The sequence below is a fragment of the Mobula birostris genome, chromosome 20 (genome assembly GCF_030028105.1).
Source record: "Mobula birostris isolate sMobBir1 chromosome 20, sMobBir1.hap1, whole genome shotgun sequence".
Taxonomy (NCBI): Eukaryota; Metazoa; Chordata; class Chondrichthyes; order Myliobatiformes; family Myliobatidae; genus Mobula; species Mobula birostris.
In genome coordinates, this window is record NC_092389.1 from 55946410 (window position 1) to 56007357 (window position 60948).

General features: G+C 46.7%; 3 protein-coding genes across 5 annotated transcripts in view; 2 read left to right on the forward strand and 1 right to left on the reverse strand.

The window, feature by feature from the left end:
• LOC140185171 (zinc-binding protein A33-like) overlaps window positions 1–18492 on the reverse strand; it is a 20420-nt gene extending 1928 nt beyond the window's left edge. The window contains exons 1-6 of one of the 2 annotated variants that reach the window (XM_072238573.1): window positions 18170–18492; window positions 15192–15752; window positions 14407–14502; window positions 13758–13991; window positions 10822–10844; window positions 10629–10747 (exon numbers count right to left, since the gene is read on the reverse strand). In XM_072238573.1, coding sequence (XP_072094674.1) covers window positions 10629–10747; window positions 10822–10844; window positions 13758–13991; window positions 14407–14502; window positions 15192–15752; window positions 18170–18244 — 1108 coding nt within the window. In that variant the 5' untranslated portion in view covers window positions 18245–18492. The remainder of the gene's footprint in view (window positions 1–10628; window positions 10748–10821; window positions 10845–13757; window positions 13992–14406; window positions 14503–15191; window positions 15753–18169) is intronic. The other variant, XM_072238574.1, reaches the window with a different exon arrangement.
• Window positions 18493–32085: 13593 nt separating this feature from the next.
• LOC140185174 (uncharacterized) lies at window positions 32086–50810 on the forward strand. Of its 2 annotated transcripts, none has more exons than XR_011882509.1 (2): window positions 32086–32113; window positions 44865–45415. XR_011882509.1 is itself a non-coding variant. In XM_072238577.1 (2 exons), exon 2 carries the CDS (start codon window positions 47561–47563, stop codon window positions 49127–49129), a length of 1569 nt encoding a protein of 522 aa, XP_072094678.1. In that variant the 5' UTR covers window positions 32086–32113; window positions 47016–47560; the 3' UTR covers window positions 49130–50810. The 2 variants fall into 2 exon arrangements, 1 of the variants encoding a protein (XP_072094678.1); XM_072238577.1 differs by lacking the exon at window positions 44865–45415 and adding an exon at window positions 47016–50810.
• Window positions 50811–58548: 7738 nt separating this feature from the next.
• On the forward strand, window positions 58549–60530 carry LOC140185193 (probable G-protein coupled receptor 139). Its single transcript, XM_072238592.1, has 2 exons — window positions 58549–58615; window positions 59623–60530. The coding sequence occupies exons 1-2, from the start codon at window positions 58549–58551 to the stop codon at window positions 60528–60530; spliced, it is 975 nt and encodes a 324-aa protein (XP_072094693.1).
• Window positions 60531–60948: the final 418 nt, after the last annotated feature.

Sequence of the window (60948 nt, forward strand, 5' to 3'; positions counted from 1 at the left end):
CCGGGGATCGGGGGGAGACTCGGGCAGCGCGGCCCCGGGGATCGGAGGGGGAGACACGGGCAGCGCGGACCGGAGACCGGAGGGAGACTCGGGCAGCGCGGCCCCGGGGATCGGGGAGAGACTCGGGCAGTGCGGCCCGGGGACCGGGGGAGACTCGGGCAGAGCGGCCCCGGGGATCAGGGGGAGACTCGGGCAGCGCGGCCCCGGGGATCGGGGGGAGACACAGGCAGAGCGGCCCCGGGGATCGGGGGGAGACACAGGCAGAGCGGCCCCGGGGATCGGGGGGAGACTCGGGCAGCGCCGCCCCTGGAATCGGGGATAGGCCGCTAGGCCTCAGGCGCGGTCGGGTGGCCGACACGAACCTTTCCCGTGGTTTGACCGAACGAAAGCGGATGGACAACGAATGTCTCCCCTAGGGTTTTGCGCAAGACGGAGAGCAGAGATTTCCCGATCAGACAGACACAAAATGCTGGAGGAACCGAGCAGGTCAGGCAGGATGTGTGGAGAGAGATGGACAGTCTCCGGTTCAGGTCGACATCTTCCCTCAAGGATAGAAATAAATAGACAGCAGAAACAAGTGCAGGAAAGGGGTGGATTAAGATGGGAAAGGAGTGAGTGAATAGATTTAAACTGGAGGTCACGGAGCCCCATCTGCCCAACTCGTTTGTGCTGACCAACTTGCTCGAGTGAGCTAGTCCCATTTGCCCATTATTCTTTTCACCTTTTCTTATCCACGGCCCTGCCAAGATGTGTTTTAAAACATTCTCCCTGTACCCATCTCTGCAGTTGATCAAGGGCCCGGTGTAAACAGAGATAACCCTCTTCCCTGTCCATTGTACCATGAATTTTAGTGCCATTAACAAACCTACTAACTATGTCACCGACATTATCATCCAAATCATTAATAGGAATGACAAACAACCCCGGCCTCAGCACTGACCTCTGCAGGTCACAGGCCTCCAGTCCCCTGTGTTTAAGAGACACTTGGACAGATACTTCAATAGGCAAGGCACAGAAGGAGACTGACCTAATGCTGGCCAATGCGATGAATGTAGATGGGTAAATAGGTCAGCACAGATGTGATGGGTCGAAGGGCACATTTCTATGCTGTACGGCGATGGTTCTGTGAACTGAATGGATAAGAACCCCCAAACCCCCCTCTCCCTTCAGGTGCTGAGAATTTCAAACAGACAGTGACCCCTGACCCTTGACTCCTCAGACAGGGGAAACATCCTCCCTGTATCCTGCCTGTTGACCCCAGAAGAATTTTTTGTTTCCCTGAGATCTCCTCTATTTCTTCTAAACAGGGAACAGGGAACATGGAACATAGAACAGTACAGCACAGGTACAGATCCTTCATTCAATGTTAACATTCATTTGTGAGTGTGAAGTGGGGGAGTGTGGGAGTGTGAAGGTTCGAGACAGTAAAGGAGGTGATAATGGGAACCAGCAGTGGAGAGATAAATGTCAGATTGAACCAGAACCAGGTGGGGGAGGGGTGGAGAGCCTGTCGGTGAACTGTGCGTGTAGACGTAACGAGAAGCTGGCGGGGACAAAGATGGAGATGAGGACCTCTTTGTCCCCTTTCCCACAACCCCATCGACCGCAGCCCCTCATTTGGATGGGGGAGAATTTGCAGGGACCCTTAAACAACACAGGTCCTGTTGCAGGATTTCAGCCTGAACCATCAACAGTTCACTCTTTTCCATAGATGCTTCCTTGCCTGCTGAGTTCCTCCAGCATTTTGTGTGTGTGGCTTCACCTTAAATATAGTCAATGAAATATATTCCCTGCGGCAGATTCACTATCCTGTGGATAAAGGAATTCCTCCTCATCTCTGTTCTAAATGGACACCCTCTAGTCGGAGGCTGTGCCTTGTGTTCTCGACCCAGCCACTATAGGAAACATCCTTCCAATATCCACTCTCTCCGGGTAGGTGTCAGTGAGATCAGGCCAAGACCCTTCATCAGGACCTGTGTTGCTTGGATTACCAGCATCTGCAGATTTTCTCATGTTTGATTTTTAAAGCAGAAGTTGATATGTAAACTTCTTGATTAGTCAGGGTGACAAATGTTAATGGGGAGGAGGCGGGAGAGTAGAGTTGAGAGGGATAATAAATCAGCCATTCTTCTAAACTCCCATGAGTCCAGCCCAAAACCATCAAACACTCCTCATATGTCAACTCTTTCATTCCCAAAATCATTCTTGTGAACCTCCTGGACCCTTTCCAATGCCAGCACATCTTTTCCGATATAAGGGACCCAAAACTGCTCACAATACTCTGAGTGTGGTCTGACCAATGCCTTATAAACACTCAGAATGACATCCTATTCGAATCCTCTCGAAATGAATGCTAATGTTGAGCTTGCTGAGCTTAACACTGACTCAAACTGCAATTAACCATCAGGGAATCCTGCACCAGGACACCCAAGTCCCTTCTGCACCTCTGATTTTTTGAATTTTCTCACTGTTTACAAAATCGTCTATGCCTTTATTCCGCCTGCCAAATTGCATGCATGACTTCGCTACTTGATAATCCATCTATCACATCTTTGTCCATTTTTGAATCTGTCTCTGTCCTTCCCCAGACTCTGAGCTTCTGCACCACTACCTTCCCCTTCACCTAACTTCATCTCATCTGCAAACTTGGACACAAAGGCAACAATTCTGTCATCCAAATCATTCTTTGTCTATGTCGGCTTTGTGTTCCTCGAAGAATTCCAGCAGATTTGTCGGGCAAGATTTCCCCTTCAGGGAAGACACGCTGTCTTTGCCCTATTTTATCATGTGCCTCCATGTACCCAAAAGCAGTTCCATTAATACTGGACTCCAGCATCTTTCCAAGCTCACCACATCCAGACTAACTCACCTGTAATTTTCTTTCCTCAGCTGCTCTCCCGTCATAAAGAGTGAAGTGACCTTTGCAATTTCCATTCGTCTTGAATGTCCAATTGTCTAGTGATTCCTGAAAGATCATTATAAATGCCCCCATATTCTCTTCAGCTAACTCTTTCCGAACACTGGGGTGTAGTCCATCTGGTCCAGGTACCCTCAGACCGTCAATCTTCCCACGCACTTTCTCCTCAGTAACATCAGCAACACTCAATTCTGTCCCCAGACACTCTCACATTTCTGACATACAGCTGGTATCTTACACAGTGAGGATTGACACAAAATATTAAATAAGCACTTCGACAATGTATTTTGTCACTTGTCTCCTCTCCAGTGTCATTTTCTTGGGGTCCAATATCCACTCTTGCCTCTCTTTTACTGTTTAGAGTTTTGTGTCCTCTTGAGTATTGTAGGCAAGCTTTCCCTCATATCTCATTTTCTCTCCTTCGGGCTTTGTAATTGCTTTCTGTTGATTATCAAAATCTCCTCAATACTTCAACATCCTGCTAATTTTTGCTCTATTGTATGCCCTCTCTTTCACTTTTATGCTGTCTTTGAGTTCCCTTGTTAAACAAGGTTGCCTCATTCTCCGTGGATAATACTCCTCCGTATTTGGGATTTATCTATCCAAATTGCCCCCAGAAATTCCAGTCTTTGTTGTTCTGCAATCATCCCTGCTGGTGTCCCCTCCCAATCTACTTTGGTCAGCTCCTCCCTCATGCCTCTGTAACTAACTTTACTCCACTCTAATACCGATACATCTGACTTTATCTCCCTCTCAAACTTCAGGATGAATTCTATCATTTTATGATCACTGCTTCCTAAAGTTTCTTTTCCCTTAGTCTCCCAAATCATATCTGGTTCACTATACAAATCCCACTCTAGAATTGCCTTTCTCCCATTGGGCTCAACCACAAGCAGTTCAAAAAATCCATCTTGGGGACTTTCTACAAATTCCCTCTCTTGGGATGCAGCACCAACCTGATTTTCCCAATCTACCTCCTTGTTGAAATCCCCCATTCCGACTGTCACATTGCATTTTTTTTTTATCATTTCCTAGTGTAATTTGTATCCCATTTTGATCCTGGCTACTATTTAGAAGCCTGTATATAATTACCATCAGGGTCTTTTTACCCTTGCAGTTTCTTAACTCTACCCACAATGACTCAACATCTTCCAATCCTATGTCACCTCTCTCTAAGGATTTAATTTCATTTTTTACAACAGAGCCTCCCCATCCCCTCTGCCTACCTGCCTGTCCTTTGAACACAAGGTGTATCCTTGGATGTTGGGCTTCAACCAGCATCTCCTTTCAGCCGCAACTCAGTGACGTCAACAACGTTATACCTGCCAATCTCTACCTGTGCTACAACATCATCTACCTTATTCCGTATACTGGAGCATTCAAATATATCACCTTCAGTCCTGTATTCATCAGCCTATTCGACACCGTCCACATGAGCTTAAGCAAGATCTATGATATCAATGATAGACCACAGTTCAGGTATTGTCTGCATTTCCACGTCCCCGAATATAGTGAAACATAGAAACACAGAAAACATAGAACACAATACAGGCCCTTCAGCCCACAAAGCTGTGTTGAACATGTCCCTACCTTAGAACTACCTAGGCCTTACCCATGGCCCTCTATTTTTATAAGCTCCATGTAGCCATTCATGAGTTTCTTAAAAGACCCTGTCGTTTCCACCTGCAGCACCACCACCAGCAGCCCGTTCCGCGCACTCACCATTCTCTGCATAAAGAAAACATACCTCCGACATCTCTGTATCTCCTTCCAAGCACCTTCAAACTATGCCCTCTCATGCTAGCCATTTCAGCCCTGGGAAAAAGCCTCTGACTGTCCACACGATCAATGCCTCTCATCATTTTGTACACCTCTATCAGGTCACCTCTCATCCTCCGTCGTTCCAAGGAGAAAAGGCCGAGTTCACTCAACCTATTCTCATAAGGCATACCCCCCCCCCAAAAAAAAAACAGGCAACATCCTTGTAAATCTCCTCTGCACCCTTTCCATGGTTTCCACGTCCTTCCTGTAGTTGTAGTGAGGTGACCAGAATTGAGCACAGTACTCCAAGTGGGCTGACCAGGGTCTTATATACGTGCAACATTACCTCTCGGCTCTTAAACTCAATCCCACGATTGATGAAGGTCAATGCACCGTACGCCTTCTTAACCATAGAGTCAACCCGTGTAGGATGTCATTACACTGGACAGGAAGGTTCAGGAGGATGTTACCAGGACTGGCGGGGTTTGGATTAAAAGTAGAGAGTGTTTAAGCTTGGGCTATTTAGCTGTAGTGTAGGATGTTGATTGTTGATCCCTTATCGAGGTAAATACATTCACAACGGGCTGAGATAAAGTGAGTCTTTTTCTGAGAAATGGGAGTACAGAACCAGAGGGCTCAGATTGAAAGTGAGGGGGAAGTTTTCATGAGGGATCTATGGGGTAACATTCTCACAGAGAGGGAGGTGGGCAGGTGGAATCTGCTGCCAGATGCTGCAGAAACAGGTAAAATTAAAATATTTTAAGATGAACTTACACAGGTACATAGATAGGAAGTGGTTAGAGGGATATGGGGCAAACACACACAAGGGGGACATGCTCAAGAAGACATCTCAGTCTTGCAGATGCATGAAGTGGTTCGTGGGTTCAAACCCTCCCAGATCATCCTCCTGAGGAATCTCACCCCGGAGTCTGTCTGTGAACTGTTGATGTGACGTCGCATCAGGGGGCAGCTCAGTGCACAGAACAGACTGGGTAAGGACGGCAGATTTCATTCCTAAGTCGGAACGTGGGCCTATTTCTTTGACCATGTGTCACACTCAGATATTATGTGTGTGTGTGTGTGTGTGTGTGTGTGTGTGTGTGTGTGTGTGTGTGTGTGTGTGTTGATTGTGGTAAAGATCATTGTGTTTGTGTGTACACATTGAAGGAGAGTGTACACATTGAAGTATTTGTATGTCACAGTGTGTCATCACATGTGTGGTGTGTGCTGACAATGTGTGACATGTATGAGTTGTTTAAATAAATAAATTACCGTGTCTGAAGAGAATAATTTCCAGGTTACTGAAGGAAATATCAACGTACATTGCTGCGTCTCTGACTACAATCTACCAATCCTTCCTGTGTATGTGTGTGTCGGGCTGTTTTGCCAGTCTGGTTATGCTGTGTGTGCTTCTCCTGAGATGAAATCCTGAATGATGTCAATGCTGGCTGGGTTGTCTGGGCTCATTCTCACAATGCTTCAATGTTGTGGTCTGATAACCATAAGCTCATAAGATATAGGAGCAGAATTTGGCCATTTGGCCCACTGTGACTGCTCCACCATTCAATCATGGCTGATCCTTTTCTTCTTCTCCTCAGCCCCACTCGCCAGCCTTCTCGCCACAACCTCTGATACTGTGTGCAATCTAGAACCTGTCAAGCTCGGCCTTAAATATGCCCAACGACCTGGCCTCCACAGCTGCCTGTGGTAACAAGTTCTGCAAATTCACCACCTCTGGCTGAAGAAATTTCTCTGCATCTCTGTTTTTAAATAAGACGCCCCTGTATCTTGAGGCTGTGCCCTCTTGTCCCAGACTCCCCCACTATGGGAAACATCCTTCCCACATCTACTCTGTCTTGGCCTTTCAACATTCAAAATGTTTCAATGAGATTCCCCCATCATCTATCTAAATTTCAGCGAGTACAGTCACAGAGCTATCAAACGTTTCAAGTCTGATAACCCTTTCATTCCCGGAATCATCCTTGTGAACCTCCTCTGAACCCTCTACGATGCCAGCACATCTTTTCTTAGATGAGGAGCCCAAAACTGTTCACAATACTCAAGGTAATGCCTCACCAGTGCCTTATAAACCCTCAGCATCACATCCCTGCTCCTGTATACTAAACTCCTGGAACTGAATGCTAACATTGCATTTACCTTCCTCACAACTGACTCTACCTGCAAGTTAACCTTCAGGGTGCTCTGCAGAAGGACCCCCACATCCATCTGCATCTCAGATTTTTGAATTGTGTCCCCATTTTAAATAATCTGCGTATTATGTCTCCTACCACAATGCATGACCATGAATTTCCCAGCATTGTGTATCATTTGCCACTTTCTTGCCCAGTCTCCTCATCCAAGTCCTTCCACAGCCTACCTGTTTTCTCAACAGTACCGGCCCCTCCACCAATCTTAGTATATGCCAACTTGTCCTATCTTGTCCAGTATCATCAAGTATTCCATAACCTCATACTTAACAATTGACACTAATGTCTTCCCAACCACAGAGGTGAGGCTAACTGGTGTATAACTTCATTTCTGCTGCCTTCTTCATGACTAAGAGTTGGGTGACATTTGTAATTTCCGGTCCTCCAGCACCATACCAGAGTCTAATGATTTTTGAAAGATCATTTCAAATGCTTCCACAATGTCTACCGCTACCTCTTTCAGAACACTAGGGTGCAGTTCATCTGGTCTGAGTGACTTATGTACCTTTTTGAGCACCTTCTCCCTTGTAACAGTAACTGCACTCACTTCTCTTCCCTCGCACTCTTCAACACCTGACACAGTGCCAGTGTCTTCCACAGTGAAGACTGATGAAAATACTCATTTAGTTCATCTGCCATCTCTTTTTCCCCTGTTATTATATATCCAGCCTCATTTTTTAGTGGTCCTATATCCACTCTCATCTCTATTTTATTTCCTCGCAATACTTGAAAATCAATTTGATATTGTTTGTTTGTTTGACCTGCTGCGTTCGCCAGGAACTTTGATGTGTGCTGCTTGATATTGTTTGCTTACTTGTTTTATAAAGACAGGTGTGAAAAAGGGCCTGAAGGATCATTGGAAACCCAAGTCACCCCAACAACAAACTGTACCAGTTGCTACCATACAGGAACTGGTACCACAGCATAAAAGCCAGAACCAACAGGGTCCGGGGACAGCTTCTTCCACCAGGCTATCAGACTGATTAACTCGTGCTGAGACAACTGTATTTCTATGTTATATTGACTAGAATGTTATACATATTATTTATCATAAATTACTATAAACTGCACATTTAGACGGAAGATTTTTACTGCTTGTTTATAGAAAGGATGTAAGTAATAAAGCCAATTCAATTGAATTCAATATCATATTTCATTTTTCCCCTCCCAATCATCTTTTCAGTTCCTCTCTGTAGGTATTTAAAAGCCTCCCAATTATAAGACCAGAAGACAAAGGAGCAGAAGTTGGCCATTTGGCCCATCGAGTCTGTTCCGCCATTTTATCATGAGCTGATCCATTCTCCCATTTAGTCCCACTCCCCCATCTTCTCACCATAACTTTTGATGCCCTGGCTACTCAGATACCTATCAATCTCTGCCTTAAATACACCCAATGACTAGGCCTCCACTGCTGCCCTTGGCAACAAATTCCACAGATTAACCACCCTCTGACTCAAAAAAAATTCTTCGCATTTCTGTTCTGAATGGGCGCCCTTCAATCCTTAATTCATGCCCTCTCGTACTAGACTCCCCCATCATGGGAAACAACTTTTCCACATCCACTCTGTCCATGCCTTTCAACATTCAAAATGTTTCTATGAGGTCTCCCCTCATTCTTCTAAACTCCAAGGAATACAGTCCAAGAGCGGAAAAACGTTCCTCATATGTTAACCTTCTCATTCCTGGAATCATTCTAGTGAATCTTCTCTGTACCCTCTCCAACGTCAGCACATCCTTTCTTAAATAAGGAGACCAAAACTGCCCACAGTACTCTAAGTGAGGTCTCACCAGCGCCTTATAGAGCCTCAACATCACATGCCTGCTCCTATACTCTATTCCTCTAGAAATGAATGCCAACATTGCATTCGCCTTCTTCACTACTGACTCAACCTGGAGGTTAACCTTAAGGGTATCCTGTACGAGGACTCCCAATTCCCGTTGCATCTCAGAACTTTGAATTCTTTCCCCATTTATATAATAGTCTGCCCGTTTATTTTTTCTCTGCCAAAGTGCATAACCATACACCTTTCAACATTATACTTTATTTGCCACTTCTCTGCCCATTCTTCCAATCTATCCAAGTCTCTCTGCAGACTCTCTATTTCCTCAGCACTACCGGCCCCTCCACCTATCTTCGTATTGTCAGCAAACTTAGCCACAAAGCCATCCATTCCATAATCCAAATCATTGCACCCCCAACACTGATCCCTGCGGAACACCACGTAACCGGCAGCCAACCAGAATAGGATCCCTTTATTCCCACTCTCTGTTTCCTGCCAATCAGCCAACGCTCTATCCACGTATGTAACTTTCCCGTAATTCCATGGGCTCTTATCTTGTTAAGTAGCCTCATGTGTGGCACCTTGTCAAAGGCCTTCTGAAAATCCAAATATACAACATCCACTGCATCTCCCTTGTCTAGCCTACTGGTAATTTCCTAAAAAATTGTAATAGGTTTGTCAGGCAGGATTTTCCTTGAAGGAATCCATGCTGAGTTCTGCCTATCTTGTCATATGCCTCCAGGTACTCTGTAACCTCATCCTTGACAATCGACTCCAACAACTTCCCAACCACCCATGTCAATTCTCTGTCTTCCTATTAATTTTCACTTTGTTGTATGCCCACTCTTTTGCATTTACATCAGCATTATCAGCCACGATTGTACTATTTTGCCATTTGAGTATTTATTTATTTTTGGAATATATCTATCCTTCACCTTCCTCATTTTCCCAGAATCTGACATCATTTCTGCTCTGCTGTCATTCCGGACAACATCTCCCCCCAATTTACTTTGGCCGGCTCCTCTTTCAGACCACTGTAATTTCTTTTACTCCTCTGGAATATTACAACGTCAGACTTTACTTTTTCCTTATCTGAACTCAGTCATGTTGTGAGCACGGCCTCCTCGGGTTTTTTTTTTCTCTAAGATATCACCTTCAGTTCAATACATAACACGCAATCCAGTGGAGCTGTTCCCCAAATTGGCTCAATGACAAACTGCTCTAAAAAGTTATCACATGGCATTCAACAAATTCACTCTCTTGAGATCCATTACCAACCTAATTTTCCCAATTGACCTGCTTGTTGAAATCTCCCATGACTATCGTAACATTGTCTGTTTCATTGGCCTTCTCTATTTCCAATTGTAATCTGTGGTCCACATCCAGCTACTGTTGGGATCCTGTATGTGACTGTCATCAGTGTCATTTTCACTTCTGAATTTCCTTAACTCAACCCACAAGGAATCAACATCTTCCAATCCTATGTCACATCTTTCTATTGATTTACCAGCAGAGCCATGTCACCCCCCCTCTGTCTACCTTCCTATACCACCGATACAATGTGTAACCTTGGACATTCATCTCCCAACTACAACCATCCTTCAGCCACGATTCAGTGATGGCCACAACACCATACCTGACAATCTGTAATAGTGCAACAAGATCATTCACCTTATTTCTCACACTCCATGCATTGAGATATAACACTTTGTATAGTGTATCTGCGACCCTTTCAATTCTGCATCCCTAATGCACTGATACTCACCCTGCTGGCTGCAATTTTGTCCTTGTACCTGTCCGCCCTATCTGACAGTCTGACTGCATGATATCTTTGCATTTTTACCATCAGTCCTGTCGCTTCACTCGTTCCCAACCCTACCCCCTACAACCAAATTACAGACGATTCTCACTTCAAATTGGAACTTAATTAAACAAGGAGAAATGAATCTTTGTAAGTTTTACCTCGATTAACGGCATCAAGTGTTTCTGTCAGCACTGTGTTCAACAAATAGGGGTAATCGAATTTTTCAAACGGTTGGGCCTCATCTGTCACTGACAATTCCTGGACATCATCATTAATCCTGTAAATATTAAACTACTTGTTATAAACTGCCAGTTTGAACTATACCGATTTTCAATAAAGAGTATGTCCTACCTCCTGTTCCGACGAGCTTCCTCCTGAAATAAATCAAACATAAATCTGATTAGACTTGGACTTACTGTCCACATCATGAATTTCATCCAAGTCATGACAAGGTGTTGAAAATTCCCACTCCCACAGTAACTCACAAACACAACCAATACAGAACCACTGCTTAAATTACAGGGAAAGTTCCTGAATGTCAGACCATTACTGAGAGGATGAAACTTACAAGGAAGACAGGACAGGCTGTGTATTTTCATCTGGATAGACATTAGTGTGATAAGATGTAGGAATTTAAGATCAATGATGGATTTAATTGTGTGCAGGGGTGAGGGATGTACCTCTATTTATGGGAAGAATTGTGGAAGATGTTCAGATGGAGTTTAATAAATATCATAAGAAATTTAGTGAAGAGGAACTCGCTACCACAGGAGTGGTTGAAGCGGAACAGCAGAGATTGAATGTAATGGGAAAACTGTATTGTATCATTTCTTAATGCATGCATTACTAAATGAAAATGAAAGGACTGCGTGTCTTCATAATCTAAAAAAAAACTGGATAAACACGTGAGGGACCATGGAGTTCAGGGCACTGTTGCTGGGTGTGGGAAGAGAATTCTGAAGCAGGGAAATTGTTAGAGGATGACAGACCGAATGGCCTGTTTATGATGGAGACCGGATGGGATGTATCCCCGGCCACTGTGGGCGGGCGAGGGAGAAGATTGCTGAGCCTCTGGCGATGATCTTTGCATCATCGATGGGGACGGCAGATGTTCTGGAGGATGGGAGGGTTACAGATGCTGTTCCCTTATTCAAGAAAGGGAGTAGAGATAGCCCAGAAAATTATAGACCAGTGAGTCAACTTCAGTGGTTGTTAATTTGATGGAGAAGATCCTGAGAGGCAGGATTTGTCAAAGGCAGTTCGTGCCTTACGACCCTGATTGAATTTTTTGAGGATGTGACAAAACATATTGATGAAGATAGAACAGCAGATGTAGTGTAAATGGATTTCAGCAAGGGATCCAATGGGACATTGATTTGTGCAACCAGAATTGGCTTGCCCACAGAAGGCAAAGAGTGGTTGTAGACAGGTCATATTCTGCATGGAGGTCGGTGACCAGTGGTGTGCCTCAGAAATCTGTTCTGGGACCCCTTCTCTTGTGATTTTTATAAGTGACCTGGATGAGGAAATGGAGGGATGGGTTAGTAAATTTGCTGATGACACAACTTGAGGGTGTTGTGGATAGTGTGGAGGTCTGTCAGAGTTTACAGCGTGACAGTGATAGGATGCAAATCTGGGCTGAGAAGTGGCAGTTTGGAGTTCAAACCAGATAATGGTGAAATATGATGGCAGACTTTGGTATTAATGGTAAAACTCTTGGCAGTGTGGAGGATCAGAGGGATTTTGGGGTCCGAGTCCAAAGGACACTCAAATCTGCTACACAGTTGACTCTGTGGTTAAGAAGGGGTTCGGTGCATTGACCTTCATCAACCACGGGACTGAGTTTAGGAGCCGAGAGGTAATCTCACAGCTATGTAAGAGCCTGTTCAGACCCCACTTGGAGTGCTGTGCTCAGTTCTGGTCGCCTCACGACTGGAAGGATGTGGAAACCATAGAAGGGGTGCAGAGGAGATTTACAAAGATGTTGCCTGGATTGGGGAGCATGCCTTATGAGAATAGGTTGAGTGAACTTGGTCATTTCTCCTTGGAGCGACGGAGGATGAGAGGTGACCTGATAGAGGTGTATCAGATGATGAGAGGCATTGATCAGAGTCAGAGGCTTTTTCCCAGGGCTGAAATGGCTAGCACGAGAGGACACAGTTTTAAGGTGCTTGGAAGTATGTACAGAGGAGATGTCAGGGGTAATATTTTTACGCAGAGAGTGCTGAATGTGTGGAATGGGCTGCCGACAATGGTAGTGGATGCCAATACGATGGGGTCTTTTAAGAGACTCCTGGATAGGCACATGGAGCTCAGAAAGATAGAGGGCTATGGGTAAACCTAGGTAATTCCTAAAGTAAGGACATGTTGGACTGAAGGGCCTGTATTGTGCTGTAGGTTTTCAATGTTTATATTTCTACGTCTCTAATGTGAAACTTATGTGAAAAATTAATGTGAAACATTGAAAGTTTCCCTAACCTGATGAAAACCAGATATAGAGGATAAGTCTGATGTGTGGGTCACATTCTATGTTTTCACGGATTGACAGAGAGACCCTCACACCCACCGCATCAAACACACTCACAGCCTGTGACTGGAACTGGGTGCTAATGGGAGATTTAGAGGATATTTAACGTGATAAGTAAGGACACAATCAGCAGATCTGTGTTATGATCAGAATAAATTATTTCAGAGAAGTTTGCATTCTGTGCTGGATGTACAGAAGTCGTGGAAGTCCAGTTTTGGGACAACAACAACCCTGAATAGATGCATCAATTGTCCAGTGAAAAACAGTTTACTGCCATTTATTAATGCTGTGTGTAGGAGCGACACATCTGTCTTCTGTCTTTGATAGCCCTGTCTGTATTGTTTTCTGTGTTACGTGATTGTTATAGTAACTAGTCACGTGTGTGGGGACCTGGTAATAGTGAAGGGCATAAGTTACGTATCTGTGCTTTGTTCTGGGCAGTTTTGAGCTGAGGACGGACCAATATTGTATCGTTTGTTGACCGCTCCGTGGCTGATTAATTTATGATTAATTACACTGATGTTTCATCGCTTCATGATTGTATCTTGCAGATAAAGGACTGAATACATATTTTCGACATTTTGGAAGGTCGTTATTCATGTGATTGGAGGGCTCGTCATACAATCATAACAATCTGTGTGACGTCGCCAACGGCAGCAATTGGCTTGTTAGAATTGGCCGCTGTGCTGTGTTTATTTCAAATATACCACTGTTCATTTAGTGGCCTTTGACAGAAACAAACTGAAATAAAATCCCTCACCTTGAGAAATATCACACTGTCTTTTTGATCCATCTGTTCCTTCAACCCAGTGATTTCCTCCTGAATTAACCTTATATGCTCTTGAATCTCACGAAGATTTTTCTCCATTGAATTGAGAATCCTCTTCTCTTCTTCCTTGAGATCCCTGAGTAAACTCTGCTCTTTCTCAGTGATAATCTGGTGCAGTTCAGCAAACTGGGATGTGACGTGGGACTGAAGGCTGTGTGACTGTTCCTGTCGAATGAAAGGTGAAGATGAATTTACTGGATTGTTATGTGTATTTCTTTATGACATTAAGGAGACCATTCGGTCCATTAATGTCCATGCTAGCTCTGAAACATTCCCATCAACCCCATTCACTTACGTTTTCCTGAAACCTATTCTCCCCATTGACCCATTAACTCCCACCCGATTCACATACACCCTCCCCCACCTTCACAGGGTTAATTGTATTTAACCATTCATGCAGCATGTCCGTGGAATGTGTCTGAAACTGTCGTGGTCACAGGGAGAACATGCAAACTCCACACAGACAGCACCAGAGGTCAGGATCGAACCCAGGTCACTGGAGCTGCGATACTCGACTATTCTGCATTAAAGGGAACAAAACTATACATTAATATCAGAAATTCCACTCAGGAAGCCTCACCTGAACTCCGGAAATCTTCTCGTTCTGTTGCTGCTCCTTTTCCTGGAAGTCTGATTTCATTTTTGTGAGAGAGTCTAAGGAAGATTTAAGCTGATCCTGGAAGTCAGAGAGAGAAGGAAATCAAAACAAAGATGGATCATAAGAAACAGGTGATCAAACCCGATCATCACACACAAAATGCTGGAGGAACTCAGTGAGTCAGGCAGCATCTATGCAGGGGAAATAAACACTCGACGTTTCGGGATGAGACCCTTCATTAGGACTGGGAAAGAATGGGGCAGAAGCCAGAATAAAACGGTTGGGGATGAGAACCAGCTGACAGGTGACGGGTGAGACAATGTGAGGGGGAACGTGGGGGAGGGTGATGAAGTGAGAAGCTGAGAGGGGACAGGTGGAAGAGGCAAAGAGCTGAAGAAGGAATCTGATACGAGAGGACAATCGACCATGGAAGAAACGGGAGGAGCTGGGGCTGTTTGGGGCCCTGAATGATGACGAGTGAGGAGGTTAGGAGTCAGGTGTAGCACTTGTCCCGCTTCCAGGTGTCAGGGCCAGGAGGGAGATCAGTGGGGAGGAGCGAGTGGATAAGGGCGATACAGTCCGGGGAGCGATTCCTACAGAGAGCGGAGAGTTGTCGGGTGTGGGATGGGCTGTGGGACGGATAGATGGTAGAATCCCGTTGGAGATGGCGAAAGTTGCAGAGAATGATGTGTTGGTTACGGAGGCTCGTGTGATGGCATGTCGGAGAAAGGAAATGCGTTAAGTATTAAATTAACGTTAGTTTTTACCATATAGATTTTAACAGCTTCTTTAATCGGCTTGAAGCGGTGTTCTCTGTGTTCTTCCGCAACTGCGCAGATCACACAGATCAGTGTCTTGTCCGTTTCACAAAACAGCTTCAGTTCTTCCTCATGTTCCTCGCACTGAAGTTTACTTTCCTTCCCTTTCCGATTTAGGTTTAGATTTCGAGCTTTTTCAGCCAGATTTGCTAAGGCCCGATTGGCCCTGAGGGTGCGGTCAGCAATCTCCTCTCTACATTCCGGGCAGGAGTTTCTCTCCTCCCTTTCCCAACACCGTGTTATACAAGAGCGACAGAAGTTGTGTCCACACTCCAGGATAACCGGATCTGTGAAGAAATCCAGACAGACGGGACAAATTGCCTCCTCGGTTAAACTCTCGACCGGTCCTTTCGAAGCCATGTTAACTCGCGGCACTTCCTGATTCAGAACGCTTTCACTTTCGGGGAGCTGCCGATCCCCTGCAGTACCGCGATTGTCCACTACACGCGCTGCAGACTCATGGGTGAACATGGTTTTGCTGGATGTGTTCAGTGGAAATTCTGGCCATTTCTATGTTTAGTGTGGGATCCAAAACACATTAAACAGGCAACAGATAAAAAAAACGCGGCCATGGACTGTCTAAGCCCGGCTACGAGCGGAGAAGGGTTGGCAATACGAATAGCAACCCCATCTCGTAAAAACCTCGTGCGACAAAAATGTCAGCTGAATCTCCAAAGGCCCCATCACTGCGATCCGGAGGACCTTCACATGGAAGACGATTGAAGTCGTGTGATCATCCTCGGATCGAGGATGAGGAGAAATTTCCCCACCCACAGTGCAGTGAATATTTGGAGTATTCTCCACAAGTTTTCTAAATTAAAAGGGCTGCTGCTGGCGGCCTGTGCCCCAGTGGGAGTGATGGGCTGAAAAAGAAGCTGAACAGAAATTAAACCGGAGAGAAGAGCCTGGTTCAGTCTGAGGCAGGGCTCAGGGGGGAGTTCTAAAGACATGAGAGACTGCAGATGCTGGAATCTCTGGTGAGAAACGTGATGCTGGAGGAACTGAGCGGGTCAGGCAGGATCTATGGAGAGAAATGTACAATCGACTTTCCGTGTCGTGATCCTTCACCTGGGCTGTCTCAGCCCGAAATATCGATTGTCCATTTCCCTCCACAGATGCTGCGTGACCCGTTGAGTTCCTCCAGCAGCTAAAATATTTAAATTTAAAATATCTTTCTCCAGGTCTAAAGAGAGTCAGAGTGGAGCGTAAAACGGTGGATTTGTGAACAGTGACAATAACTATTAAATTAGCTCATGCCAGGAGAGTGGGGATGTGGAGAGAATATTGTGCTGTGCAGTGGTGATGACCGACCTGTGGCTGCAGGAAAAAGCACAGCGCTGGACATTCTACGTCACAGGGTGGGAAATGATATTTGTTTTCGGCGAGGTCCTGATTTCAACAGCCCTTCGTGTGAAAAACTTCGTGACTGAACCATGTCCGTCCCGTCTCCAACAGAAGCCCAGTCTCCCTCACTCTGGACACAGATCAGATGCTGATACTTCTTTGTATCAAAGTAAGCTTTATATAAAATATTCAGCATGATAAAACGTGCAGTGCCTTTCCCCAAAGAATTTACATTTGTCGTCTATGCCGTGTTTAGTGTTTTACATTCGGTAAAACCGATAGGACTGTTGTCGCGCATGTGCCCCCCGCCCCCCGGGATGTTCCACTCCTACACTAACTGGGAGGCTTCCTCAGCCGACCCGGCCCCTCCCGGTCCAGTACTAGAGGATCTCTATAGTTTCAATGGTGTCCCTGCAGCCTGGAATGTGCCAGTCGGCAGCATTCCACCACGACAGGGATTCCCCAACTCTTTTATGCCAAAGACCAATTCCATTAACCTTGGACCCCAGGGTGGGAAACCCTGCTCTTCGGACATCTCGATATGATGACAGACCAACAATTTCCTGGCGTCTTTCACCGAGTTGATGATCTTGCAGCAGCACTTGATGTCCGTTTTCCTGTGCGTCCTGGGAACAGCCCGAAGATCAGTGACCCTTCTATCACGCAGCTGCTGCGACACAGGCCCTTGCATCTTTCTCCACACATCTTCACCATCCCACAGTCCGCAAAGAGGCGAGTGACCGTCTCGTCTCCACTGCAGTAATCTCGGGGCAGCGCGCTGTGGAAGTGATCTCCGGGCATGCAGCAAGGATCAGACTGGGAAGGCCCCTCTCGCCCCCAGCCAGGTAAGGTCTTGCTGCCTGTTGGTGAGATCTGGTGAGGAGGCATTCTGCCAGATGGTCTGAACTGTCTGCTTAGCGAACCACTCCACTATGTCCATCCAGTTCTTCTCCTGCAGTAACTGCAAGACATTCCGTGCTGACAACTGTCTGATGGTCTTGTGGTCAAAGCTGCTGGTCTGAAAGAACTGTAACCAACTTCATTACCACAAGCAACCAACAAACAACAAACAACCCCCCCTCCCACTTTCAAATCTCTTACTAACACTTCCTTCAGTTAGTCCTGACGAAGGGTCTCGGCCTGAAACGTCGACTGTACCGCTTCCTAGAGATGCTGCCTGGCCTGCTGCGTTCACCAGCAACTTTGATGTGTGTTGCTTTCATTATCACAAGGTTCACATGGAGAAGCTTCCTGACTGAGACAGACACAGTCTCACAGGGTAGGGGCAGGAATGACGTTTCTCCTGGCTGGGCAGTGGAACCGGGGATCACAGACTCAAAATCCGAGGTCACCTCAGCAGGAATGAGATGAGGATAAATATCCCCGCACACAGTGCAGTGAATATTTTGTGTTTTCTAAATTAAAAAGACATATTTAGGGGCTCGGCCATGATGGATGGGAACTTTGAAGGAAAGTGGCGCTGCGGTCAAGAATCAGCCATTTCTAATTGAGGGGCAGAACAGCGCAAGGGGCCGAACGGCAACGCCTGCTCCTGTTTCTCAATTTCTAAAGCAAGTATTTACCTTTGCGCCTTGTTCTCCCTTGGCCTTCAGCCATTCGGATTGCGCAGGGGTGCGGTGAGAGCTCCAGAGATCCATCGGCAGCCGCTGCGGTTATTTCATCTCTTGTTATTTATCGCTATTTCTCCATATTTGCGTTTGTACCGTTTGTTACCTTCAGCATTCTGGCTGATCTTTCACTGCCTGCTTCTGTTATGGTTACTATTCTCTACTTTTTCTGAGTATGTCCGCAGGAAAATGCTTCTCGGGTTTGTATGTGGCGATTTATCTAAACTCTGATAATAAAATTTACTTTTAAATTTGAGCTTCGGGGAACTTGTTATGATTCTGAGAACAAACTGTGACTGACATCTCCGTCTCCCAGTAGCAGCCCGTTCTCAGACAAACTCTCAGCCAATCAGCGATCACTGCTAGGAGAAGGCTGCTCCCATTGGCTGAGGGTTGTCAGTAGGCGGGACGCTGAGCGCTGGAAGCGGGCCGGAGTCCGGAACCGGGACCGAGTGAGGCCGGAGACTGGGAGCTGCGCCTCGGGTTTCGGCTGCAACACCGGCGGGTCCTGAATCCTTTCGAAGGCAGAGCTGAAGAGACTGGCAGAGATTCCGTGAGATGTTTCAGCTACACGGAGGGCGCCCGGCCTTTCCCCGCCGAGGATCGGGGCCTGTATTCTGGACTCGTCCCCTGCTGCTGGGAGACGGGAGCTGCCCCGCAGCGGCTGCCGATGGATCTCCGGAGCTCTCACCGCTCCCCTGTGCAATCCGAATGGCTGAAATCCAAGGGAGAACAAGGCACAAAGGTAAACTCGTGCTTTAGAAAATAAGAAACAGGAGCAGGCGTGGCCATTCGGCCCGTTGCGCCTGTCCTACCCTTTCCTCAGAATACACTCGATCTTTGACCTCAGCGCCACTTTCCTGCAACGTCCCCAGCATCGCAGAGCCCCTAAGTTTGGCTTTTGAATTTTTAAAACTTGTGAAGAAAATTCCAAATATTCATCACAATCTGGGTGAGGAAATTTCTGCGCACCCTGTGAAACTGTGTCTGTCTCAGTCAGACCACCTCTTATTTCTCTAGTTTTGAGACAGGCCCAGTCAATGTAATCTCTCTGAGGACACAACCACAACCCTGAAATCAATCTAGGAAAATTCTTCATTCCCTTTATCCCATAGACTGTTTCTGGGAAGGAGACCAGACCTGTGCACAGTGTTCCATGTAGGCCCTCAACGGGACCCCACATACCTTCAGAGGAGCTTTTTATTCTTGTATTAGACCATAAGACCATTTTCCCTATCATGTCTGTTTAACCATTTCATCATGGCTGATCCATTTTTCCTGTCTGCAGCTACAATATCTCCTGCTGCACCCCCCAACCCGTATCCCATTATGCCGTGACCAATCAAAAATCAATCAACCTCTGTCTTCAATATACATAATGACTTGGCCTCCCAAGCTGCCTGGGCAAAGATCTCCACAGACTCAGTTCTCTCTGCTACAGAAATTCCTCCTCATCTCCGTTCCGAACGGACGCCCCTCTATTTCGAGGCTATGTCCTAGACCCGCCCACCAGAGGAAACACCTTCTCCACATTCACTCCATCACGGTCCTTCAGTATTCAATATGTTTCAATTAGGGTACCCTTCAGTCATCTGAATTCCAGTGAATTCAGGCCCAGAGCCATCGAGCGATTTTCATATAACAAGCCATTTAATTCCGGAATCATTTTCATGAACCGCATTTGAACCCTTTCCAGTTTCAGCTCACCCTTTCCAAGATAAGGTACACAAAACTGCTCTCAGTACTCCAAGTGAGGCCTCACCAGTGCTTTATAAAGACTCAACATTACATCTTTGCATTTGTAGTCTCGTCCTCTTCAAATGAATGGTGACATCACATATGCCTTCCTCACCACGGACTCCTGTAAATTAACATTCAGGGAATCCTGCACAGGGACTCCCAAATCCCTTTGCATCTCAGTTTTTGAATTTTCTCTCCATTTAGAAAATAGTCCATAAGACTATAAGAACTATAAGACATAAGAGCAGGATTAGGCCATCTAGGCCATCTGGCCCATCGAGTCTGCTCCACCATTCAATCATGGCTGATCCTTTATTTTAAAATCTCCTCCTCAACCCCAGATCCCGGCCTTCTCCCTGTAACCTTTGATGTCATGTCCAAACAAAAAGCTGTTAATATCTGCATTAGATACACCCAATGACATGGCACCACAGCTTCATGTGGCAACAAACTTCCTAAAATTCACCACCCTTTGGCTGAAGAAATTTCTTTGCATCTCTGTTTTGAAAGGGCGCCCCTCTATTCTGAGGCTGTGCCCTCTTGTCCTGGACCCTCACAGCATGGGAAACATCCTTTCTATATCTACTCTGTCTAGGCCTTTCAACATTCAAAAATTTTCAATGACATTCCCCCTCATCCTACAGACCCAGAACCATCAAACGTTCCTTGTATGATAACCCTTTCATTCCTGGAATCATCCTTGTGAACCTGCTCTGGACCCTCTCCAATGCCAGCACATCTTTTCTCAGATGAGGGGGCCAAAACTGTTCACAATACTCAAGGTGAGGCCTCACCAGTGCCTTATAAAGCCTCAGCATCACATTCCTGCTCTTGTATTCGAGACCTCTTGAAATGAATGCTCAGATGGGATTTGCCTTCCTCATCACCGAACCAACTCAACCTGCAAGTTAACCTTCAGGGTGTTCTGCACAAGGACTCCCAAGTCCATGTGTGTCTCAGATTCCTGGATCTTATCGCCGTTTAGAAAATATTCCACACATTTATTTCTATTGCCAAAGTGCCTGACCAGGTATTTTACAACATTGTATTTAATATGTCACGTTCTTGCCCATTCTCCTAATCTGTCTCAAGTCCTTCTGCATCCTACCTGATTCCTCAACAGTACCTGCCCCTCCACCAATCTCCGTGTCATCTGCAAACTTGGAAACAAAGCCATCTATTCCATCATCTAAATTATTAATATACAGAATAAAAAGAAGTGGTCCCAACATCGACCCCTGTGGAACACCACTAGTCACTAGTAACCAACCAGAAAATGATCTTTTTATTCCCACTTGCTGCCTCCTACCAATCAGCCAATGTTCAAACCATGTTAGTAACTTTCCTGTAATACCATAGGCTCTTAACTTGGTAAGCAGCCTCATGTGTGGCACCTTGTCAAAGGCCTTCTGAAAGTCCCAATACACAACGTCCACTGCATCCCCTTTATCTATCCTACTTGTAATCTCCTCAAAGAAATCCAACAAATTCATCAAGTAAGATTTTCCCGAAAGGAAACCATTCTGACTTTGTACTGTCTTGTCCTGTGTCACCAAGTACTCCATCAGCTCATCCTTAACAATTGACTCTAACATCTTCCCAACCACCGAGGTCGAGCTAACTAGTCTATAATTTCCTTTCTGCTGCCTTTCTCCTTTCTTAAAGAGTGGAGTAACATTTGCAATTTTCCAGTCCTCTGGCACCATGCCAGAGTCCATTGATTTTTGAGAGATCATTTCTAATTCCACAACAATCTCTGGTGCTCCCTCTTTCAGAACCCTAGGGTGCAGTTCCTCTGGTCCGGGGGAGTTATGTACCTTTAGGTCTTTCAGCTTTTTGAGCAGCTTTTCTCTTGAAACAGCAACTGCACCCAATTCTCTTCCTTCACACATTACAACATCAGGCATAACCCTAACCCTTTGAGGGGGGATCTGATTGAAACGTATAAGATCCTAAAGGGATTGGACAGGCTAGATGCAGGAAGATTGTTCCCGATGTTGGGGAAGTCCAGAACGAGGGGCCACAGTTTGAGGATAGAGGGGAAGCCTTTTAGGACCGAGATTAGGAAAAACTTCTTCACACAGAGAGTGGTGAATCTGTGGAATTCTCTGCCACAGGAAACAGTTGAGGCCAGTTCATTGGCTATATTTAAGAGGGAGTTAGATATGGCCCTTGTGGCTATGGGGGTCAAGGGGTATGGAGGGAAGGCTGGGTCGGGGTTCTGAGTTGGATGATCAGCCATGATCATAATAAATGGCGGTGCAGGCTCGAAGGGCTGTATGGCCTACTCCTGCACCTATTTTCTATGTTTCTATGTTTCTATACTGCTAGTGTCTTCCACAGTGAAAACTGACGCAAAATACTCATTTAGTTCATCAGCCATCTCCTTGTCCCCTGTTATTATTTCCCCTGCCTCATTTTCTAGCGGTCCTATATCCACTGTCATTTCTCTTTTATTTTTAACATACTTGAGAAAACTGTTACAATCCACTTCGTTATCATTTGCTAGTTTGGTTTCAGATTTCATCTTTTCCCTTCTAATGATTTTTTTAATTGCTCTCTGTAGGGTTTTAAAACTGTTCCAATTGTCTACCTTCCCACTAACTTTTGCTTTGTTGGGGGGCCTGTATATATCTGCCATCAATGTCCTTTCAACCTTGCAGTTTCTTAACTCAATCTACAATGATTCAACATCTTCTGACTCCATGTCTCATTTTCCACTGATTTGTTGTCATTCTTTACCAGTAGAGCCACATCACCCCCTCTGCCAACCTTCCAATATAACGTGTAAACTGGGACATTCTGCTCCCAACTATAACCATCCTTCAGCCACCATTCAGTGATGGCCACAACATCACACCGGGCAATCTGTAATATTGCAACAAGATCATCCACCTTATTTCCTATACTACGCGCATTTAGATACAACACCTTGAGTACCGTATTTTCTGTCCTTCCTGATTTTGCATCCCTAATGATTTGTTGGCTGCAACTAAGTCCCATCACCTGCCTGCCCCTTCTGACAGTCTGACTGCACGCAATCTTCAGTTTTTTACCAGCCATCCTATTCTGAGTCCCTTCACTCTGGTTCCCACCTCGCCCTGCCAAGTTAGTTTACACCCTCCCCAACAGCTCTAACGCACCTGCCCGTGAGAATATTGGTCCCGCTCGGCTGCAGGTGCAACCGGTCACTTTTGAACAGGTCATTCCCTCAGAAGAGATCCCAGGTATCGGAGAACCTGAAGCCCTGCCCCTTGCACCAGCTTCTCAGCCATGTACTGTATTTATCTGCCAAATCATTCTGTTTTTACCCTCACTGGCGTGTGGCACAGGGAGCAATCCAGAAATTACTACCCAGGAGTTCCTGCTTCTCAGCTTTCTACCTAGCTCTTGAAATTCTCTTTTCAGGACCTCATTGCTTTTTCTTCCTTTGTCATTGGTACCAATATGTGTCCAGACATCTGGCTTCTCCCCCCTCCCTCTCCACAGTGTTGTGGATGCGATCTGAGACATCCCTGACCCTGGCACCTGGGAGGCAACTTACCATCGGGGTGTCCTGTTCACGTCCACAGAATCTCCTGTCTGTTCCCCTCACTGTCGAATCCCCTATCACTACCGCTCTCTCCTTCTGTCTCTTTCCCTTTTAGTCAACCCTTTTATTTCTGAAACCACAGTGCATGACCATACACTTGCCAACACTGTATACCATCTGCCACTTCACTGCTCATTCTCCTGATCTGTCTTAAGTCCTTCTGTAGCCACTCTATTTTCTCAAAACTCCCTGCCCCACCACCGATCTTTATATCATCTGCAAACTTGGCTGCAAAGCCATCAATTCTATCATCAAAATCATTGACATGTAACGTAAAATGAACTGGCCCAACAGAGAACCCCGTGGAACACCACTAGTCTCCAGCAGCCGACCAGAAAAGGCTCCCTTGATTCCCACTCTGCCTTCCACCAGTCAGCCTCTGCTCTTTCCATGCTAGATTCTTTAATACCATGGTCTCGTACCCTGTTAAACAGCCTTGTGTGAGGCACCTTGTCAACACATTAACCGATTCTCCTTTGTCTATTCTGCTTGTTATTTAGAACATAGAATAGTACAGCACAGTACAGGCCCTTCAGCGCACAATGTTGTGCCGACCCTCAAACCCTGCCTCCCATATAAGCCCCCAGTTTAAATTCCTCCATATACCTGTCTAGTAGTCTCTTAAACTTCACCAGTGTATCTGCCTCCACCACGGACTCAGGCAGTGCATTCCACGCACGAACCACTCTCTGAGTAAATAACCTTCCTCTAATATCCCCCTTGAACTTCCCACCCCTTACCTTAAAGCCATATCCTCTTGTATTGAGCAGTGGTGCCCTGGGGAAGAGGCGCTGGCTATCCACTCTATCTATTCCTCTTATTATCTTGTACACCTCTATCATGTCTCCTCTCATCCTCCTTCTCTCCAAAGAGTAAAGACCTAGCTCCCTTAATCTCTGATCATAATGCATACTCTCCAAACCAGGCAGCATCCTGGTAAATCTCCTCTATACCCTTTCCAATGTTTCCACATTCTTCCTCTAGTGAGGTGACCAGAACTGGACACAGTACTCCATCCCTACTACTGTTTGGTGGTCTGTACATACCCCCCATTAGGGTATTTTTACCCTTGCAGTGGCTCAGCTCTCTCCACAATGATTCAACACCTTCCAAGCCATCGTCACCTCTTTCTGCTGTTTGAATTTCCTTGTTTACCAACAGAGCCACACCACCCTCTCTGCCTTGCTGCCTGTCCTTTCAATGCAATGAGTGTCCTTGGACAGAACCAGCTATAATCTGCTTTCAGCCATGATTCAGTGATACCTGCCAATCTGTAACTGTGCTACAAGTTCATCGGCCTTCCTCTGTGTACTGCACATATTCAAATATAACACCTTAAGTCCTGTAGTCACCTTTTTCTATTCTGTCCACCTTTTACAGTGGCAACTCCTCCTGTTGACTGCAATGTTGCCCTGTCATCAGCCTCTCCTCGCCAGGAGCCTCACTACACTTTGTCTCTTTTTATCCCAATAAAATTACATGGTCATAGTTTTTAAAGGCTTCAAAGATTGAACTTCTTTTATCATTTATAGCTTTGACTTGATGTTTTCAGATCCATTTGCTAACTTTTAATTACTTTGTGATGAGCTGCATTTTTATCTGACTGCATTGTTTTCATTTTAGTAAACAACAATTGACTTTGGTTCCTACTTAGTTCCCCACTGCCTGACAACATGCAAGCACAAATACAAATGAGAAGCAGGAATGAGATAACTTGGGTCTTCTCTGCCAGTTATTAACATTAATGGTGATCCAGATGTGACCTCAATTTTCCATTCTCCATGGTCTGTTGCTTGTGGAGAATCTAATTTTGGCTTAAAGTTACTCAAAGACTGCTTCAAACATCCTTGAAGGAAGAAAGTCCCAAGAACTAACAACACTCTGAGAGGGAAAAAAAAAACATTGCCTAATCTGTTTCAAATGAATAACCCTCATACAGTAACCGGGGTGATGGAATGTAATGTCATTTCCACATTTACTCTTCCATCTCCTCTTGCTCTTCTAAATCCAAAAGAAACAAGACTAGATTGTCCAGCATTCCCCATAAGACAATCTGTCTGTTCCATTCAATATCCCAGTAAACCTACTCTGAGCTACTTCTAATAAAAGGATAAAAATGCAGTACACAGGGAAGGTGAAAGAAAGATGAGTTTTATTTGTCACAAGTACGTCGGAATATTGAATCACAATGAATCGCCCTGTTTGTGTCAATGACCAACACAGCCCGAAGGTGTGCTGTGGGCACCAAACAAGTGTTGCCATGTTTCCAGTGCCAACATAACATGCCCACAACTTACCAACCCGGACCCGTTTGTCTTTCGGAATGTGGGAGGAAACTGGAGCATCCAGAGGAAACGCAGGTCCTCACGGGGAGAACAGCGGCAGAAATTGAACCCCAGTCTTCCGATTGCTGGGGCTGTGAAGTGTGAAGTTAACTGCTACATTACCATGTCCCCTGGATTGCATCCTTCTCTTTGCAATAGTCTCCGATAAAACCAAGGTATACTTAAACACTGGGAACCCAATTAACATTTCAGAATAGATGTCACCTCGTTGCTAAGAAAGGTTATTTTGCCCTTTGCAATGAGTTTTTTTTTGCTCAAACCTTAACTCATGCCTTGCTTATCACTGAGTTTGACTGCCCCAATTTTTTCCTGGGTGGACATTGTTCTTTCATTTTGTGTGAAAGAATATCAGTGAGTTCACACCGGAGAGAAGCCCAGTTCAGCTGCTCAGACCGTGGGAAGGGGTTCAGACACTTATTCAGTCTGAGGAAACATCAGCGAATTCGCACTCAGTTGCTGAATCCAGAGTTATGTTCAAAACTGACTGTTGGTGCCGAACTCAGCAAATATTGCTGCTGTCCATCAAACTCAGCAACTTCTTCAAACTTGTTGGCCAGTGTGAGCTCGGTAGTGACTCACAAGGGCGGATGACTGAATCCCGTCCCACAGTCTGAGCAGGTGAAAGGTCTCTCCCCAGTGTGAACTGACTGGTGTACCAATACTGGTGAGATGATCGAGTGAATCACAAATGGAACAGGTGAATGGCTTCTCTCCGGCGTAAACTCGCTGGTGTCTCTGTATGCTGGATGACCGAGTGAATCCCTTACAACAGTTGGAGCAGGTGAGTGGTGTCTGCCCAGTGTGAACTTGCTGAAGAGGCAGCAGATCAGATGACTGAGTGAATCGCTGCAGACTGACAAAGACTGGGGATGAGAATTCAGTCTGACAGAGACAGGGGATGATAATTCAGTCTGACAGAGACAGGGGAAGATAATTCAGTCTGACAGAGACAGGGGAAGATATCTTCAATCCAGCAGAGACTGGGAGTGCAAACCACTGACCCATTGATAGTCTCATTCCCAGTCTCTCCCTGACTGAAGATCTCATCCCCTATCTCTCCCAGACTGAAGGCCTCACACCTAGTCGCACCCTGACTAAAGATTTAATTCCTAGTCTCTCCCAGACTGAAGGTCCCATCCCCAGTCTCTCCCGGACTGGAGGTCCCATCCCCGGTCTCTCCCGGACTTAAGGTCCCATCCCGAGTCTCTCCCGGACTTAAGGTCCCATCCCGAGTCTCTCCCGGACGGACGGTCCCATCCCCGGTCTCTCCCGGATGGACGGTCCCATTCCCAGTCTCTCCCAGACTGCAGGTCCCATACCCGGACTGATGGTCCCATCCCCAGTCTCTCCCGGATTGAAGGTCCCATCCCCAGACTCTCCCGGACTGACGGTCCCATCCTCACTCTCTCCCAGATTGAGGATCCCATCACTAGTCTCTCCCAGGTCTCATCCCTGCTGAATTTTCCAACATTTTCTGTTTTTATTTCACCATGACTGTCTGGGCCCAGGACATGTGGTCGAGTGGTTCAGACAGCCATTGCTGAACGATGGAGCTGAGTGGCTCAGCAGGAGGACCGGCTAAGCTCCAGCTGCCAGCATGGGACGGTGGGGCAGAATGGCCTGGACCACAGCCTTACCAATGCGATTCCAGTTCCCACTGAATCCCTCCCAGAGTGTTTCCATTTTTCCCATGGATGGCCGACATAGATGTGATGGTGATGGTCCCCACCCATGTACGGTCAATGGGGGAGGTTTCTCACAGGGGAGCCTCATTGTCCTAGCACATCCAGGGCCATTAGGGGAGGTTTCTCACAGGGGAGGGTGGTGGATCCAGTCCATCCATGGACAATGGGGGAGGTTTCTCACAGGGGAGAGGGTTGATCACAGAAATGGGGCAGGTTTCTCACAGGGAGGCTGGTGTTCTCATCTCCTCCATGGACAATGGGGGAGGTTTCTCACATGGGAGAGGGGTGCTCCCAGCACATCCACTAGCAACGTGGGAGGTTCCTCACGTGGCAGAGGGGTGATCCCAGCACATCCACTGGCAATGGGGGAGGTTTCTCACAGGGGAGGGTGATGGATCCAGTCCATGCATGGACAATGGGGGAGGTTTGTCACAGGGGAGATGGTGATCCCAGCACATCCACTGGCAATGGGGGAGGTTTCTCACATGGGAGGTTGGTAATCCTAATTGATCAGTGGCTGATGACAGTGGTTTCTCACAGGGGAGGGGGTTGTCCCACCACATCCATTGCACATCGGGGAGATGCCTCACAAAAGAGGGATGTGGGCCCTGACCATCCACGGCCGATGTGATGAGGTTCCTCAACAGTGGATGGGGGAGGTTTCACTGCACACTCTTAATTAGTCAAAGCTTGCAGCTTATTGCAACACACAGAAATGCTGGAGGAACTCAGCAGGGCAGCACATGCACGGAAAAGAGAAAACAATTGATATTTTGGGTTGAGACCCTTCTTCAGCACTTCCCTGTCTCTGTACAAACAAAAATGTAACTACTTAGGCCAATAACGTATAAAATGTTTGATGACAAACAGTAATAATTACAGTATTCACAACCAACAGTCACTGTTGAACTTCACCCTGCATTCAGCAACTGGGAAGGTTAAATATCCAGCAGGCTTCTTATTTCAAACAGGAGACAATCTGCAGATGCTGCAAATCCAAGTACACACACAGAATGCTGGAGAAACTCAGCACTCCGGGCAGCGTCTATGGAAGAGTACAGTCGACGCTTCAGGCCGAGACCCTTCAGCAGGACTGAAGAAAAATGATGAGGGGTCAGTGTTAGAGGGTGTGGGGAGAGGAGGGAGAAACACAAAGCAGAGGTGAAACTGGGAGGGGTGATGCAAAGAGTTGGGAAGTTGACTGATGAACGAGATACCGGGTTGGAGGTTGGGGAATCCAATAGGAGAGGACAGGCCATGGAAGAAAGACAAGGTGGAGGAGCACCAGACGGAGGTGATGTGCAGGCGAGATCAGGGGAGAAAGGGAGAAGGGGATGGGCAATAGAGGTGGGGCCGGGGCATTACTGTAAGTTCAGATAAATCGACATTCATGACCTCAGGTTGGAGGCAACCCAGAGGGAATATAAAGTGTTGTTCCTCCAGTCTGGGTGTGGTCTCATTGCAATAGTGGTGTGTGTGTGTGTGTGTGTGTGTGTGTGTCTGTGTGTGCGGGGGTGGGGGGTGCATGGGTTGACGTCAGAACGCGAATCGGAAGTGGAATTAAAATTGGTGTCACAGGGAGATGCTGCTTTTTCTGGCAGATGGAGTGCAGGTGCTTGGCTAAGCAGTCGTGTCTCACCGATATACACGAGGTCTCGCCGGGAATGGAGATACGGTAGATAACCCCGACAGGCTTACAGGTGAAGTGACGTGAGGGGGCAGGTGGGGCATTTGTTCCACTTGCATAGATAAGTGCCAGGAGGGAGATCAGTGGGGAGGGGCAAATGGACATGGGAGTCATATGGAGCCATGCCAATGGAAAGCGGAAAGCTGGACGAGGGTGGGAGGGAAAGAGGTGCTTGCTGGTGGGATCCCATTGGAGATGGTGGATTTACAGGGAATTATGTGGTGGACACACAGGCTGGTGGGGAGCTGGGTGAGGACAGGAGGAGCCCTATCCATGGTGGGATGACGGGAGAATGGGCTGAAAGCAGACATGTGTGAAATGGAAGAGATGCGCTGGAGGGCAGTGTTGATGGGAGAGGAAGGGAAGCCCCTTTCTTTGAAAAAGGAGGTCATCTCCTTCATTCTGGAATGAAAAACCTCATTCTGAGAACAGATGCAGCGGAGATGGAGGAATTGATTGAAGAGGATGGTATTTTTACAAATAACAGAGTTGGAAGAGGTATTGTCCAGGTAGCTGTGAGAGTCAGTGACATCAATGGATAAACTGTCTCCAGAGATAAAGACGGAGAGATTGAGAAACGGGAGAGAGGTGGTGGAAATGCACTAGGCAAATTTAAGGGTAGGGTGGAAGTTGGAGGCAAAGTCGATGAGGTCGACTAGTTTGGCATTGGTGCAGGCAGCAGCGCCAGTGGAGTAGGAAAAATGTGGGGGTGACATCTGTTTAGGCTTGGAACAGACTGTTCCACATAGCTGACAAACAGACAGGCAGAGCTGGGACACATGAGAGAACCCATGGATACACCTTTTGTTTGACGGAAGTGGGAGGAGCCAAAGGAGTAATAATTGACAGTGAGGACTAGTTCAGCAAGATGGAAGAGAGTGGTGTTGGAGGGTAATTTGTGTCCAGAAAGAAACGTTCCTCCATAATCCATATCCCGGCTGCTGTTTGGACCCTGTATATAACCGCCATTAGGATCGGAGACCCGATCGCCATGTTCGTCCTGTCAGGTCATCCCCTCAATCGTATTCATAACGAGAAACATATTACTGAGGGGTAAGGCCACAGGGGACACCTCCACTACCTGAGCTCTCTCCTTCGCTCTCCTGACTGTCACCCTCTTATCTAACTCCTGCAGCCTCGGGGTGACTGACTCCCTGTAGCTCCGCTCCATCTCCTGTTCACTCTCTCCAATAAGCTGTAGGTCATCGAGCCGCAGCTCCAGATCCCTAACACGGTCTCTCAGGAGCTGCATCTCGGTGTACCCCGTGCAGATGAGGCCATCCGGGAGACGGACAGTGAATGTAGGTCAGGGTAGGAGACAGCCGGAGAGACTACATTTGCTGACCCCGGCAGTATCATCCCCAGGGTACTGAAAGCCTGTACGAGCCTGCTGTCTGGTATTTTGGTGCACCCTGACAATCTGAGACCGAGTCAGGAAAAGATGTGGAATAATTCCTGCCTTGGTCCTTTACCCAGTATGGTAATTATCTGAACTTAATGAGGACAATCACTACAGACCAATTGCCCTCACATCTCATGTGATGAAGGTGATGCAGAGGCCGGTCCAGACTTACCTCGGACCCTCTACAGTTTCCCTACCAACCTCATGAGGGAGCGGTTGATACCATCATCTCCCTGTTGCAGAGAGCCCACTCCCACCGGGATGATGCTGCTGGCATTGTGAGAGTCACTGTTTTTGATCTCTTTAATGCCTTCAATACAATCCAGCCACGTTGTCTGAGCAAGGGTGGGCGTAGACAAATTCACTCTCTCCTGGATTACTGCCTTCCTGACAGATAGACCCCAGTCTGTACCGCTGGGTGGTTCTCTGCCTGAGGTGGAGGTGAGTGACACTGGAGCCCCACAAGGGACTGTCCTGTCTCCGTTTCTGTTCACACTGAACACCTCAGACTTTCAGTGCAACTCTCAGTCTGGCCACTTAAAGATGTTCTCTGATAACTCTGCCGTAGTTGGGCAGGACTCGGGGTACAGAGGGCTGGTTTAACAGGATTGTGGAATAGTAAGGGAAGAATCAACTGCTCCTGAACGTGGTCAAAACCAGGGAAACGGTGATAGATTTTAGGAGGGAGAGGACTGTGATGAGTCCTGTATACATTCTGGGAGAAGAAGTTGCGATGGTGGAGGAGGACAAATACCTGGGTGTTCGCCTCGGCGAGAGACATGACTGGAAAACCAACACCAAGACTGTTTAAAAGAAGGGGATGAGCAGACTCTATTTTCTAAGGAAGCCGAGATCCTTGAACACGTGAGGCAGGATGTGGCAGATCTTTTACCGGTCTGTTGTAGCGAGTGCAGTCTTCTTCGCTGCTTTACGTTGGGAAAGACTAAATAAACTCATCAGTGTTATTGTGTATATTATTATTCTCTACTTTATTTTCAGTAAAGTCTGTCCGCTGCTTGCTGTGCTTTAAGATGTTGCTGCTGAAACGAATGAATTTCCCACTCGGAATCAATAGAGTATTCATTATTATTATTATTATTATTATTCTCCAGCCCTTTATCTCTCAACAATCAACTCCCAGCTCTTTACTTCACTCCGCCCCCTCTCCCGGTTTACCCTATCACCTCACCTGCCCCACATTCTGACTCCCTCCCTTCCTTTCCAGTGCTGAAGAAGGGTCTGGGTCTGAAACGCCGACTGTTCACTTCTCTCCATAGTTGCTGTCTGCCTCCCTGACTTTCCTCCAGCATTTTCCGTCTGTTGTTTTGGATTTCGGCATCTGCAGATTGCCTTCTCTTTGCTCACACGCGCATGCGCAGAGGTATGAGGTCATCCCAAATATCGCGCATGCGCTCCGTGGTCGAGAGGCTCACAAAGACCGGCCGCAGGTAGGAGGGGTCTCCGGTGGGGAATTAATCAGCGGCGTCTGAAACGTGATTGACTGGCTATTACTGTGAGCTCCTGGCGCACTGGTCCTGCACCCCAGCACAGTCCCCGTCCGTTCCCTCTTTCTCAGCCCCACGATCCGTACCCACGCCGCCAGGCTTTCGGCTGATGAGCGCTGGGCCGCCGCCGTTTCTGTGGCGCATGCGCATCGCTTAATTGTTCGGTGGCTGACAGTTAGGTTTCTCGATCGTGGGGCCTTCTGGGTAAAGAGGCAGCCATGGATGATACTACCAAGCGTTGTTCCCGTACAGTCGAAGGAAATGGGAGCGAATGTATCTCCCAAATACTGCCGTGTTTCAGCTATGTAAATCCGAGGATTTGTAACTCGGAACTAAAATATAGTTCCCAGTTAATCTCGGTTGAAGAGTTTACCTTCCAGTCAGTGAAAATGTCAATTCGAGCTGTATGGAAATAAAACCTTCCGTCAGATTTAGTTCTCTCCGAGTAAATAACGATATGAAACACCTTTGCCTCGATGACAAGTGACTTGTGGCTTTTATATCACAAAAGTGCCGCAGTCCAATGAGAATAGCCACTGCCCTCCACTTTATATTAATTGGCATTGCCATCGATGGGTTCCTCACTGTCAATCAGCTGGTGGGAGGCGATCCAAATAATTAGTAAATCTCCAGGATCATACATGTGGAAACAAGTTCTCTTTGTAGTGTTGTGGAGCATGACCAGAACTTGAAATAATACCAAATGACCGAAACATATTGAGCCAAGTTTTAGGTTGACTGAAGTCAGAAATAGCCCATTCTCACACAGACAGGAATACAGTCAGAGAATTTGATGGTCAGTCAGAATGTCTGATCTGTGCCTTGTTAGAAGATGATTGCGTATAGAAACAGAAATCTACAATATATTACAGGCCCTTCGGCCCACAATGTTGTGTCATCCATGTAACCTATTCTAGAAACTGCTTTGGATTTCCCAACCACGTTGCACTCTGATTTTCTGAGCTCCATGTACATATCTCTCAAAAGACTCTATGGTATCTGCCTCTACCATCATCGCTGGCAGTGCATCCCATGCACCTACTACTGTCTGTGTGAAAAACCTACCTCTGACATCCCCTTTGACCCTACTTCCAACACCTTAAAACTATGCCCCTCGTGTTTGCCAATTCAGCCTCAGGAAAAATGTCTCTGGCTATCCACACGATCAATGCCTTTCATCATCTTATACACATCTGTCAGGTCACCTCTCATCTTCCGTCGCTCCAAAGTTCACTCAAACTATTCTCATAAGACATGTTCTCCATTCCATGTAACATCCTTGTAAATCTCCTCTGCAGTCTTTCCATAGTATCCACATCCGTCCTGTAATGAGGTAACTGTACTGTGTGGGTTTTAAGAAAGTCTTATATAGCTGTAACATTACCATACCGATCTTGAACTCAGTTCCATGGTTGATGAAGGCCTTCTTCACAACAATGTCAATCAGCACTGCAGCTTTGAGTGTAAAACTGACATGGACCACAAGATGTCACTGATCCACCACATTGTCAATAGTCCCAACATAATATTGTATTCTGTCTTCAAATGTGATGTACCAAAATAAACCACAGCACCCTTATCTGGGTTGAACTCCATCTGCCAGGTCTGCATCCTATCTGCATCCTGCTGTGACCTCTGGAGAACTGTCCAGACTCTTCACAACACCCTCAACTTTTGTGTCATCAGCACCCTTCTCCTTCCTCATCAAGATCATTTATAAACATCACAAAGAGAAGGAGTCTCAGAACACATCCCTGTGGAACACCACTGGTCACCATCCTCCATGCAGTATACAAACCATCTACAGTCACCTTTGGCTTCTGTGGGCAAGCCAATTCTGGATCCACAAAGCAAGGTCTGCTTGGATCCTTGCCTCATTACTTTCTGAATGAGCCTCGCATGAGGAATCTTATCAAAAGTCTTACTGAAAGCCATGTACACTACATCCAATGCTCTACCTTCATCAGTGTGTTTTGTTACATCCTCAAAGAATTCAGTCAGGTTTGTAAGGCATGATCTGCCCTAGACAGAGCCATGCTGACTATCCCACGTCAGATTATGCTTCTACAAATGCTCATAAATCCTGCCTCTCAGGAGCTTCTCCAACAACTTGCCCTCCACTGAAGTAAGAACCACTGGTCTGTAATTTCCTGGCTTGCCTCCACTCCCTTTTTTGAAAAGGGAAGAATGTCTTCTAATCCTCTGGTACTTTTCCTCTCCCTATTGATATGCAAAGATCATCGCCAGAGGCCAGCAATTTCCTCCCTCACTTCCCACAGTATCCTGGGGTTGAGTACCCCCAACTTGTGTTGAAGTTGGTAAAATTGTGATGCCAGGATATCATATAGAAACATGTAAAATTATGGAAGGAATAGATGAGACAGAGGCAGGAAAGTTGTTCCCACTGGTAGATGAGACTAGAACTAGAGGACATTGCCTCAAGATTTGGGGGAAGTTGGGATGGAGATGAGGAGGAACTGCTTTTCCCAGAGAATGGTGAATCTGCAGATTTCTCTGCCCAATGAAGGAGTGGAGGCTACCTCAGTAAATATATTTAAGACAAGATTGGATAGATTTTTGTGTAGTTGGGGAATTAAGGGTTATGGGGAAAAGGCAGGTCAGTGGAGATGAGTCCATGGCCAGATCAGCCATGATCTTATTCAATGGCAGATCAGGCTCAAAGGGCCAGATGGCCGACTCCTGCTCCTATTTCTTATGTTCTCACCACAGACTGAAATCCCTCCTGAAATATTGTCCTTCACCCATTGATGTCTTTTGCAAATATTTTTACGGGTTTGAAATGGCAGAACACTTGTGTACGGGAATCTCAAACACAACAACAAATCAGTTTTGCTGTCTGGATATTTAAGGAGCGACCAAATTTATTCTTTGCAACACCAGCACATCTGGTGTTGATTCTTGGAGGTGAAGAAATATCTCATCCCACCTGGTAATGTATTCTGTCTCTGAGATGAAGTTTTCTGTTTTTACTCTGTGAAATTCACTGGAACCGGGAGCTGGGAACACTCCAGCATATGTTCACTGGAGATCAGTTCTTCAACTGCATCAATCGTACAAGGCATTCAAACATCTGACTTTCTGAATTGCCAGAGAATTGTTCGCAGTAGATATCATTCTCCTTCTCTCAGTGTGGAAAGAGATTCACTCACAGGCTACCCGCAGACACGCCAGTGAGTTCACAGTGGGGAAAGGCCATTCACCTGCTCTGTGTGAGGGAGGGGAACCACTCAGTCATCCAGTCTGAAGATACGTCAGCAAGTTCACACCATAGTGAGATGCTCCACCTGTTCTGCAAGCGGGAAGCCATTCTGTTATTGATGCTAAAGGTATATCAGAAAATTCACCAGTGAGAGGACATTGACCTGCTCGGACGGTGGGAAGGCATTCACACACTCAACCACGCCACAGTGACACCAGCGAGTTCACACTGGGCAGAAATCATTCACCTGCTCTGAATGTGGGAAAGGGTTCAGTCAATCATCTCAACTGAATGAACACCAGCTCGTTCACACTGAAAAGATGCCGTTCACCTGCTCAGACTGTGGGAAGGGATTCACTCATTCATCCACACTACATAGGCACCAGCGAGTTCACACTGGGAAGAGGCCATTCACCTGCTCAGACTGTGGGAAGGGATTCATTCAGTCAAACAACCTGCTACAACATCAGTTAGTTCACACTGGAGAGAGACCATTCACCTGCTCAGACGGTGGGAAGGGATTCAATCAGCGTTCTCAACTCCAGACACACCAGCGACTTCACACTGGGGAGAGGCCATTCATCTGCTCAGACTGTGGGAAGGGATTCATTCGCTTTTCTGCACTACAGAGTTATCGGCGAGTTCACACTAAGGAGAGGCTATTCACCTGCTCAGACTGTGGGAAGGGATTCACTCACTCGTCCAATCGACAGAGACACCAGCGAGTTCACACTGGGGAAAAGCCGTTCACTTGCTCTGAATGTGGGAAGGGATTTGCTCGGTCATCTGAACTGAAGGTACATCAGCGAGTTCACAATGGGGAGAAGCCATTCAGCTGCTCTGAATGTGGGAAAGGATTCATTCATTCATCTCAGCTCCTGAAACACCAGCAAATTCACACTGGTGTGAAACCATTCATCTGCTCTGAATGTGGGAAGGGATTCACCGATTCAGCTCATCTGAAAGAACATCAGTTTGTTCACACTGCGGAGAGACCGTTCACCTGCTCAGACTGTGGGAAAGGATTCATTTGGCATTCTCATCTACTGACACACCAGTTAGATCACACTGGGGAGAAACCATTCACATGCTCTGAATGTGGGAAGGGATTCACTTGGCAATGTCAACTGAAGGAACATCAGCAAGTCCACACTGGGGAGAAGCCATTCACTTGCTCTGAATGTAGAAAGGTATTTTCTCGGTCATCTCAACTGAAGATACATCAGCGAGTTCACACTGGGGAGAGGCCGTTCAGCTGCTCTGAATGTGGGAAAGGATTCATTTCTTCATCTCAGCTCTTGAAACACCAGCGAATTCACACTGGGGAGAAACCATTCATCTGCTCACAATGTGGGAAGGGATTCACCTATTCAAGTCAGCTGAAAGAACATCAGTTTGTTCACACTGCGGAGAGGCCGTTCACCTGCTCAGACTGTGGGAAAGGATTCATTCGGCATTCTCAACTACTGACACACCAGTTAGATCACACTGGGGAGAAACCATTCATCTGCTCTGAATGTGGGATGGGATTCACCCATTCAGCTCAACTGAAGGAACATCAGCGACTTCACACTGGGGAATGGCCACTCACTTGCTCAGTTTGTGGGAAGGGATTCACTCGGTCATCTCAACTGAAGGTGCATCAGCGATTCCACACTGGGGAGAAACCTTTCAGCTGCTCTGAATGTGGTAAGGGATTCACTCGGTCATGTCAACTGAAGCTACATCAGCGAGTTCACACTGGGGAGAAACCATTCAGCTGCTCTGAATGTGGGAAAAGATTCACTGGGTCATCTCAACTGAAGGTACATCAGCGAGTTCACACTGGGAAGAGGCCATTCACGTGTTCTGAATGTGGGAAGGGATTCATTGAGTCATCTCAACTCAAGAAACATCAGTTTGTTCACACTCAGGAGAGGCCATTCAGATGCTCTGAATGTGGGAAGGGTTTTGCTCGGTCATTTCAACTGAAGGTACATCAGCGAGAACACACTGGGGAGAGACCATTCAGCTGCTCTGAATGTGGGAAGGGATTCACTCTGTCATCCAAACTTGTGAGCCACTACCGAATTCACACGAGGGAGAAACTCCTCACCTGCTCAGATTGTGGGAAGGAATTCACTCGGTCGTCTGAGTTTAAAATACATCAGCGAATTCACACTGGGGGGTGCCACTCACCTGTTCTGAATGTGGGAAAGGATTCACTCAGACAACTCAATTAAGACTATAAGATATAGGAGCAGAAGTAGGCCATTCGGCCTTTCAAGGCTGCTCCACCATTCAGTCATGGGCTGATCCAATTCTTTCCAGTCATCCCCACTCCCCTGCCTTCTCCCCATACCCTTTGATGTCCTGGCTAATCAAGAACCTATCTCTCTCTGGCTTATATGCGCCAAATTACTTGGCCTCCATAGTTGATTGTGGCAACAAATTCCACAAATTTACCACCGTCTGAGAAAAGTAAGTTCTCCTCATCTCCGTTCTAAATGGATGTCCTCCAATCCTGAAGTTGTGCCCTCTTGTCATAGACTCCCCTCCCATGGAGAATAACTTTCCCATATCTAATCTGTTCAGAGCTTTTAACATTCAGAATGTTTCAATGAGATTCCCCTTCCGACCACTGTTCTCCTGAACTCCGGGGAATACAGCCCAAGAGAAGACAGATGCTTCTCGTATGGTAACTCTTTCATTCCTGGAATCATTCTTATGAATCTTCTCTGAACCCCCTGCAATGTCAGTATATCCATTCTAAAATAAGGAACCCAAAACTGCTCACAATACTCCAAGTGTGGTCTCACGAGTGCCTTATAGAGCCTCAACATCACATCCCTGCTCTTATATTCTGTACCTCGAGAAATGAATGCCACCATTGCATTCACCTTCTTCACCACCGACTCAGCCTGGAGGTTAACCTTTAGGGTATCCTGCACAAGGACTTCCAAGTTTCTTTCCAGCTCTGCATTTTCAATTCTCTCCCAATCTAAGTAATTGTCTGCCTGTTTATTTCTTTCACCAATATGCATGACCATACACTTTCCAACATTGTATTTGGTCCATTCCCTGAAACTATCTAAATCTCTCTGCCAGCACTCTGTTTCCTCAGCACTACCTGCTCGTCCACCTACCTTTGTATCATCGGCAAATTTTTCCACAAATCCATTAATCCAACAGTCCGAGTCATTGACATACATCGTAAAAAGCAGTGGTCTCAACACCGCCTACAGTGGAACTCCATTGGTAACCGGCAGCCAGCCAGAATAGGATCCCTTTATTCCCACTCTGTTTTCTGTTGATCAGCCAATGCTCCAACCATGGTAGTAAATTCCCTCTAATTCCATGAGATTTATCTTGCTTAGCAGCCTCATGTGCAGCACCTTTCAAAGGCCCCTGAAAATCCAAGTATACCACATCTACTACATCCCCTTTGTCTACCCAACTTGTAATTTCCTCAAAGAATTGCAGTAGGTTAGTAAGGCAGGATTTTCCTTTCAGGAAACCACGCAGGCTTTGGCCTATCTTGTCATGTGCCTCCCGGTACTCCGTAATCTCATCCATAACAATCGATTCCAGCAACTTCCCAACCACTGAAGTCAGGCTTTCAGGTTTGTAGTTTCTTTTCTGCTGCCTCCCACCCTTCTTAAATAGCGGAGTAACATTTGTAATTTTCCAGTCATCAGATACTATGCCAGAATCTATCGATTCTTGAAAGATCTTTAGTAATGCCTACAAAATCTCTCCAGCTATTTCCTTCAGAACCTGAAGGTGCATTCCATCAGGTCCAGGAGATTTATCCACCCTCAGATCCAGGAGATTTATCCACCCTCAGACCTTTAACCTTCCTGAGCACCTTCTCAGCTGTAACTTTCACTGCATGTGCTTCACTCTCCTGACACTCTTGAATGTCCGATATTCAGTACTGCAGATGTCTTCCACCGTGAAGAATCATGCAAAATACGCATTCAGTTCCTCTGCCATCCCTATCTCCCATCACAATATCGCCCGTATCATTTTCTATTGGTCGTATATCTATTCTCAACTCTATTTTACCCAGTGGCAGCCATCCTTTAGCCAAGTTTCAGGTTTGGCCACAACGTCATATTGCTAATCTAGCTGAATTTCAAGACCATCCACTTTATTTCTTATGCTGCGAGCACTCAAATACAGCTCTGTGTGGTGCACCCTCTCCAAACCTGTCTTGCTGCGTTTTGGAGGACAGGAACCCCTGAACTTGCCGGAAGGTCTGAGGAATGGAAATTAAACTTAACTGAGAAGATGCTGGGACATGAAAATGCATTTTGGACCGATGAGGCTGATGTTTGTTACTCCAGGATTACTTACAACACTATTGGAGCGACCAAGGATTCCCCTTTCTGAGAGAGGTCTCGCCGGTCATCCGGTATTGAATGAACTCCGCACGTATACACAGGGGAGAAACTGTACAACTGCTCAGACTGCGGGAAGGAATTCACTCAGTCATCTCAACTGAATGAACATCAGCGAGTTCACACTGGGTAGAAGCCGTTCACCTGTTCCAACTGGGAATGAATTCACACTTTCATCTCGCCTGTCTACACACCAGACTGTTTTCAGCAGTGAGAGGACGTTGACCTGCTCAGACTGTGGGAAGGCATTCACACACTCATCCACACTGCAGAGACAGTGGCGGGTTCACACTGTGGTGAGGGTGGTCACCTGATCTGAATGTGGGATGGGTTTCAATCAGTCACTCATCCTTGTGTCACCCTGCCGGGCTTTGACCCATTGTTAATCGAAGTTTGAGAGGACACAATTCACTCAAGTTCGACAATTGAGCATTAAAGGCAGTGGTTTCAGGGAAGGTTATTTTTGAGCTTTCACCAGGGGCCAGTCAACAGTCAGGATTGATTAACAAGAAGATGCCAACGTTAGGCAGCAGCAAATGGAGTGGCCGATGCTGGACTGGGCAGAGTTGGAGTGGAGACTTTGAGGCTTTACCTCTTTGAGGGTTCAGTCAGGACAGCCTTCGCACAGAGAAGGCAACATTATACTGGAGGTGGAAGTTTTTTTGCCCCCTTCCTCACATTTGCTCAGTTAGAACAGTCAAGGTGCCAGGCAGGATAGTGGAAAGCTCCTCTTGCGGGATGTGGAAAGGCAGGAGACCCTCCTGTGTCCCTGATAACTACACCTGTGAGAAGGGCATCCAGCTTCAGCTCCGAATAATCCACATTAAGGAGTGGGAGCTGGAACTGGATGAACTCCAGATCACTCGGGAGGCTGGAGGGGTGATAGGTCGGACATATAGAGAGGTAGTTGTAACCTGGCTGTACGCCACAGGAAACTGAGTGACAGTCGCAAAGCAGAAAGGGGGGTGGGGGAACAGCAAGTGCAGTGTACCCCTGTGTCCATCCCGCTGAACAACACATATATCACTTTGGTCACAGTTAGAGACAGTGGGATGACCTGGCAAAGGAAGGTCACAGCAGGAGGGTCTCTGACACTTAGTCTGGCCCTGAAACTGAGAAGGGAAGGGTGGAGAAGAGGCGAGCTGTGGTCACTGGTGAATCATTAGCTAAGGGAACTTACTGAATGTTCCGTGGGTAAGAATGAGATTCCAGGATGGTATGTAGCTTCCTGTGTGCTCCAGGTCTGGGTTATCTCCGGCCGAGCACTCAGCTTTGCTCAGGAGGGTGAACAGTGAAGGTCGTGATCTATGTGGGTACCAATGATATGGGCTGGTAGAGTAACAAGGTTCTGCAAAGGGAGTTCAGGGAGTGAGGTGCTAAGTTAAAGGGCAGCTCGTCCAGGGCTGTGACCAAAGGTCTGTCATCTGTGCCACATGCCAAAAATAGGAAGATTTTACAATTTAACATGTGTCTAAGGATTTGGTGCAGGAGGGAGGGCATAATGTTATTGGATCATTTGAGCCTGCAAGGATTACTGTATGTACAGGAGTTTGAGTGCGTTGGCGGAAGAGGGGACATCGTTGCTGGAGAGTGAAGTGGGCAGACAGGTCTCTCTCTCTCTCTCTCTCTCTCTCTCTCTCTCTCTCTCTCTCTCTCTCTCTCTCTCTCTCTCTCTCTCTCTCTCTCTCTCACACACACACACACACACACACACACACACACACACAAACATATGCAGTGGAGTGTGAGGGAGGGGAGTGAGGAGGGATAAGGGGAATGAGGAGGATGGTGTTAGGGCTCATTCACAAAGTCTCAGACTCACCCAACCGTCCCCCTCTGGAATTGGTCCCATTCCCTACCCCAGGCTGGGGGTGGGCATTGATTTGCCTTACCAACAAGAAAATGAATTGTTTGATAGCATCTGGTTAACACATTTTGATAATAAATTTACGTTGAACTTTTCAATGTTTTGTGTGTAAAACATGTACTTATGAGAAATGGTCTCAGTGAAGGTCTGAACTGGTACATTATTGGTACAGTGTCTGTGGGGAGAGGTTAGCAACACGAAAGGGTCAATAACTTCACTGGGTATTTTTTATAAGCCGCCCAATAGTAACAGGGATATCGAGGGGCAGATAGGGAAACAGATCCTAGCAAGGTGTAATAATAACAGAGTTGTCATGATGGGAGATTTTAATTTCCCAAATATCGATTGGCATCTCCCTAGAGCAAGGGGTTTAGATGGGGTGTTAGGTCTGAGCAGGAAGGTTTCTTGACTCAATTTGTAGATAAGCCTACAAGAGGAGAGGCTGTACTTGATTTGGTATTGGGAAAAGAACCTGGTCAGCTGTCAGATCTCAGTGGGAGAGCATTTTGCAGATAGTGATTTTAGATTTCGATTATGGGGACATGCAGTCGTCTTTCATTGTCATTTAGTAATGCATGCATTAAGAAGTGATACAATGTTTTTCCAGAATGATATCACAGAAACACATGACAAACCGACTGAAAAACTGACAAAAAACATATAATTGTAACATATAGTTACAACAGTGCAAAGCAATATCGTAATTTGATAAGAACAGACCATGGGCACGGTAAAAAATCTCAAAGTCCCATCATCTCACGCGGACGGTGAACCTCCAGTGCCGCAAACTTGCCGATGCAGCATCCTGGAAGCATCTGACCACAGTCTGACTCCGAGTCCGTACGAAAACTCCGAGCCTCCGACCAGCTCTCCGACACCGAGCACCATCTCTGCCGAGCGCTTTGACCCCGGCCCCAGCAACAGGCAATAGGCAAAGCCGAGGATGTGGGGCCTTTCCCTCCGGAGATTCTCGATCACACAGTAGCAGCGGCAGTGAAGCGGGCATTTCAGAAGTTTCTCCGGGTGTTCCTCCGTGCTTCTTCACATCTGTCTCCATCAAATCAGGATTGTGCACGGCCCCCTAGTTAACACTGATGATAATTCTATCTCCTTTAGAATAGCATTAGAGAGAGATAGGAACAGAGAAGTTAGAAAGCGTTTAATTGGAGTAAGGAGAATTATGAGGCTATTAGGCAGGAAATTGGAAACTGATGTTCTTAGGGAAAAGTATGGAAGAAATGTGGCAAATGTTCAGGGGATATTTGTGTGGGATTCTGCATGGGAACGTTCCAATGAGACAAGAAGTTATGATAGGGTACAGGAACCGTGGTGTACAGAGGCTGTAATAAATCTAGTCAAGAAGAAAGAAAAAAGCTTACAAAAGGTTCAGAGAGCTAGGTAATGTTAGAGATCGAGAAGATTATAAGGCTAATAGGAAGGAGTTTAAGAAGGAAATTAGGAGAGCCAGAAGGGACCATGAGAAAGCCTTGGCGGGCAGGATTATGGAAAACCCCAAGGTACCCCAAGTATATGAAGAGCAAGAGGATAAGATGTTAAAGATTAGGACCTATCAAGTGTGACAGTGGGAAAGTGTGTATGGAACCGGAGGAAATAGCAGAGGTACTTAATGAATATTTTACTTCAGTATTCACTATGGAAAAGGATCTTGGTGACTGTATTGATGACTTTCAGCAGACTGAGAAGCTTGAGCATGTAGATATTAAGAAAGAGGATGTGCTGGAGCTTTTGGAAAGCATCAAGTTGGATAAGTCGCCGGGACCGGATGAGATGTACCCCAGGCTGCTGTGGGAGGCGAGGGAGGAGATTGCTGAGCCTCTGGCGATGATCTTTGCATCATCAATGGGGACGGGAGAGGTTCAGGAGGATTGGAGGGTTGCAGATGTTGTTCCTTTATTCAAGAAACGGAGTAGAGATAGCCCAGGAAATTACAGACCAGTGAGTCTTACCTTAGTGGTTGGTAAGTTGATGGAGAAGATCCTAAGAGGCAGGATTTATGAACATTTGGAGAGGTATAATATTATTAGGAATAGTCAGCATGGTTTTGTCAAGGGCAGGTCGTGCCTTACGAGCCTGATTGAATTTTTTGAGGATGTGACTGATCGCATTGATGAAGGAAGAGCAGTAGATGTCGTGTATATGGATTTCAGCAAGGCATTTGATAAGGTACCCCATGCAAGGCTTATTGAGAAAGTAAGGAGATAATGGATCCAAGGGGATATTGCTTTGTGGATCCAGAACTGGCTTGCCCACAGAAGGCAAAAAGTGGCTGTAGACGGGTCATAATCTGCATGGAGCTCGGTCACGAGTGGTGTGCCTCAGGGATCTGTTCTGAGACCCTTACTCTTCGTGATTTTTATAAATGACCTAATGAGGATGTGGAGGGATGGGTTAGAAAGTCTGTTGATGACACAAAGGTTGGAGGTGTTGTGGATAGTGTGGAGGGCTGTCAGAGGTTACAGCGGGACATTGATAGGATGCAAAACTGGGCTGAGAAATGGCAGATGGAGTTCAACCCAGATACGTGTGAAGTGGTTGATTTTGATAGGTCAAATATGATGGCAGAATATAGTATTAATGGTAAGACTCTTGGCAGTGTGGAGGATGAGAGGGATCTTGGGGTCCGAGTCCATAGGACGCCCAAAGCAGCTGCGCAGGTTGACTCTCTGGTTAAGAAGGCGTACAGTGTATTGGCCTTCATCAATTGTGGGATTGAATTTAGGATCCGAGAGGTAATGTTGCAGCTATATAGGACCCTGGTCAGACCCCACTTGGAGTACCGTGGTCAGTTCTGGTCGCCTCCCAACAGGAAGGATGCAGAAGCCATAGAAAGGGTGCAGAGGAGATTTACAAAGATTTGCCTGGATTGGAGAGCATACCTAATGAGAATAGGTTGAGTGAATTCGACCTTTTCACCTTGGAGCGACGGAAGATGAGAGGTGACCTGATAGTGGTTTATAAGATGATTGGAGGCATTGATCATGTGGATAGTCAGAGGCTTTTCCCAGGGCTGAAATGGTTGCCACAAGAGTGCGCATGCGCCGGTCGTGCATGTAGCCTGGTACAGCCGTTCCGATCTATTCTTACTTTCTTCTTCTTACTTTTTAATTTATGTTATTTTTTGTATTCTTTTTCTCACGGTAACACGTCGAAGCTGCACCCTCTCTAACATGCTGGTAGAGAGAGTTTTATTTGTTTTTTTTTAAGCGCTGGAGATGGTCACACCCCGACACGCGGGACAGAAGCAAGGTCGCATTGTGTATTCCAGGGACCAGCTAATGCCGGCGGGTTTACCGAGCAGAGCGGCGGAAATCCGGAGGAAAACACGCAGAGGATGCAGAGGGGGATCACAAAGTCGAGGAAAGAGGACCGGGTCGAGACAACAGAGACTTTTGGAAAAGAGGAGTTCGTGGGTAATATTGCTCCGGCTGACCGGAAGTGCTCTGAGAGCGGTAAACATTAAGGATTAGGGAGCTTACTGATCTGGTTAACAACAGGTGGTGCAATCCGGGGCATATTACGATCGAGGAACGTGTTTGCAGACTGGATATTGAACTTTTTACTGTTGGACTTTTGCCACATTCCACCGTGATACAACACTGGGCGGCGCGGGAGATCGTTCCTGCTTTTGGCCATCGAACGTGCAGCTCCTCCCGTGGAGGGTCAGACACCCTGAGCCAATAGACTGGTCCTGGACTTATTTTCCATCTGGCATAGTTTGCATTTTGTTGTTTGATTGTTTATGGTTTTTGTATTGCTATATTTACGCTCTATTCTTGGTTGGTGCAGCTGCAACGAAACCAAATTTCCCTCGGGATTAATAAAGTATATCTATCTAATCAGGACTCAGGTTTAAGGTGCTGGGGAGTAGGTACAGAGGAGATGTCAGGGGTAATTTTTTACGCAGAGAGTGGTGAGTGCGTGGAATGGGCTGCCGGCAACGGTGGTAGAGGTGGATACGACAGGGTCTTTTAAGAGAGTTTTGGATAGGTACATGGAGTTTAGAAAAATAGAGGGCTCTAGGTAAGCCTCGTAATTTCTAATGTAGGGACATTTTCGGCACAACTTTGTGGGCGAAGGGCCTGTATTATGCTGTAGGGTTTCTATGTTTCTATTATTATAGTTCTACGTTTTATTTTTCGCAAAGTCTGCGCACTTCCTGGTGAGTTTGTAAATGACGCTTCCGTCACGGTTTCCACTCGGGATCAAATGCGCATGCGTAGAGGTCTGAGCTAATCCCGGATATCGCGCATGCGCTCAGTAGACGAGAGGCTCAGGAGGATCGGCCGCAGGTGGGAGGATGATCCGGGTGGGAAATTAATCACCGGTGTTCGAACCACGACTGAAGTACAATTACTTTGAGCTCCGGCCACACTGGTTCTACACTCCGCAGCAGCCCCGATGCTTTCCCTCTTTCTCAGCCCCACAATCTGTACTCGAGCCCCAGGGACCTTTCGTCTGATGAGCGCTGGAGCCGCAGCCAGCCCTGCGGCGCATGCGAATCGCTGGATCATTGTACAGCGAGTAGATAGGTTTCTGGTTCCTCCGGCATTCTGGGTAAAGAGGCAGCCATGGGTGAAATTGCCAGCCTTGTCGCGGTACAGGCGGAGGAAATGCTGTGGGTGGATGTATCTCCCAACTACTGCCAAGCTCCAGCTATTTCAATCCGAGGATTAAGAACTCGGAACAAAAATATAGTTCAAGTTAATCTCGGATGAATAGTCTACCTTCCAGTCAGTGAAAATGTCATTTAGTGCTGAATTGTGGGGGGGGGGGGGACACATTCCGTCAGCTTTTGTTTTCTCCGGGTAAATAAGGACACAAAACATGTTTGTCTTCGATGACAAGTGACTTCTGACTTTCACATCACAAAAGTGCCACACTCGAAAAACTGCTGACCTCCCCTTCATATTAATTGACATTGCCATCGATGGGTTCATCTCTGTCAATCAGCTCGGGAGAGGGGATCCGAGGAATTAGAAAATCTCCAGGATCAAACACGTAGTAACAAAGGCTCTTTGTAGTGTTGTGGAACATGACCAGAACTTGAAATAATACCAAAGGACAGAGACAAATTGAGCCAAGTCACAGGTTAATTGAGGGCAGAAATAGCCCATTCTCATCCAGACAGGAATACAATCAGAGAATTTTCTGGTCAGTTAGGATGCCTGATCCTAGCCCAGTTAGAAGATGAGGAGTTCATAGATAAACATAGAAATCTACAGTACATTACTAACCCTTTGGCTCCAACTTGAGGTGAACTTTCTAACATTGTGATGCTGGAGCTCATGACAGACTAAAATCTCACTTGAAATATTGTCCTTCATCCACTGATATCTTTTGCAAATATTTTTACAGGTTTAAAATGCCAGAACACTTGTGCACGGGGATCTCAAACACAGCAGCACGTCAGTTTTGCTGTCTCTGAATGGATACTTAAGGAGTGAGCAAATATTGTCTTTGCAACAACAACACATCTGTTGTCGATCCTTGGAGATGAAGAAGTATCTCATCCAAACTGGAAATGTATTTTGTGTCTGAAATGAAGTTTTCTGTTGTAACTCAGTGTTATTCACTGGAACCGGGAGCTGAGAACACACCAGCATTTGTTCACTGGAGATCAGTTCAACTGTATTGATTCTACAAGCAATTCAAATGTCTGACTTTCACCTGTTCTGTGTGTAGGAGGGGAACTGCTCAGTCATCCAGCCTGAAGATCGATGAGCAATTTCACACCATAGTGAGATGCTCCACCTGTTCTGACTGTGGGAAGTAATTCATTCTGTCATTGATGCGAAAGATATATCCAAAAATTCAGCAGTCAGAAGATATTGACCTGCTGTGGGTGTGGGATGGCAATTACACACTCAAACACACCACAGTGACACCAGCAAGTTTACAGCATGGAAAAGTCATTTTCCAGCTCTGAATGTGGGAAAGGATTCACTCAGTTATCTCCACTGAACGAACACCAGCGGGTTCACACTGAGAAGATGCCGTTCACCTGCACAGACTGCGGGAAGGGATTCACTCACTCATCCACACTTCAGAGGCACCAGCGAGTTCACACTGGGGAGAGGCCATTCACCTGCTCAGACTGTGGGAAAGGATTCAGTCAGTCATCTCACCTACTGACACACCAGTTAGTTCACACCTGGGACAGACCATTCACGTGTTCTGAATGTGGAAAGGGATTCACTCGGTCAAATCACCTACTGACTCACCAGTTAGTTCACACGGGGGAGTGGCCGTTCAGCTGTTCTGAATGTGGGAAGGGATTCACTCAGTCATCCACCCTTGTGAAGCACTTCAGACTTCACACTGGTGAGAGGCCGTTCACCTGCTCAGACTGTGGGAAGGGATTCACTCATTCAGCTCAACTAAAAGAACATCAGTTAGTTCACACTGAAGAGTGGCTATTCACCTGCTCAGACTGTGGGAAGGGATTCCGTCGACCATCTCACCTACTGAGACACCAGTTAGTTCACACTGGGCAGAGGCCTTTCACATGCTCTGAGTGTGGGAAGAGATTCATTCAGTTATCTCAGCTGAAGGAACATCAGTTTGTTCACACTGGGGGTAGGCCATTCATCTGCTCTGAATGTGGGAAGGGATTTGCTCGGTCATTTCAACTGAAGGTACATCAGCGAGTTCACACCGGAGAGAAACCGTTCTGCTGCTCTGAATGTGGGAAGAGATTCACGCAGTCATCCACACTTGTGAAGCACTATCGAATTCACACTGGGGAGAAGCCGTTCACCTGCTCAGACTGTGGGAAGGGATTCACTCAGTCAGTTCAACTAAAGAAACATCAGTTTATTCACACTGGGGAGAAACCATTCACCTGCTCAGTTTGTGGGAAGGGATTCACATGGCCATCTGACTTGAAAGTTCACCAGCGAATTCACACTGGGGAGAAGCCGTACACCTGCTCAGGTTGTGGGAAGAAATTCACACGGTCGTCTGACTTACAAGTACATCAACGAGTTCACACTGGAGAGAAACCATTCACCTGCTCAGATTGTGGAAAAGAATTTGCACGGTCATCGGACTTGAAAGTGCATCAACGACTTCATACCGGGGAGAAACTATTCACCTGCTCCAAATGTGGGAAGAGATTCACTCGATCTTCTCACCTACTGACACACCAATTAGTTCACACTGGGGAGAAACCATTCACCTGCTCAGTCTGTGGGAAGGAATTCATTCGGTCATCTGACTTCAAAGTGCATCAGCGAGTTCACACTGGGGAGAAGCCGTTCACCTGCTCTGAATGTGGGAAAGGATTCACTCGGTCTTCGCAATTGAAGGAACATCAGCGAATTCACACTGGGGAGAAACCTTTCAACTGCTCAGACTGTGGGAAGGAATTCAGTTGGTCATCTCAACTGAATGAACATCAACGAGTTCACACTGGGGAGAGGCCATTCACTTGCTCTGAATGTGGGAAGGCATTCACTAGTTCCACTTAATTACTGACACACCAGTTCATTCACACTGGGGAGAGGCCGTTCACCTGCTCAGACTGTGGGAAGACATTCACTCAGTCATCTCAATTGAAAAAACATCAGCGAGTTCACAGTGGGTAGAAACTGTTCACCTTCCTCAGATTGTCGGAAGAGATTCACTCAGACATCTCACCTAACGACACACCAGACTGTTTTCAGCAGTGAGAGGATGTTGACCTGCTCAGACTGTGGGAAGGCATTCACACACTCATCCACACTGCAGAGACAGTGGCGGGTTCACACTGTGGTGAGGGTGGTCACCTGCTCTGAATGTGGGATGGGTTTCAATCAGTCATTCATCCTTGTGTCACCCTGCCGGGCTTTGACCCATCGTTAATCGGAGAGATCAGAAGCTTGAGAGGATGTGATTCACTCAGGTTTGACAATTGAGTATTAATGGCAGTGGCTCAGGACAGTATTTATTAAAGCTTTGAGCAGTGGCCAATCAGTGTACAGGATTTATTATCAAAAATAACTTAATGTTAGGCAGGAGCAAGAGGAGTGGCCCATGTTAGAGTGGACAAAGTTGGAGCGGAGACTTTGAGGTTTCAGTGAGGAGAGCCTTCAATCAGAGAAGGCAAAATTATGCTGGAGGTGGAACTTTTTTTTGCCCCCTTCTTTACATTTGCTCAGTGAGAACAGTCGAGATGCCAGGCAGGATAGTGGAAAGCTCCTCTGGCAGGATGTGGGAAGGCAGGGGACCCTCCTGTGTCCCTGGTAACTACACCTGTGAGAAGGGCATCCGGCTTCAGCTCCGAATGATTCACATTGAGGAGTTGGAGCTGGAACTGGATGAACCCCAGACCATTCGGGAGGCTGAAGGGGTGATAGGTAGGACATATAGAGAGGCAGTTGCACCCAAGGTGACAGCACAAGAAACTGGGTGACAGTCAGGGAGGAGAAAGGGGTAAAACAGTGAGTGCAGTGCACCCCTGTGGCCATCCCCCTGAACAACACATATATCACCTTAGATGCTGTTGGGATGGGGGGATGACCTCACAAAGTGAAGTCACAGCTGTAGGGTCTCTGGCACTTGGTATGGTTCTAAGGCTCAGATGGGAAGGGGGGTAGACTAACAAGGTTCTGCAAAGGAAGTTCAGTTAGTGAGGTGCTAAGTAAAGAATCAACTCATCCAGGGCTGTGATCTCAGGACTGCCATCCATGCCATGTGCCAGGAGTAGGAAGGAGAAACAGTTTAACACGTGGCTAAGGAGTTGGAGCAAGAGGGAGGACATAACATTTTTGGATCAATTCAGCCCACAGGGATTGCAGTGTGCACAGGAGTGTGAGTGTGTTGGGGAGAGGGGACATCGTTGATGGAGGGTGAGTGGGCAGGCAGGTCTCTCTCTATCTCACAAACACATGCAGTGGAGTGTGAGGGAGGGGAGTGAGAAGAGGAAGGGAAATGAGGAGTTTGGAGTTAGGGCTCCTTCACAAAGTCCCAGACTCACCCAGCCCTCTCCCTCTGGAATTGGTCCCATTCCTGACCCCAGGCTGGGGGTGGGCATTGAGTTACCTTGCAAACATTTTGTGAAGTGTTCGAAAGCAGCTGGTTAACACAGTTTGATAATAAATTTATGTTGAACTTGTACATTGAAATGTATTGTTTGAGAAACATGTACTGATGAAAAATAGTCTCAGTAAAGGTCCGAGAGTGGAAAATGAACCGGTGTTCAGCCTCATTGCTCCGTGCCAGACAAGAACCCCTGTCTGAGTCTGTCCCGTCTGTCTGTGCTTGACACGTCTGACTCTAAAGTTTCCTCTTTCCGTCGCTATCCCAGTGTCTTTTATTTTCCTTCACAACATAATTCTCCTGCCTTCTCCCCATAACATTTGATGCCTTTACTAATCAAGCACCGGTCAATGTATGCTTTAACTAAACAGGATGACTTGGCCTCTGAGCCGTCCATAGTAATGAATTCCACAGGTCCCTCCTCTCTAAATGCATGATCTCTGGTATTAGACATTGTGGCACAGAAGGTTAAAAATGTCAGCTATCTACTCTATCGAGATCTTTCGTAATCTTATCAAGTTCTATCAGGTCACCCTAAGCCTCCTCCACTCCAGAGAAAACAGCCCAAGTTTGTCCAAACTCTCCTCACACAGTAGCTCATGATTCCAATCCACACAACATCCTGGTGAACCTCTTCTGCAATCTCCTCATTGCTGCCCCAAACACCAGTGGCGTAATGGACTTCACGTAAGTAAATGGTGGATTGTTGATTAATAAGGGTGTCAAAGGTGACCGCTAGAAGGCAGCAGCGTGGGGTTCAGAGGGAACATCCAATAGCCGTGATCGAATGGTGGAGAAGACTCAATGGACGGAATGGGTATTTCAGTTTCTACTGAATTGTTTTATAGTGTTGAGATGGCGAAGCGGTGGGGAGTAAGGTGCGGGTGCAGGTAAGAGTGAGTGTCCAGGTAGCAGATGGCGTTAAGCACCTTTTCACCACGTCTGGTAACCAATAACAAATAACTCAGAGTGGATCAATCAAAAGTGCCTTTATGTTTCCTTGCAGCAAGGGAAGACTAGCACTGCCCAAATGCTGGTAATAGCTTTATCAAAAAGAAACAATACCATCACCCCTTTGGACACAAGTTGAAGGACAGGGTGCATTTTGTTGTCTGCTGAAACAATGTTTGGCATTCTTCCAGTAACACAGCTGCGGTTCTGCACTCAAGTGCTCAGGTACCATCAGCATCATGTTGCACGAAGACTTTTAGCAAAGCACTCTGATACAATACAGGTTCCATTTTGTTACAGAAAGAAATGCCATTTTGGTCCGACAAGTGAAGTACGTTTCCCCAGTGGTGGAGAAGCATTCCTTTACACCCCCTTACGTCACTCCCCATTTCTGTTCACACCTCCGAACTTTGCGGCCCTCACTCTCTGTGAAAACCCTTACGTCACTCCCCATTTCTGTTAACACCCCCGATCCTTCACATCTCACCCTCTGTGAAAACCCTTACGTCACTCCCCATTTCTGTTAACACCCCCGATCCTTCACATCTCACCCTCTGTGAAAACCCTTACATCACTCCCCATTTCTGTTAACACCCCCGATCCTTCAAACCTCACCCTCTGTGAAAACCCTTACGTCACTCCCCATTTCTGTTCACACCTCCGATCCTTGCAGCCTTCACCCTCTGTGAAAACCCTTACATCACTCCCCATTTCTGTTCACACCTCCAATCCTTCACATCTCACCCTCTGTGAAAACCCTTACATCACTCCCCATTTCTGTTCACACCTCCAATCCTTCACACTTCACCCTCTGTGAAAACCCTTACATCACTCCCCATTTCTGTTAACACCCCCGATCCTTCACACCTCACCCTCTGTGAAAACCCTTACATCACTCCCCATTTCTGTTCACATCCCCGATCCTTCACACCTCACCCTCTGTGAAAACCCTTACATCACTCCCCATTTCTGTTAACACCCCCGATCCTTCACACTTCACCCTCTGTGAAAACCCTTACATCACTCCCCATTTCCGTTAACACCTCCAATCCTTCACACCTCACCCTCTGTGAAAACCCTTACGTCACTCCCCATTTCTGTTCACACCTCCGATCCTTCACACTTCACCCTCTGTGAAAACCCTTACGTCACTCCCCATTTCTGTTCACACCCCCGATCCTTCACACCTCACCATCTGTGAAAACCCTTACATCACTCCCCATTTCTGTGCACACTCCCGATCCTTCACACGTCACCCGCTGTGAAAACCCTTACGTCACTCCCCATTTCTGTTCACACCTCCGATCCTTCACACCTCACCCTCTGTGAAAACCCTTACATCACTCCCCATTTCTTTGCACACCCCCGATCCTTCACACCTCACCCTCTGTGAAAACCCTTACATCACACCCCATTTCTGTTCACACCTCAGATCCTTCACACCTCACCCTCTGTGAAAACCCTTTCGTCACTCCCCATTTCTGTTCACACCTCCGATCCTTCACACCTCACCCTCTGTGAAAACCCTTACATCATTCCCCATTTCTGTTCACACCCCCGATCCTTGCGGCCCTCACCATCTGTGAAAACCCTTCTTACCCTACACCCATCGTCATTTTGTAACCCCGCCTGACCCCTGCACCATTTACCATCCCTGTAAAGCCTCCACCATCCACACTGGCGCAATCAGCTGACTGCTGACCTGAGAAAGACACCGACCGTGGCAGGTAGCAGGGCTCACAAAACACATTCACACCAGCTGATATATTTTATAACCCGACCGATTTGCATGGTTATCTTGTCTAAACCGCTTCCTACCTTCCTATCTTTACCTTACCCCGCTCCCCCCACTGATCTCGCTCCTGGAACATATCCTTGCAAGCGAAGTTCTATACGCTCCCATTTACTTCCTCCCTCAGCTCCATTCTGGCTCAGAAACAGTCCTTCCAAGTGAGGCAACATTTCAAAATTGGGTAAGAATAGGATGATGCGGCAGATGAATGTGTGGTTGAGGAACTGGTGCAGGGGCATTGCATCAGATCTCTGGGTCATTGGGATCTCTCCTGGGGATGCAATGATCTGTACAACAGGGACGGGTTGCACCTGTACCTGGCGGGGTCCAGTATGCTCGTGGGCAGGTTTGTTAGAGCGTGTGTTTAAAATAACCTGTCGGGGGGATGGGAACAGGAGTGTGAATACCTGGGATGACGTAGTTGGTTGGCAACAGAGATAGTGTGCAGTGAGAGTACTAGCAAGCAGAGGCTGATGTCAGGGCAAAACTGCAGTCAACGAGATGAGTTGCAGCATTAAAGTGGGATAACATCGATAAGGGGGATGAATGCAGGACTGGGGGTGTTATGTTTGAATGTGCACAGTGTACAGAATAAGAGAGGTGAACTTTTAGCACAGTGTGATTTGTGTACATATCCGTATCATAGCTGAAAGAAGATTATAACCCGGAGCTAACGACCAAGCAGACACGTTGTATCGGAAGGACAGGTAGGTAGGCAAAGGGGCGGGTGGCTCTGCTGGTAAATATGAAATCAAATCATTACAAAAAAGAGGCGGTACAGGATCGGAAGAGGTAGAATCTCTGTGGGTAGAGTGAAGAAACATTAAGTGTAACAAGACCCTGAGAAAATTTATATGCAGACCTCTAACCGTGGTAAGGATGCGGTCTATAAATGACAACAGGAGACAAAATGCATGTCAAAAGGGCTATGTTACGATAGTCATGGGGGTATATCAATTAGAAAAATCAGGTTAGTGTTGGTTACCAAGAGTGGGAGATTTGTAGAATGCCTACGAGATGTCCGTTTCGAGCAGCTGCTGGTTGAACACACTGGGGATCAGCTATTCTGGATTGGGTGTTGAGCGATGAACTGGAACTGAGTGCTGATGAAATCTCAGAGCACACTCGATGGGCCGAATGGCCTGATTGTGCTCCTATATCGTGTGGAGTTCTGGTCTAACAAAGCCCTGCAATGCTGAGTGACCAGGGTTCAGTGTGAGGAACTGCTGCAATATCCGCAGAATCTGACAATTATCTCTCGTCAACTCGCAACTAGATTTAGTCACCATCGTGTATAAACATTTAACAGACAGCTGACCTGAACTTCCTCCCTGGTGTGAAGTTGTTGGTGTTTCAGCATTAGTGATGACTGAGTAAATCTCTTTGCTCACTCAGTACAGAAGTATGGCCTCTACTGATTGTTAACTCGCTGGAGCCTCTCAAGGTGGGTTACCTGAATGAAACTTTTCCCACGCTCCGAACAGGTGTGCAGCTGCTTCCCCCTGCGTGAAATGGCTGGAGCTTCAGTCGCTGAATTAACTGATTGAACCCTTCCCACACTCGCCGCTGGTGAATGGGCTCTCCCTCGAGTGACCGCTCCGGTATCTCTGCTGATCGGATGTTTGTATGAATCCTTTCCCACACTGGGAGCAGGTGAACGGCTTCTCCCCAGTGTGAACTTGCTGGTGTATCTGCAGGTACAACGTCCTCGTGCATCCCTTCCAAAATGAGATCCCGTGATTGACATCCCACCACTACCAACTGACTGGCCGTTCATAAACTCAGATCACGGACGTGTACACATATTCGGGTTTCCTTGTCACAACTGTGTGCTGTCTTCTCCAGCATCTCCTGCTCCACATTCGAGGACTGAAGGCATCCAATTCCTGGTGAAGTGACAGACACGGCAGAACTGATGTGCTGTTGCGTTTGATATTCACACACAGACCCTTTCCCTTTTCCGCACGGTCAAAATTCTGCAAATGTCAATGGATGGAAGACAGCTGAAATGATTTTAGTCTGAATGGTGATCTCTGGTATCAGACTGTAACAGCAAGGCTCAACACTGGTAGGAGGAGGAAAACCTCATCTACTACATCTGCTGTCCCGTCTGACAGTGACTGCGGGTCAGGGTAGGAGACAGGGAAAGGGACTACATCTGCTGTCCCGTCTGACAGTGACTGCAGGTCAGGGTAGGAGACAGGGAGAGAGACTACATCTGCTGCCCCGTCTGACAGTGACTGCAGGTCAGGGTAGGAGACAGGGGGAGAGACTACATCTGCTGTCCCGTCTGATAGTGACTGCAGGTCAGGGTAGGAGACAGGGGGAGAGACTACACCTGCTGTCCCGTCTGACAGTGACTGTAGGTCAGGGTAGGAGACAGGGGGAGAGACTACACCTGCTGTCCCGTCTGACAGTGACTGTAGGTCAGGGTAGGAGACAGGGGGAGAGGCTACATCTGCTGACCCTGTCGGTATCAGCCCCAGGGTACTGAAGACCTGTGTGATCCTGCTCTTTGGTATTTTGCAGAACCTTTACAATCGGAGACTAAAACCAGGGAAATGGTTATTGATTTTAGGAGGAAGAGGACTGTGACAAGTCCTGTATACATTCTGGAGGAAGAGGACTGTGACGACTCCTGTATACATTCTGGAGGAAGAGGACTGTGACGAGTCCTGTATACATTCTGGAGGAAGAGGACTGTGACGAGTCCTGTATACATTCTGGAGGAAGAGGACTTTGACGAGTCCTGTATACATTCTGGAGGGAGAGGACTATGACGAGTCCTGTATACATTCTGGAGGAAGAGGTTACTGTGGCGGAGATGTACAGTTACTTCGAGGTTCACCTCAGCAAAAGACACGACTGGAAAACCAACACAAAGACTGTTTAAAAGAAGGGGACGAGCAGACTCTATTTTCTAAGGAAGTCGAGATCCTTGAATGCGTGAGGAAGGTTGGTGCAGATATTTTACCGATCTGTTGTAGCCAGTGCACTCTTCTTTGCTGCTTTCTGTTGGGGGAGCAGCATCGGTGTTGGTGATGCAAAAAGACGAAATAATCTCATCAAAAAGGCTGGATCCATCCTTGGCCACAAACCGGACTCTTTCGAGTGAGTGGTGGAGTGGAGGTCACTAAACAAACTGTTATCGATTATGAACAATCTGTCACATCCTCTCCATGACCTACTGAACAGGCAGCAAAGCCCCCGACCCCTTTCGAACAGACTCAGTCAACTCCGCTGCAACCAGAGAATGCTGAAAAGAGCATGCTGTCCAAGTTGCATGCCATCTTGGACAATGTCTCCCATCCACTACATAATGGACTGGTTGGGCTCAGGAGTACATTCAGCCAGAGACTCATTCCACCGAGATGCAACACAGAGCGTCATAGGAAGTCATTCCTGCCTGTGGCCATCAAACTTTACAACTCCTCCCTTGGAGGGTCAGACACCCTGAGCCAATAGGCTGGCCCTGGACTTATTTCATAATTTATTGGCATAATTTACATATTACTATTTAACTATTTATAGTTTTATTACTATTTATTATTTATGGTGCAACTGTAACGAAAACCAATTTCCCTCGGGATCGATAATGTATGACTATGACTGTCAGTGTTTTGTAAAGTTGGCCTGTAACTTTCCAAGACGGGTTTGGTGGTGCAGACGGATTTGAGGATTCTGCTGATTTGGAGAATATGAGGGAGCACATGGATTTAGCTCAGAAATGGGTGCTTGTCAGCGAATATTGCGGTGTATGTGGTTTTGAGGGTGGCGGCGGATGTGGGGGCACACTGAAAATGGGTGTGCTCACCGATTTCAGGGTGCATACGTATTTGGGTGTTCCTGTGACTGTTTGCAGAAATTTGGGAATGATGGCGGTTTTGAGGGTGCACACGGATTTTGGGGAATCGGTGGTTTTGGAGCATGCTCATGAATTTGGGGGTGCACATCTCTTTCAGGGTTCTCACGATTTAGATGTATGACGACTCTAAAAGTAATTTGATGAAGACATACTTCAATAGCCAATGGAGTTTGAACTTTGAAATTTGCTCTTGCCCTTTTCCCAGGTGGAGGCAGCTGTTTTGTGAACTATTCGAAATGATTCTTGTTCTGGGATAATCCAGTGTGCATGCTGGGGTGTCCGCTGATTTGGAGCTGTGACGAATCTCCGGGTTGTTTCATTTGTACAGACATTAATAGTAAATGCAGTTTGAATTTTGAAATCTGTTCTTAATGTTTTATGGTTCAGGCAATCATTTGGTGAAATGTTTGAAATGAGAGTTCGAGAGCATCTGCAGTTTGCAGAGACAAATGGGAAGGAAATGCACCAAGGGGGAATAAACTGAATTCGAAGTATACGGACAGGTGTACAGTCAGGCAGGGTCAGGCAGAGACAATGAGTCTACACACACACAGACACAGAAACACTCTGACACACATAGACAGACAAAAAGACAGACAAACACACACAGACACACACGCACGCGCACGCACACACACACAACTACTTTTTCTTAACCACCTCTCCAGCCCTCCGCCATGTTTTCTGACATATGCGGGGTGATAAGATTAAAACATAATCTCCCGTCCACACTAGACTGCTGAATTTGCTGGCCATGTATAAGGGTGAGAGTTTGGTCCCAGACGAACCTCACAGGCAGTTTCATGGGAAACTTCTCGGTAGAATCCCCCAAACACAATCTATATCAAGAGTAATGGAGGGTGATTCAATACATTTCATAAGCTACAATGACATAATTTACTGCAATATTGTGTGTTTGACAAATGGTTCCTTTGAAGTACATATTTACAGGGGAAACACATTTAACTGATGAGACACTTCGGAAGGTTCAGTCACATTTCTTGGGGCAAACTAACTCTCACAAATGATCTAAAAATGATTACTTAAATTAATCGCAATCTGTCACCGCGGGGATTGCACCTGCCTGATGTAATCAGTTTGTAAGTACTTTAAACATGCTTATTTTTAAATCTGTTGAAACCTGTCCCTGTGGAGTAGCTGAATGGTATTAAAAACCCCAGGAATATTGTGCCACAACACTTCATTCCGCGAAATCGCTTGTAGCATAGGGGCTCAGACACTGGACAGAGTAAATGTCTGCAATGTTAGTTACGTACGAGAGTGTGGAGAAAATATTGTACGTGTTCATTGCCGTCATTGGAGTTCCTGGTGAGTGAGCAGAGCAATTCATGTTTGGTATTTCTGTGTGTTAACCATGTGAATCTGTTTACGATCATTTGACGAGCTTCTAACTTGATGATAATTGCACAAATATCCGTCAGAAATATCGATCCTGTCAGTTCAACATTCAGATTTTCACATTTAATAACAAGCGGAACTAAACCTCTGTCTCTCCTCAAACTCAGGGTATCGACTCGAATGTTAGTCTTGCCTTTAATGTCAGCTTGTCTGGAGTTGGCCCTGTTTTGGCGACGGGCAGCTCTGCTGAAGGTGAGGTTAGAGGGTGGGGGGGGGGGGTGTCGGGTTACATCGTAGAGCTCACTGCTTCTGAGTTATTGATCAAAGAGAAAACCTGGTCCCGTGTTTTACGTCTCCCCCTAGAATCTCTCAGAGTCGGGTTTCACTGTCTATTGGTCAATAATCGGGTCTTATCACCAGAACCAGTGGCTATGCATCTGCTCGCTAGTGTTATCGAATTCATCTGTGCTGTAGAATCAATCCATTAATGGAGCCCGTCAGCCTCTGATTACAGAGTTATTTCTACTTTCCCTCTACGACCCGTCATAAATTGGGGGACAACTTCGGCCTGTTGAAGGATCCCACCCGAAACTGGAGTTTGTTCAATTCCATGTCTGGTGCCTGACCTGCTGAGTTCGTCCAGTATTTTGTGTGTGTTCCTCACTTCTGTATTCATTTTTGGCTGCACCTGATGCTGAGTTTCCTGACGCCTGGTCAGTCACGGTTAAATCAGCGACTGGAATCAGGATTAGCACTGATCGTTGTTGTTGTTCATGCAGATTTTTTTTTTTTAATCGCCGACGAATGTCTCTGATCCTCACACTGAGGACAGCAGGTCAGAGAGGGTGTGAGCCGTGTCTGGTGTTAGATTAGCATTCGCAGACTCCAGCACCCCTGATCATGAGCTGAAACCCGATCCCGTGTTAATTCCCGCAGAATGGGTTCAGTAATTCCCAAACTCTGTTCCCTTTCACCAGCGAATTTAGTGGCGATTGTGATCCTGTCCCGGGGAAAGTGCGGTCTCTCTACCTGCACCACTCGCTACCTGGTGGCCATGGCAGCGGCGGATCTACTGACCATTGTCACCGAGGTCATTTTGTATCGAATCAGATTGTATTATTTCCCATGGAGTTTTCTGGGCATCACCCCGGTGTGCAGTGTTATCGAAGTACTGACGTTCTCCGCCACTGACTGTTCTGTCTGGTTCACCGTCACTTTCACTTTTGATCGTTTTGTCGCCATTTGCTGCCAGAAGCTGAAGACAAAATATTGCACCGGGAAAACTGCGGCTGTGGTTCTAACACTAACCGGAGTACTGTCCTGTCAGAGACATGTTCCCCGATACTTCACGCAGGAACCCAGCGTGATCATCGACAATGTACCGTGGTTCTGTAAACTCATGGACAAGTATTTCACTGACCCCGGGTGGGTAGTATACGATTGGTTCGATACGGTTTTAACTTCGTTCCTCCCTTTCGCTGCGATCCTGTTGCTCAACGCTCTGACAGTCAGACACATTTTAGTGGCCAGTCGGGTCCGTAAGGGGCTGAAGGGTCAGAGTAAGGGGGAGAACCGCAGTGACCCGGAGATGGAGAGCAGGAGGAGGTCTGTGGTTTTACTCTTCACCCTCTCCGGCAGCTTCATCCTCCTGTGGATGACACTGGTTGTAAATTTCATATATTATCAGATCTCAGGAAAAGGATACGATTTCAATGATTCGGAATGGATCTTCTATCTTGTCGGCTATTTGCTGAGGAATTTCAGCTGCTGCACGAACACATTTATTTACGCGGTGACTCAGTCGAAATTCAGGGAGCAGATGATCAGCGCGGTGAAATATCCGGTCACCTCGGTGCTACGGTTCATTAACAAAGCCGCGTCCTGAGCACAAGACAAAGGCGGCCGCGTTGTCTCCAGCCCGAAATTCAGTTCCTCACATTAACCGCCTAATCTCCCAGGTCTTATTCCCGGGCAGATTGCCCCATCGACCGGCAGCTCCGGGACATTAGCCCAGGCAACCTGTTCATATTCTATACCTTCACAGTATGGTATTGGTCAATTTTGACCGGGCCCATGAATCCCCTCATAACAAGTGTCTATCCCAAGTTTTGAACCACGGATCTATTCGTAGTGTATAAATAGCCTGTCTGACATTAATAAATGAATGATTAATCCTTAATTAATGTTTCAGAGATCTAAAATCCATTTCAATAGATACGGGTCAAATTTGACATGGAACAACCTCTATACAGAAAAAAAAATGTAGTACCTGTACAAAAGAAAACCATAGAAAACTACAGCAC

Bases quoted from the DNA above. Each gene is read 5' to 3' on its own strand.
- LOC140185193 (XM_072238592.1), top strand. From the start codon at position 58,549: ATGTTAGTTACGTACGAGAGTGTGGAGAAAATATTGTACGTGTTCATT. The intron at 58,616-59,622 runs GTGAGTGAGCAG...CCCTTTCACCAG, and splicing joins TGCCGTCATTGGAGTTCCTG to CGAATTTAGTGGCGATTGTG.
- LOC140185174 (XM_072238577.1), top strand. From the start codon at position 47,561: ATGGAAAAGTCATTTTCCAGCTCTGAATGTGGGAAAGGATTCACTCAG.